The sequence below is a fragment of the Podarcis pityusensis genome (assembly GCF_964106645.2).
Source record: "Podarcis pityusensis genome assembly, chromosome: 9".
In the NCBI taxonomy this organism is placed as follows: Eukaryota; Metazoa; Chordata; class Lepidosauria; order Squamata; family Lacertidae; genus Podarcis; species Podarcis pityusensis.
Window position 1 is genome coordinate 56,676,688 of NC_138034.1, and position 58,920 is coordinate 56,735,607.

The window sequence follows — 58,920 nt, forward strand, 5'->3', positions numbered from 1 at the left end:
CTCACAGTGGTTGCAGATAGGGTTGCCTCTCTCTCTCTCCACACACACACACACACACACACACACACCACAGCAGCAGTTCTGGGATGCAGGAAGCTTGCCAGGGTAAATTCCCCACTTGTCATGTTGTTAAAGGCCCAGCAGCCCTGCCTTGCGGTGTGGAGAAGGGGGGGGGGGCGACACTCACCATGAGGCTCTGCACTTGAGAGCACCTACCTTTAACTTAATGTGCACTGACATCCGGATTATGCAACTTTGCTTAGGGCTGTTCTTTTCCTCTCGCGGCTTGCCAGTTCCGAGATCCAGGTGAGACGTTTACAACATCTGAGCTCAGCTTGGCCCAGGCCTTTATAATCGCACCTCTAACAAAACCTACAGAATCCTTTAGTGTTTCGTTTTACTTTTAAACCCCCCCCCCCAATTTCTTCACCTTCTTTTATTTTTTCAGATGGTTTGCAAATGTGACGAATATTTGTTGCGCAGATCTCTGGCACTTGTCAGAAAATCCCTGCGAAGTAATTGCTTTTGACTTCTTGCTGGGTAGAATGCCCCAGCTGCCTTGTCATATTTCTTAGCATCTTCATTTTCCTCATACCCAATCCTGTTTCAGCCTCAGCTTGCTGCCCCCCCCCCAGCAAGCTAGAAATGACCACTTCCTTTCTAGAAAGCAGAGCATGAGCATCAGTGCCGAGATAAAAGGCTGCACTCCTAAACCACTTCCCTCAGAGTGAGCTCCTTTGAATCCCATAGGGCAGGTTGATCACGTCTGACTGGTCGATCCCCGGGATGTTTTTTTTCAAGATCACGGCTGATCACTGGCTCCTGTATCTGGCCCTGAACGGAAGATGGAGTTTTCGCTGCAATGCTAACTGTTTCATTAGCGATCTGTTGGTGAATGTCTTTCTTCCTTTTTTCCTTTGGCCTGATCCTGTCAAAAATCGGGCATTCACTCCCTAAAAAAAAGCTCAACCACCTTGCCCTGAACTCCCCCCCCCCAAAAAAAGTGGTACATTCCTTCCTAAAAAAGCTCAACAACTTCAACCTGAACCCCCCAAAAGCAGGATATTATTCTCTTTAAAAAGTTCACTCTGACTTGAACCCCCCCCAAAACAGGATATTCTTCTCTCAAAAAAGCGCAAGAACTTGAAGACCTGAACCCCCCCCCCCCAAAAAAAGGGTAGATCACTGCCAGTTTTTTATTCTGGGAGTAGCTCGCAGTCTCTTGGGAGTTGGACGCCCCTGCCATAGGGTATATTTCTGAAGTGACACGGGCCACATTCACACCGTTCATTTAAGGCACATTTAGAACATCCGAAAACATGACAAATCAATCACAGTCATTAATTTCATGATGGCCATGATCAGTGCCTGTCAGCCATCAAATGCCTCAGTAAACAGGAATCTTTTAAATTAAGTCAATAAGGAAGGAGGCAGATGCACCACACAAGGGAGGGCATTCTACAAAAAGAGAAACACCACGCAGAAGGCCCTGCCACACAGTGAGTAAACACCAACCGGGCAGTAGTCAGAGGTGGCGGCAGCAGGGCCTGAGATGGTTTCTACTGAGACAGATATGGAGATAGTTACAGGTCAAACAGCCACAGTGATGCAATTTAGTGCTGAGGATATGACTTCCCACACACCTTTTTAATTCCCCACTGCCGCCGCTGCCTTTTGGTCTCTCCGTCTGGCCTAGAAGGAAAACTGCTGCAACCTTTGCAAAGTGTAGTGTATGCACTAATGGCTGATTAATTCTGAGCAGGCAGGAGGAAATGGTGGAATGAGAGAGGGGGGGAGGGAGAGAGGGAGAAGCAAGCAGCAGCAGCAGCAGGGTAGAATCCTCATAACTGTGTGCGCACTAGATAGCTCTGCCCTTGATTCATCCAGGAATTGCAAATGTAAGCTGATAAAGCTGGCAGCCTATACTAATCCACAGCTAAGTGCATGAAAACTGATTAATAAAACAAAACTACAAGCTCTAGCAGTTCCCACCGTTCAGCAGTTGACCCGCTTTTAAAATAAAAAAATAAACGAATGAACACATAGATGTGGCTTCTTCCCTGAGACAAGGTTCACATTTGGGGATGCAGCAACGGCAGTGACCGAGAGCATCTCTCGGTGCTGCAACCAACCCTTTCAAATGCCTCTCTCCCCATCTAGGGGCTGGAAAATATTCCCCCGACACATGTTTTCTACCAGGTCTTCCATTTCAGGTTCTATTAAATGCTTCCTGGTGGTTTCTGCTAATGTTCTCATTATTTAGAAGTGACAAAGGGATACATTTTTGTTTCCAGGAGAGCTAACGGTCTTAATTTTCTTAACGTGTTTATCTCACTTGGGAGCTATTCTTGTGGCAGTGCTATTAGAACAGCATACATTCAGAGCAGGCTCAGCAAGCTGCATGCTTAAAACCTGTGATCTGTATTTGTTCATCTGGGCGAATGTGGGTGTTCCACTGATATTTAGCAATCCTGGTATAAACAACACTGGCTGGTGCATAGATGGCAACTGGCCTCTGCTGGGCAGAAATGGAACTGCGATCTGTATGGTTTGCTGGGTTGCAGAAAAGCTGGCTGGTTGTACCTTAGCCTCGCTGGAATGCAAGCCTGATTTTGTAGGGAAACATTGGCCTACGATTCACACAACCCACTCTGCTTGGCCTGACTTTCAGCTCTCTCAGCCTGTGACAAGGCAGTTATGCGCAAAAGCAGCTGTTATGTGGGGTGATTACCTCGTCTCCAATGCGTTTACCATTGATATGAAGCCTTTGGTTGTGAGCTGTCAAGACTTGTCATTAGGAGATCAGTATGCTGTTTCTAACCCTCTCAGCAAAAAGAGATTAAAACACATTATTATTATTATTATTATTATTATTATTATTATTATTATTACTACTACTACTATTATTACTATTATTATACCACCATAGTTAAAGCTATGGTTTTCCCAGTAGTGATGTATGGAAGTAAGAGCTGGACCATAAAGAAGGCTGATCGCTGAAGAATTGATGCTTTTGAATTATGGTGCTGGAGGAAACTCTTGAGAGTCCCATGGACTGCAAGAAGATCAAACCTATCCATTCTGAAGGAAATCAGCCCTGAGTGCTCACTGGAAGGACAAATTGTGAAGCTGAGGCTCCAATACTTTGGCCACCTCATGAGAAGAGAAGACTCCCTGGAAAAGACCCTGATGTTGGGAAAGATTGAGGGCACACGGAGAAGGGGACGACAGAGGATGAGATGGTTGGACAGTGTTCTCGAAGCTACCAGCATGAGTTTGACCAAACTGCGGGAGGCAGTGGAAGACAGGAGTGCCTGGCGTGCTCTGGTCCATGGGGTCACGAAGAGTCGGACACGACTAAACGACTAAACAACAACATACCTGTAGATCTCAGGACTGTTCTCAACATAAATTCACAATATAAAAAAACCCACATAAAATACATAATAAAAATGAGAACAAAATCAAACCAATCCACAACGGATTTAAAAGGATGTCAATCTGCCAAAGGCCAGGTTGAAGAGGAGCATTTTCTTGTGGGCCTAAAGATGTATTAAGGAAGGCTCTAGCTGGGGAGAGCATTCCACAAATGGGGAGCCACTGCAGAAAAGGCCCATTCTCATGTTGTCACCCTCTGGACCTTTCGCGGAGGAGGCACATGAAGATGGGCCTCAGGGGATGATCTCAGGGTCCAAGTAGGTTCAAATGGAGGGAGGGAGGTCATGACAGAATTGCTTTAAATCAGTACATGGCTCAGGCTAGGAGGTGAGTTCTATCACTGCAGTGGGAGAAGCTACATTGTTTAAAGGGGTCTAGTCTTTTCAGCAGATGTGGACCTCTGCAGAACAAGGAAGATGGTGCTTCTGTTGGAACTGGAGTCCTCAGAGTGAGAGCGTGGCAAGGAAACCGCCTCAGGCTGGAATGGTGTTGACTGAATGGCTTCCTCCTGTGCTGGAGTTTCTGTGACAATGAGGACAGTTGTGGACAGGTCCTTCTCAATTTCTGATTCTCCATCCAAGTCCATGAGCTCATTCTCCCAAAAGGAGATGTTGGACCTTGAAGCCATGACATGCAACTGCCACTAGGATTGTCCTGTATTGGAGGAGAAGAACATACAGGCTTGCTTCCTTGACTATGGAACAATGGTCCTAAGAACTGAAGATGAATCCTGCTTGATTGGGTCAATGGTCCATTTAGGCCAGCATCTTATTATTGCAGAGGTCAACTAGATGCCTGTGGGATCTTTGCCATAATCAATTCTAATCTTTTAGGAGTAGCTATGGGCCATGTTTTTGAAGATTGTAGAAGTCGTCCTTTTTCCCCTGAATGTGCAAATTGCTTTGGATGCCAAGGGGCTGTCTGTCAGTCTCAGCCAGTTTATGCATCACATGTACCTAATGTATACAGGTGTGTAATGATTTTAGTGCTTGCAAAACCCTAATGTGCAAACTTGCCATTACTATGGAACAATCCAGGAGAGCACAGAACAATTTCAATAGATTTCAAATAGTTTGTTCTAAGGCAGCCAAGCAATTAAAACAATTTAGCCAATTAATGTCTTTTTAAGTGGCTAACTGAGCCATTTATCCCCAATATACCACAGAAAATAAATGCACACTCTCACAGGCCAATTCTTTCACAGAGATCCTGGTGGCTTTTTTTTTTAAAAAAATTGTTCATTCCTCTGCTTGTTTGTTTTATTATGCTTCCATCGCTGCCTAGTAATGTTTGTTCTCTGGGAACCTCGCAGAAATGCAGAAGAGTAAGGTATAATATTGGAATGCAGTAACAAAACAGAAGAAAGCAACATAAAAATTGGTTATTTCTGGTAGAAGAAAGGGGGTGGGAGGAAACCCCATTAATGAAACTAAATATAAAATAAAACACAAAGATTAAGAAGCCCAGATGGTAAAACACCAGGCTTGGGTGAATAAAAAGAACTTAACATTATGCTGATGACACAATCGCCACTCCATAGCCAAGAGGCTATTCCATAGCCAGGGTGCGACAATGAAAAAGGCCCATCTCACTTAGAGAGACGTGGGGAGTAGGACCTCTGAAGAGGGTTTTAAAGGCTGGTCAGGCATCTATGGAAGAAGCTGATCCCTGAGGTCACCTGCTCCTAAGCTGATAAGGGCTTTTTAAAACCAACAGTTACCTCCTGTGCTCCTAAATCCTAAGAAACTTCGTACAGTAGTACCTCAGGTTACATACGCTTCAGGTTACAGACTCCACTAACCCAGAAATAGTACCTTGGGTTAAGAACTTTGCTTCAGGATGAGAAGAGAAATCGTGCTCCAGTGGTGCGGCGGCAGCAGGAGGCCCCATTAGCTAAAGTGGTGCTTCAGGTTAAGAACAGTTTCAGGTTAAGAATGGACCTCCGGAATGAATTAAGTACTTAACTCAAGGTACCACTGTATGTGCAAAAGGGAATTGAGAGGTGTGTCTGAACATCAGCCCTTCCCAGTCTTCGCACACTTTGAATTCTCCACAAAATATTTTTTAAAACAGACCTGTTTTCATCAAGGCCCAGAAGTTAACCGATTTCCATTTGTATATTTCCACTTTCTGCACTTCTTGTAAAATGTGAAACAACCTGGAGACGTGTGCAGAAACTGGCATCTAGATCAAAAGTAGGGGGCCCATTTTTGGCCTGAGAGCTGCATTCCCTTCTGAACAACCTCCTAGGGGCCACATGGCAGTGGCAGGTGAGGCCAGAGGCACAAACGAGTGTTTGCGCTACCTTTGTACTACAGGCTGTTTTCTGCACATGCTCAGACACTCCTCTCTATCTCTTCATCCAGGAAATAAAGAGGTGCTATTATAAGACTCCCTGGAAAAGACCCTGATGTTGGGAAAGATCGAGGGCACAAGGAGAAGGGGACGACAGAGGACGAGATGGTTGGACAGTGTTCTCGAAGCTACGAACATGGGTTTGACCAAACTGCGGGGGGCGTGCTCTGGTCCATGGGGTCACGAAGAGTCAGACACAACTAAACGACTAAACAACAACAACTTAGGTGTCAAGGAAATGTCCCAGATTTTTAACCAGGACTGTGGCTGAGGAAGGGTGTAGCCTGGTAAGTGTTTGGAGGACCAGATAGAGAGTCTTGGAGAGCCACATTTGGTCCCAGGCCTGAGGATGCCCACCCCTGATCTAGATATACCTTTAAGAGATTATTCTGTGTTTAATTCAATGAAGTTCTGACAATGTAGCTCATAAGAATCCTTTTGCTTTGTTCCATCCTATGGGAAATCAGTTGCTATGCCAAAAATGGTGATGATCTCTTCACTTCACTTCACTTCTCCTCTCTCTCTCTCTCTCTCTCTCTCTCTCTCTCTCTCTCTCGTTCTTCAGTGGCTGAGCCCCACAGCCAGCAGGCTGGGCCATGCACACTTTGGCAGATCCCTCTAGCAGCAGGAAAGGATGATGAAGGGGTCTGCAGAAAGAGGAAGAGGTCACAGCTGTCCAAGCAATGGAAACGACCATGTGCTTGTTGGTGCTGGCTGATAAGCGCTTTTGTTTTCGGATCTAGGAGTGAAACATAAAGAAATCTGAAATATTTACAGCTCTAAGGTCGGATTCTGACATAACCATTTCCAGTTTTCATGCTAGTGGTGGGAATGGAGTGTGAGAACCTCTGTATTCAGAAGAACAGTCTTATTTCAGCACATTTCAATATTAAATGTTAGGAGCTGTTTTGGTGTTGTTCTTTGCAGGTCCCCATACCTGGGAAAGTAGAATCATAGAATTGTAGAGTTGGAAGGGACCCCAAGGGGCATCTAGTCCAACCTCCAGCAATGCAGGAATCTCAGCTAAATCATCAATGACAGGTGGCCATCCAACCTCTGGTTAAAAACCTCCAAGCAAGGAGGAGAGCCCACAGCCTCCTGAGGGAGTCCATTTCACTGTCAAACAGCTCTTACTGTCAGATGGTTTTTCCTGATATTTAGTCAGAATCTAGAAGTGTGAACATTGTGTCTGCATCATTTTCCTGGATAATGTCAGTCAGACGTGTAGCTTTGTTTGTGACCCTGCTTCTCCCGTGCTCTGTCCTGTCTGAACCCCAACTCCTGTCACAACCTGGGGTTTAAAACTAGTCCAAAATAGGCTGCAAAAATTCCACATCTGCCTTGATTACATCTCCCAAAGCTAGTTAAGACTGCTGGTTCCTGTGTTGTTTCCTGATACCATAAACCTTACACCATTGCTTGATAGTGAGACAAATAACATAAGTTTCAGTGGAAGCTGAACTGTAGCAGTACAGAAACAGCGCTGATTACGACGAACCCAGGATGGGATGGAAATCATTGCCTCCTTACATCCCTAATGGAGACTGGCTGGCGTATTTAATGGTGAAGGTAAAGTACTCTTCATATGCTCAGGAGCAAATTCAGTTATTATTGATGAATGAATTCTTAAATGTGAGACATGGTCATGAAGCTAAACTTTGGCATAAATCAACTATTGTGTCAGAATAAGCTTGGAGGTGGTTCTTGCTGTGGAGCAAGGTAAAGTGCAAGAGAAGCAGGAACCCTTGAGGGAAAATTGGATTTAACTGAAGTATGAGACGTCCAAAGCAGTCAGGCCTTCTGACTCGCTTGAAAAACAAGGCTCTCATAGCACTGAGATAAATAGCCTTCTCTGTCACTTCTTTGGAATGAGAATCAGTGGAAACAGCAAGTTCTGCTGCAGCATCGTTTTCATGAGGTGGCAACAAATTACTATGGCGCACGTTATATTTCATCAGCATGTTTGGCTCCCCCTCCCCCATTCAAAGACCACTCTCCCCCCACACACATACACTTTCTAAGCAAAGAAGAAGTTCGTTTCAAAAAGTTATACTTAACCTGCTGGTTTTGCTTGTTCTGAAGAGGCTCCTTGAGCTTTGAAACATCCGCTTAACCTGCGAAGCAACTGTAGAGATACCAGAGAACAAACTCTTAGTGGTGGAGAAACACACTTTGTGTATTAGAACAGCATTTCCCAACCTTGGGCCTCCAGCTGTTTTTGGACTACAACTCCCATAATCCTCAGCTAGCAAGACCAGTAGTCAGGGATGATGGGAATTGTAGTTCGAAAACAGCTGGAGGCCCAAGGTTGGGAAACACTGTATTAGAAGATATTGGTCATTCTCTACAAGTTCAGTGGGCCATAACTTGGTGGCAATGGACATGCTTTGTGTGTTAGAAAGTTCCATGGTCAACCTCCTAAAGAATTCCAGGTCATAAGGATGGAAAGACGCCTGCCTCATACAAGACCCTGTTTCGCACAACAAAACAACTTCCAACCTGACCTCTAGTAATCAGTCTGGCCTGCTACACCATGTGACATATATTGGAAGGCCTAGTGGACACACCCACCAATGGACAAGAACATTATCACCTGGCTCAAACAAGAACAGGAAACGCCTGAATGGGGGTGGAGTTAAAATCCACACCTTCTGAAACGATATGAGAACCAAAACACAATGTTTATCCCAAGCTTGTGATGCAGTTCGCCAACCCAATGTGTTTAAAAAATAAAATGAATATATTCCAAAAAATACTGTAAACAGGTTGATACATTGGCAGGGTTTTAAATAAACGCTTGCAATTAGTAGAAAATTAGAAAATAATAATATGGGAAATAATAATTGGAAAAGTATAAGTATGGAAATGCAGAAGAACTTGGTTTATATAAGGAACCAGAAGAGGGTTTGGAGGGAAGTCTAGAGATTCAAAGAATCTCAGAGAGAAGGTTCGTGAAAATGTATTTGTATAAATCTAGATCTGGTAGAAATGTGAATTAATTGTTGTTGTAAAAATGTAACTGTGGAAAATTAATAAAAAATTATTTACAAAGGTAAAAAACAATAACGAATATATTAGTAAAAAAAAAATTTTCATGCATTGGATTATGAAAAATTGCTTGCAAAATTGTGTACAACAGTGTATTTTGCCTCATTTTTTGCTTCACATGAGTCTTCACGCTAGCACCAAGGAGAGCTACTGATGAATGGTGTTGAGTGCATTTGAATTGGTTCAGATGCAACCAGTGTGCCTCTTGGAGAAAATTGTATCACATGCTGCTAACACCGAAGGAGATATAAGCAATTTCACAGAGGGCCTTTCTCAGTTAATGGTGGGTTCCTTACTCCCAGGAGGGTTGTCAACAGGCGACTCTGCAGTCTGGCTTTTTGAGCAAAACGTACCTGCAAGAGAGAAACAAAACCTCGGGGGAGAGTTTGGCATTAATTTTAAGTGCATTTTAAATTTTAATTTTAAGAAATGCTCATCTCTGACCTGTCACGTTCACTAATTCAAGATACTACCAGTTTTACTAGCTGTGGTGTATTTTAAAAAATAATAATGACAGTATTCATGCTGCTATAAAAATATTAATTATAAATATAAAACTTGGGGAAGTGTGAAACAATAAGACACGTTATTTTAAATAACATAGGTCTTTAAATAGGTCTTTTAAATGTTTCGCTCTCATTTTGACTGTTGATGGCTACCTAAATCAACATGCACAGTGGTCCCTACCACTCCCTAAACCATCTTCTGCCCATCTTGCCTGCAAAGCCACCTTCATTTTCAGACAGTGGAACATATCCATTCCCAACAAAGTTGCTTAGAATTCCCAAGGTAGTTTTCTTTTCCACAACAATAGCAAGCAATGGAGTCTGTTTTCTGTGTGTGCTCCTTACCTGTATGACAGACTAGGCATGGGGAGCCTTTGGCCCTCCAGACATTGCAGAACCACATCTCACACCACCCCTGGCTATTGCACATCCTTGCTGGGGCTGATGGGAGTTGTAGTCCAGCAACATCTGGAGAGCTGAGGGTTCTCCACACCTGCTATCAACTATTCTTGATAGTCCCTTGCAGAGAAGCTGTAGTTCAGCAATGAAACACATGCTGGTCATTGTAGACAGTAAGCTAGCTGGACCAATGATCTTACTCAGTATGAGGGAGCTTTCTATGTTTGATGTGGGAATGGCGAATGATAAATATAGAGGGCTGTCTCCAACAAAGTCATCCTCTAAGTATGGGAAGTTAGTCAGGTCCACTTGATTTCAGCAGGCCTTGTCTTAGTGGCTTTGTTGGCTGCAACTCGGTATTTTGTACACAAAGGCTGCCATCCTCTGCACACTTACTTTGGAGTAAGCCTCATTGAGCCCAGTGGCTCTTACATATAGGATTTGTGCCACAAATGTGTGACGTTGGTGACATATTGTGAGGCATGTGGCTCGTGAGCTATATGAAAGGCGGAGTGGCAGTTTGCCTTTCACAAGCAATACTAGATTGCTGAGTATTTCGTCACACTTCTTTGATCCTGCAGGGATAAAAGAGTAAGTGACCAATTGCAAGTGCTATGCTCAATTAAAGGTGTGAGAGAGGCTCACTGGGAGCTAATAGCACCTTTATCACTCTTATTAGGCTAGTCAGAGTACACAAACACAGTCATACATAAACATCTCCCTAGGAGACAGGCCAGATTGACAGCTACTTCTGAAAATCAGTGATGATGCGTTACTAAAGGAGAGCAAACCTTCGGTTCTGGAAGAGTTAGCATCGCCCAGAGATGATGCTTAATGAGAACAGTGGGAAAGCCTTGGTGATAATGAACAGACAGCGATGTGCAGGGCTCCCCTGGAGCCTTAGAAATCCCACTGGTTGCTTTTTATTGCGTTGGAAAGGCAACCCGTGCCTTTGCTTATTAATTCATCTTGATGATGACTCGATATTTGTCCAAAATTGCATCTGGCTTCATCGCAAATGGCCAAGAAGATTAGACACTTCATGCTGTCGGCAATTTGTTTATCAAGTTGGTTTCAGGGGTTGCATGGTGGTGAGCTGCATCCTTGTTAAATGTCAAAACAGGAAAACCCCTTTTCTTTACAATAGCTTCATCTGTCTTTTGAATTAATAGTGGGGATATATTGGAGAAAAACAGCAGTTGAAGATTTGGGTAGTAGCCTGAGAAGGCTCATCATTGCAGGGTGAAGTTACAAGGACCTCATCTGTATGCGGTTGTTGCAAGCTTTGGGAAAGCTGCCCTCAAACAAGGGGTCCCTTTGGGTCCAGGACAGGTAGGCTTAGGCCAAAATCACACCATACATTTAAAGCACTATGGTACCACTTTAAACAATCATGGCTTCCCTCAAATATTTCTGGGAGCTGTACTTTGTTAAGGGTGCTGAGAGCTGTTAACCCACTCTGGTTTCCTAACCACCAATTGTTCTTCACAGGGAAGTCTGAGAATTGTAGCTCTGGGAAGGGAATAGAGGCACCCGTCATTTGCTGACAGAAGCGGCAGATTCAGTCCAGCCTTTTCCTTCTGCCTGCATCTGTCTCTGTCTTGTGGTTCTGACTCAGTCCAAACTCCACTGACCACCTTTAGTGGAGCGAGTTCTGTGGGGTGAGGGACATTCTTTTGTGGCGCTTAAGCAAGGAGGAGGTGGAGCCATCCTGTCCTCAGCCCTGCCTCTGGTCAGCTTGGCACAGGACTTTTTACCTGCAGGAAAAATCTCCTCTTTTGGTTTCTTGCAGAGGCAACTTTTCCAAATGTGGTCGCACCATAAATTTGTATAATGGCATTGTGATATTTCCCTTATGTATACACCTTAGTGCACATGTTTCCCTCATATTATTCTGTTCACATGATTTGGTTGGGGAACTGCATTGCAAAATTTGGAGAATTCAAAGGAGAGCTGCATTTCAGGTATTGTTTTGGTAGAGCCAGTTAGATAAGTTTATATTAAAATGTGAATGGAATCAAATTCCTTCCCTATTCCTAGCATATCAGTGCTGGAAAGCTGCAAGCAATAGAATGTTCTGTTTAGATTAGGCCTGATGCTGATACACAAAAAGCTATTTTGTACCAATGGTTCTGATTCAGGGGCACAGAACAGGAAAGAATGCAACTATAGCTTTCAGGTCACCACCTTTTAGAGAATTCCAGTATAATTTACAACACAGCAAAGGCAATGTATATTTAAAGCCAGCCTGCTATCATTCCTATCCTAGAACGCAGAACTGCCAAACATCTGAGAGCTGTATATTATGAAGTCCACAAAACTGAATGTCAACACATTTTTCTGGAAATGTATATAAATAAGGATTGGCGATATTTTTGCTAACGGTGCTGACACCGAAAGGGTGAACAAGAGCAATATATCAGAAATCAAGGACAATTCTCTGTAAGCAGCTGGGAGTTTGGAAGGGCCGGCAAGAGTATCTGTCTGGGTTTTTCATTTTGAGGAAGTACATTTCCTTTCCTATATTTTTATGGGCCTCGTCATTTGTGTTTAACAGCTGCCTGCCGTGCAGGAATCCAGCAGGCAAACCTTTTCCTGAAATGATTTTAGAAAATGATAGGCAAAGCTGTACCTGCTAAAGTTTTGAACGTCAGGCTGTTGTTAAAATCGCAGGAGCTGGTCAGTAAAAGAAAAGCTGGTCATCAGGCAGAAATCTTGCATGTGGCAGAAAGGGTATGTAGTGCATCCGGTGAAAGTGAGCAGGTGAATGGGCGATGGCATGGTGGTAAAATCTGAAAGGCAAGGGCTTGCTCTTTTTCTTTTTCCTGAAGTGGTTTTAATAAACATAATGCAAACAATTCAATAAAGGTAAAGGTAAAGGGACCCCTGACCACAAGGTCCAGTCGTGGCCGACTCTGGGGTTGCGGTGCTCATCTCACTTTATTGACTGAGGGAGCCGGCGTACAGCTTCCGGGTCACGTGGCCAACATGATTAAGCCGCTTCTGGCGAACCAGAGCAGCACACGGAAACACCGTTTACCTTCCCGCCGGAGCGGTTCCCATTTATCTATTTGCACTTTGATGTGCCTTTGAACTGCTAGGTTGGCAGGAGCAGGGACCAAGCAACGGGAGCTCACCCCGTCACAGGGATTCGAACCACCGACCTTCTGATCAGCAAGTCGTAGGCTCTGTGGTTTAACCCACAGCGCCACCTGCATCCCTAAACAATTCAATACAGTGAATCAAATCCTTATGGGGTGAGGGAGGGAGGTAAAATTCCTTCTGCATTCCTTCTCCACTATACCACTGCCGTTGGGTGGAAAAGTGACATATTTGTGATTTAAAATTAAGTAATGGAGGAGGAAGAAAAAGATTGTGGAGGGGAAAGCTATCACTGGGGATAGCTCAGCTGGCAGAGCATGAGACTCTTAATCTCAGGGCTGTGGGTTTGAGCCCCACAGTGGGCAAAAGATTCCTGCATTGCAGGGGGAACCCTCATGGCCCCTTCCAGTTCTCTGTTCATGTTCTCCCTCCACTGTTGAAAGCAGTATGCCTTTGAATAGCAGCTGCTCAGGATTTCAAGTAGAAGAGTGCTGTCACACTCGCATCATGCTTTGTGAGTTTCCCATAGGCATCTCTTGGCTACTGTGAGAAAATAATAATAATAATAATAATAATAATAATAATAATAATAATAATACTAATAATAACCAAATATTAAAAACAATACAGCGTCAGACATTAAAAACTTCCCTAAACAGGGCCGCCTTCAGTTGTCTTTTAAAAGTAGAATAGTTGTTTATTGCCTTGACATCTGCTGGGAGGGCGTTCCACAGGGCGGGTGCCACTACCGAGAAGGCCCTCTGGTTCCCTGTAACCTCACTTCTTGCAGCGAGGGAATTGCCAGAAGGCCCTCGGCGCTGGACCTCAGCGTCCGGGCAGAACGAGGGGGGTGGAGACACTCCTTCAGGTATACAGGACCGAGGCCGTTTAGGGCTTTAAAGGTCAGCACCAACACTTTGAATTGTGCTCAGAAATGTACTGAGAGCCAATGAAGATCTCTCAGGACCAGTGTTATATGGTCTCAGTAGCCACACCCAGTCACCAATCTAGCTGCCTCATTCTGGATTAATTGCACACAAAATTGAACACAAAGCTGGGCAGATGGCCCTATGACCTGCTCCATCAGGGCTCATTGTATGCTCTTAAGAGCACAGTATTTCAGTGCGACACAGATTGCTAACTATAGAGCAGCACAAGATCTATAAGCTATCTCTATGGTGTGACCTTCACGAAGACGGGATGCACAATACAGGTTTTCAGAGAGCGGCATTGGTCCCTTTGGCAAAAGTTTGCCAGTCCCATGTGCCGTGTTATGGCAGAATGAATTAAAGCAGGCCCTCTGCCACCACACAGACGCACAAGAGTTGCACTAATCCATAGCAGCAATGTGTGGGAGTGACCAGGCACCGAGGGCACGGATTTGCAGTCATGTTACCTGCTGCATCGCCTACTCACCGCAGCATAATTGCTTCCTCCTATGCTTCAGTCCTAGAGGCAACCCAACACGAAACGAAAGCCGGTTATGCCAATCAATACGCAAATCAATACACTTAATTTTCTTTTACCGTTTGTTAATGGGGGAATGAAAACAAGTAATTGGATACCATCGTCATCTGCCCGTGCTGAACCCGTCTCCCACTCTTTTCTGGCAGACAGCAATAATTAAGCCCTCCTGCTTTCATTTTGGATTTGCCTCAGATGGTGATCGAATAGCTTCAGTGCAAAAGCACAGGCACAAAAGAGCACAGTTAATGTGTGTGTTGGGGGGAGGGGGGTGGATGAACGAATCTACAAACACCAGAACATACAGCGCATTTCCCATCACTCGGTTTCTCAACATTTGCAAAGGAACATATGAATCAATGCCGCTGAAAATTGATTACTGTAACACTAGCTACATGGGGCTGCCCTTGAGAAGGTTCCAGGACCTTCAAATGGTGCGACATGTTGCTGGCTGGTGCTCATCTGTCAGAGAACATCACTCCAGTCTTGTTTGAACTAACTACACTGGTGACCTGCTTATTTCTGGGCTCAAATCAAGGTGCTAGTTTTAACACTCAAGCCACTAAAAGGATTTTATTTGCTTCTGTGTTTTTGGTTTGTTTTTGTTTGTTTTAAAAAAAACTGGTTTTATTAGGGCATAGTTTTATTGATGTGTTTTATTGGATATGATTTTTATATTATTACATTTGATTGCCTATTTTGTTTCTTTTCTTGTTAGCTACCTTAGGCACCATTTGTGTGTAAAGGTGGGATCAGGATAGATATAGATAGACAGATGATTGATAGATTATAGATAGATTGATATATGATAGATAGATAGATAGATGTTAGAAAAATAAATAGATAGATCACCTTCTCCCATGTGTACCAGCCCAAACACTTCATTTAACATCAGAGGCCCTTCTCTGGATGAATCTCAACAAACATCTACTAGAAGCAGAGCCTTTTCACTCGCACAACTGCTAACCACACCCTAATCACATAAGGGGGTGCGTGGGGCCAGGCCTGCTTATTCCCTATCACTCCACACATTTAGAGGGACATCTTGAACAGAGGAGCCTGGACTGCGTGCATAGATAACCTCCATGACTGAGAACCTAACACAGAGGAACCTGAGGCACATTGAAGAGCAGAGATATATTTCAGCTGGCCAGGTCTGTGACACCTTTCGTGACACCTGACATACAAAGTAGACTCTCAAACCAGCCAGCGATGCTCCCTTGCCCCATTCCATTGCAAGAGGACAGTAGTAGTTTGCGAGAGAGTTCTCCTGCCATTGCATGGAGGAACCTGGAATAAGTGTCCAAAGATCCCAGAGTTCTCTGGGCAAGCCCCCATAATAAGTTGTTTGGTCCTCATGCTGGGGGGGAGGGACATGATTCAAATCACCACTGTCTGACTTTTCTAAAGCACAGCTACTTATTACATTGCATTTTCTCAGTAGCTGACATTGTGGTGGGGCTGCGCTGCTCACCTGACCTCCCACCAGCTGAGTCGTTGCTACATATCAGTATGGAGAGGGAGAGAGGTGAGATAGCAGCAAGGTGGGGCACTGCAAAGACACCAGCAGAAGCAGTGCTTGCACCATGCTAGCCTCACCACTGCCCTCCATCCCAGTTTGCAGCAATGACTCAGCCAGTGAGAGGTCAGGTAAATGGCACATTCTCACCATGCCATCTGCTACTGCATTTGATCCTTTTTCTGAAAAGTGTGTATGCATGTGTGTGTACACACACACACACACACACACACACACACACGTATGAAGAATCCATTGATTAAAGGGTACATTAGCAGTAATACTACAGTTGGTGTCTGTGGGATTCTTGGAGCACCGAACACCCTCAGCTCTGCTTTCAGCTACTAATTACCCAACCAGTCATTAACTGCTGCTAACAATTGATTTGCAGGGAATTATTGCTTAAATAGCAGGAGGTATTTAAGAACAAAATAAATTAAAACAAAGAGCCTCTAGATCCCAGGCAGGAAAAGGGGACTGTTCGTAACAAAGAGAGGAGCTGCTACCGCATTGCAATTACACACTGATAAACAATCATTGAGAAGTGAATTTCTTTTCAGTGCCAATGACATTTTGCATCATGGTCCCAGCGTCTGTGCTAATTAAAAAATGATTGGGAAAGAGTCATCATGATGTTATCAGAAACCTAACGGAGGCTGCTAGTTTTGAACTGATAGGCTTATTAAAAAAATATTTAATTGCAAGCTGCAATTATTCGAAGATGTGCCACATACTACTTACTCTGTAGCAGAGATGGGGAACCTGCAGATATTGGACTCAACTCCCATCAGCCCCAGTCTGAACTGAGCAGGGTTGATGGGAATTGTTGTGCAGAAATGTCTTAGAAGGCCATTGATTCTTCATCCTTGCTCTACAGCAGGCTTCCTCAACCTCGGCCCTCCAGATGTTTTGAAACTACAATTCCCATCATCCCTGACCACTGGTCCTGCGAGCTATGGATGTTGGGAGTAGTAGGCCAAAAACATCTGGAGGGCCAAGGTTGAGGAAGCCTGATCTACAGCATCCAGGAATGCCATGGCTCACAAGAACTTGGAATCAGATTTTCACTACAGAGTTCCAAAGTTTTTCTTCTACTTCCTGAACATGGCAAGGCTGGCTGGAGCTGATGGATTGGGTAGTCCAAAGTATCTGGAGGGCACCAGGTTAACAAAGGCTGTTCTCACTTGTACCTAGTACAAAATACAATAGGGGGCAGATCACTCTGGCCATTCTGTAATTTGAGTACAGTGGTACCTTGGTTCTCAAACTTTATCTGTTCCAGAAGTCCGTTCTAAAACCAAAGCGTTCCAAAACCAAGGCACACTTTCCCATAGAAAGTAATGCAAAATGGATTAATCTGTTCCAGGTTTTAAAAACAACCCAAATTTAACATGGATTTTACTATCTAACAAGACCATTTCTGAGTTCGGGTTCAGGTTAATTTTAGGATTGGTTAGTGTTAGGGCAAGGATTAGAATTAGTGTTAGGGTCAGTGTTGTTTTATGTTTTCTTGTGATTTCGATTCATTTCCACTGTACAAGGAAAACAGGCAACAAGCTGGCTCTGCTGAAGGCACTTCTGATGCAGCAGCTAAAGTAAGAAATTGACTTGTGGCACCTCAAAAGGCAAACACAATTATTACGGCACCAGCTTTCGTCAAATACATGAAGTGTTATCCTGAGCTGAATGGTGCAGGTTGGAGGGAGCAGTTGCAAACAGTGAGGTCAGAAGAAAATGACATCTAGACAAGTACAGACAGTGATAATCACATCATTAACACACATACAACACAGTTGTTGATAACATTGGCATCCTGGTATTAATAAACCCTGAAACACATGTTGAGTGACAGAAAAACCCATTGTCCCAATTCATAGCACTGAACCTCTTGATGAATTGCAATCCAGTGGTTTCATGTCCTTGAAAGTTCTTTTCTTCCAGTATGACTACCTTCAGGTCAGCTACAGAGTGTCCTAGGTATTTGAACTGCTCCCACCCTAGTTTTTGGATATTTTATAGTTTTGCATCCATTTATTCTTTTGTGCAGAGGCCAGCATGTCTGTCCTCTGTAGAATGCAGAAGGGCATGGCTGGCAGTTGGTGCCATATGCAGTACAGTGGTACCTCGGGTTACATACACTTCAGGTTACATACGCTTCAGGTTACACACTCCACTAACCCATAAATAGTGCTTCAGGTTAAGAACAGTTTCAGGTTAAGTACGGACCTCCGGAACGAATTAAGTACTTTACCTGAGGTACCACTGTATTGGAAGCTGAGCAAGTGAAAGAATCTCTAATGTTGCGGATGGCATGATTCAGCCTTGTAACAGTGTCACCAGACTTGATAAGGAGACAGAGTTGGCATCTGAGCCTATCACAAATTCCATTCCTTGGTGTGGTTCTTGTGTTGATCTCCCTGCTAATGTAGCCTGTGGACTTTCACTAAGGAAATAGTGTGTGTTCAGCTACAGTGTTACAGGGGTGGCTAACCTTTTCTTGCCCAAAGGCCATATTCACCTTTGGCCAACCCTCCAAGGCCCACATGACAGCAGTGGTTGTTATTGTTGTTGTTGTATTTTTATTTAGATTTAGTTATAATAATAATTTTATTATTTATACCCCACCCACCTGGCTGGATTTCCCCAGTCACTTATTACCCACAAGTCTCCAAGCCACATACAACAGATTTAAAAACATAAGAAAAAGCACAAAGGAAACTTTGGCGGCACACTAACAGGGATGGGGAGAATTTGATTCAGTTTGCGTTTAAAGTTGAATCGGTCAAATTTTCATTTTTAAAAGCAATATTAGAACCAATACACAGCCACCCTTCAAAATTCACACTTCTCTGAATTTTGCAATGCAGTTACAAATCTGAGCAATGTTTACAAAAATGTATGCATTGGGGTGGAATCTGTATAAAAAAAAAATACCTCTGTGAAAAGGACATTAAAATGCAATGTATTACTCAAAACCCCATACAAAAATGTATGCATTAGTCAAACCCCCCTACCCAAATGTGTTTCTTAGAAGTTCACACTAAAAGGCTGAAGAATTTTCATGCCATTTTTTGCAAATAAGCAAACTGCTGCAGAAATATGGGAAACTGAATTTAAGGTGGGAAATATGAGAGATGTGAAATTGATAGCTCCTTCCATCCCTACACACTAGTAACCAAACAACACAATCTCAGTCTATCAAAAGCCTGAGAAAAAAGATAAGTCCTTACTTGGTGCCAACAATATATCAACCAAGGTGCAAGGCAGACCTCACTAGGGAGAGCATTCCATAGATGGGGAGCCACAGCTAAAAAGGCCTTGCACCTTGGCACCACCCTACAAGTCTCGCTCAGAGGGAAAGGGCCCCAGAAGATTGAAGTGGTTGGGGTATGCCCACAAAGCAGTCTCACATGGTTGGGGTATGCCCACAAAGCACTCTCACATGTGCAAAGCACACACACCTTTCCATTTATTTATTTATTCATTCATTTATTTATTTATTTATTTTTGAATTTATATACTACCTTACACCCAGAAGTTTCCATCCACCCCACCTCTGTGTTCTCCTTTTGAGGGGTTTTCAGGGAGTTGGAAAGAAATGCTTGATGAGTGTGACGTTAACATATGAGAGTGCTGGAGGTGAAATAGTTAAATAGGTTACCCAATCAGAACCCAGGGGGGTGGAGTCAGAGCAACTATAACACCAGCTCTGGGAGGGGCGGAAGAGGGGAGTTCATTGGGAGTTGGGTGGTTGGTTGGAGTGGGAGTGAATTGGGATAGAGTCTGTGGGTAGGTTGAGTTAGTGTAGCGAAATAAGCTGAGTCAGGAACAGTTAGGAGCTAGGAAGACAAGTAAATATCTGAGAGGTGATTTAGTGAGTGAGAGCAGGTAGTGGAAGTTATAGGTCTGGATAGGCACCCCAGGATTGTAATTGATACCGTTTATGAAACCACACGCTTGTTAAAATGCAATAAATAAACAGAAGTTTATGTTCCAATTTAACCCTGACTGGACTCAGTATTGTACCAGGTAGGGCCTGGGTGGTGGCAGTGAGGCATAAAGTGGTGGCACAGGGATCAATAGACGGTGAAACATCCGGGGACCCTGTGTGATCGCCACAATGAGTTGGACCCAGACAGGCATACTGTTAAAAAGGCCACTTTGTTTACATTGAATGTGGTCAGTAGGACCAGGCATTTCTCTCTCGAAGCTTCTGGCCTCAGAAGGACAACGGGAGTGGACAAATGGAAGAGGAAAGATAGGCAGGGTCTGTTCGTTTGCAAAAACTGAACTAACATTGAAGGGCAAATAAGGGCAAGCACTGGACCGGGGGAAAGGATATAATCATATTGTGGAGCCACTCCATAGCATTTATATAATTTGAGGCAAAAATCACCTACACTAATGACATGACAGCAGAGGATTCCAACATCACCCACTGACCATGCTGTTGTTTCCACAGAATAATATCTCATTTAGTCGGATTAAGAACAGTGAAGTGCAAATTAATATTGATTAGAAATCTGGAAGGGTGTCATCCGAATTAAATGTCATGTCAATTTTTATTTCTATTTTTGCTGCTCAAAAGAAGAAGCACATCTTATGACATGCCTGGAGGAAGCGTTTGGCTTTTAACAGAGGGTGGGAAGTGAATCTCCCCCCGCCCCACTCCGAAGGCAAGTTCTGCTATTTTCAAGAGGGGCGTCTTTAAGAACAGAAGGGCAATGATGGATGCAGAGCTATGAAGAGGGGGAGTGACATGAGGTCTGAGTGTGGGCAGAGAACAGCTCCGACTTTCTAGTCTCCAACCTCCACCTTTGGTGGCATGTTGCCACCAAACTCTGCATTCATTGTCCGAGAGAGAGGTGGGGGGGAATCACTAAAATCTACAGCTATTTCCATTGCCATGGCAACAGTTGCAAGAAAAGCTTGCGATACAGTCAGATACAGACCCAGCCTATCAAGCAAACACAATTTATGTGTTCTTTTATTTGCTTCTTTCCCCCCCCCTCTTACCCTCCTACAGACATTTTTATACAGTTGACTCTGGATTTGGATTCTCTGAGGTGCTGGGGTTAGGGATGGAGGAGAAATTGGATTCATTTAAAGCGAAATCTATCAAATTTGCCATTCCCTAAACAATATGTGAACTGAATCACAGCTATCCTTTGAAATTCATGCTTATCTGAATTTAGTGATGGAGTTATCCAACCAAATGATGTTTACAAAGATGCATGTATTGGGGAAAGTATACATAAAAATGAATATATCATAGAAAATAACAGAAAAAAATATATTATATGAAGGAAAAAATTTGATGGCTTTTTTAAAAAAGAAAGAAAGAGAGAGAGAGTGCAAATCTGAAAGTTAAGAAAACTAAACTGCATTTATACACAACAGACATGTGCAATGAGAATATATTTAAACAAATTAATACATGCAAAAGGATTTCTGCTTCTAGGGGGAAAGTGGCAAATATACTTCTTTAAAAATATATGATCTCCTTCATCTGTATGGAACACCATCCTCTTTTTGGTAAAGAAAAGGCAAGTTGTCACTTGAGATCAGTATTCATTTTTCTCCAGTTCTAGCTATTAGTTAATGTCTGGCCAGAACTGTCACCCTGATGTTCTCCGTGATGTTTTTAATTTCATAAAGTTGACAGGTTTGCAGGGTGGTGATGCTAGCAGTTTTAATCAGAAGTGGGCATGCTGGAATAGTTTAGGAAGGGAAGGTTACATCTCTACCCTCACTAAAGAAAAACATTTAATTAACCATTTTTAAAGTCATCAATATGACTGTAAACAAATTGCTTGTTTTGATTGTCATGTGTTTTGAAATGAATTAATATTTAGACCACTGTTGTAATGATTTTGTATTTTTCACCATCACCTTGTGAGCCACTATGGGCACAACAAACATTTAAAAAAAAAACCAAGCTGATTTTAAAATGGATTTGTGAAACTATTTCTCATGAGTCTGGTATGTAAACCTACAGCTATAGTCCACACTTCATCATGTGCTCTCTTAACTCGCAGACTCTTCAGGGTGACATATAATTTGCATGTATTGTAAATATTTTATGTTGCCCTTTGATCAGGTCCTTGGGACAGTCTACAAAGATAAAAAATTAAAATTCTAAGTACAAAAAGCCAAAACAGCACTTAAGAAACCTTGGGAAGGGCTGTAGTTCAATGGTGCACAGCTGGATTTTATGAGATAGTCACTCCTCTCTTGGGCTTGCTCATCAGAAGGTCGGCAGTTCAAATTCATGCGACGGAGTGAGCTCCCGTTGCTCTGTCTCAGCTTCTGCCAACCTAGCAGTTCAAAAGCACACCAGTGCAAGTAGATAAATAGGTACCGCTGTGGCAGGAAGGTAAACAGCGTTTCCATGCGCTCTGGTTTCCGTCACAGTATTCCGTAGCACCAGAAGCAGTTTAGTCATGCTGGCCACATGACCTGGAAAGCTGTCTGTGTGCAAATGCTGGCTCCCTTGGCCTGAAGCAAAATGAGTGATGCACCCCATAGTCACCTTTGACTGGACTTAACCGTCCAGTTACCTTTACCTATTTACCTACCATGTAACCTTCAAGTCAAAAAAATTATATTCTGAGGACCCAACTCCATGTTATATAAATGATATCAATAAGCAATAACCTCATGGGTTGTTTTTTTTAAAAAAACAACGAAATGCTAAATTCATAGCAGAAATTGGCATTGGCCTTTCAGTATGTGGGGAGGGGAGATTTAAGCCTTTCCTACTCAGCAGTGATCTTGGAAAAAATATTGCATATGACAATTAGTATTTTGGGGGAGGGGACCTAATTCATGCCAACCACCATCACCAAACTCCTGGCATTTATTTATTTGTAAAACTCACAATTAGGTCATTAACATAATTTGTCATTAGACTCTGAGGAGGGGAAGAAAACCCTGACATTTCAAGTCAAAACCTGAGACCACAGAACCCTCACCCTACAGTATCCTTTCCCAACCTTGTGTCTTATGTTGCTATTGGACTTCAACTACCATCAGCCCCAGTCAAGGCAAATGGCCAAGGATGGCAGTTGTTGTAGTCCAGCACATCTGGAAAGGAATAGGCCAGGGAAGGCTGTCCTTCAAGACCCCATGAGGCCAAACATATTTCTGACTACTAGCCAACTTTCATCTTGAATCTAGCGGGGCCATCAAGACATTGATCTAGCTATCAAAGTGAAGAGTTAAAATGTCAAAACAGACCCTGAATTTGCCAAGTTATCATTCCCATTAAGGAGTGCAAGAACTATTAATTATCTCTTAGGGAACTTTTATTCCGAGCGAAGGGCTCAAGATAGCAGTTCATTTCATCTTGAAGGCTGTTTTGCCTGAAACTGTAATCTCGAGTCCTTTTACCAGTCAGAAAACTTGACAGGCAACCGAGTAGGTTATTAATATATGTGATGGCTTCAAGTGCAGTATCAGATTTACTGCTTGGCTTGGGGTTTGTCTAGACGGGTTGTTTTATTAAACAGCAGAAGGTTTAGAAATTGTTTGCAATGACAGGGCTAACTGACATCATTCTGACTCCTCTAATCAGCAAAGATGTGGGATTTGAAGAGGGCAAGGAAAATGCCACTGTCTCTTTTTAATTAATAATGTGTACATAATTTCCTCTGCAAAATTAGCTAGATAGTCCTGATCTTAATACACTCTACTTAATTAAAGAAAATGGTCTTCCTGACAACATTCTGATATTAGGCAAGTAGGTCAATGGTTTCCCTTTGTCTAATATTTGTACATTTCTCTGAAGAAAAACGAGGCCTTCAAATCACAGAAGGTCTTATTACCCAGCTACCCACATTGCATTGATTCAGATCCTGGTACAGTATCGGGTAATTGGATCTTGCCAGTTTATTTTACAATAAAAGGGCATATGTTATTTAGATAGTTTGATAATGTGAGAGCAGTGACTTAAGAAAAGGAGGGGGGCTGGGAAACTCATCATTATTTGTTACTCTAATCCAAATATTTTAAGGTAAGAAGACTCAACTGAGTCAAAGCTCAGGCACACTCCAAGGAGCCATGGATCCCCAAATCTCAAAACTGATGTTGACTGTGGACCAGTCCTGTGCATGTTCACCTAGAAATGATTCCAGCTGTGTTCATGAAGACTTACACCTAAAAATCATCAGGGGGCCATCAGATCATCAGGGGGTTTGGACTGGGTGTTCATCAGTATGCAGATGACACCCAGCTCTACCTCTCCTTTAAATCAGAACCAGTGAAGGCGGTGAAGGTCCTGTGTGAGTGCCTGGAGGCAGTTGGAGGATGGATGGCGGCTAACAGATTGAGGTTGAATCCTGACAAGACAGAAGTACTGTTTTGGGGGGACAGGAGGCGGCAGGTGTGGAGGATTCCCTGGTCCTGAATGGGGTAACTGTGCCCCTGAAGGACCAGGTGCGCAGCCTGGGAGTCATTTTGGACTCACAGCTGTCCATGGAGGCACAGGTTAACTCTGTGTCCAGGGCAGCTGTCTACCAGCTCCACCTGGTACGCAGGCTAAGACCCTACCTGCCCGCGAACTGTCTCGCCAGAGTGGTGCATGCTCTAGTTATCTCCCGCTTGAACTACTGCAACGCACTCTACATGGGGCTACCTTTGAAGGTGACCCGGAAACTGCAATTAATCCAGAATGCGGCAGCTAGACTGGTGACTGGGAGTGGCCGCCGGGACCACATAACACCGGTTCTGAGAGATCTGCATTGGCTCCCAGTATGTTTCCGAGCACGATTCAAAGTGTTGGTACTGACCTTTAAAGCCCTAAATGGCCTCGGTCCTGTATATCTGAAGGAGCGTCTCCACCCCCATCATTCAGCCCGGACACTGAGATCCAGCGCCAAGGGCCTTCTGGTGGTTCCCTCATTGCGAGAAGTGAGGCTACAGGGAACCAGACAGAGGGCCTTCTCGGTAGTGGCGCCTGCCCTGTGGAACGCCCTCCCATCAGATGTCAAAGAGATAAACTACCTGACATTCAGAAGACATCTTAAGGCAGCCCTGTTCAGGGAAGTTTTTAATATGTAGCGCTGTACTGTTTTTAACACTTGATTGGGAGCCGCCCAGAGTGGCTGGGGAAACTCAGCCAGATGGGTGGGGTATAAATAATAAATTTATTATTATTATTATTATTATTATTATTATTACACACAGGATTACAGTCTTACATGGTCAAACAGGATACATCGGCCAGGGCTGCAGAACCTGTGGCCCACCAGATGCTGCTGAACTAAATATCATCCCTGGCTAACAACCTCTGGAGAGCCAGAGATTCCCCACCTCTCAGCTCAGGAGAACATGTAGAAGCCAGTGGGATCATGCTCAATAGCTGGTGAGTGCCTGGAGGACTGATGCAAACAACTCAGTCCACTCCACACATTCATTTCCAACAAAGTGATTAATTTTAGGTAACAATTCTATACCCTCTTATCTAGTAGCAAACCTCATGTCTAGCTTCTGAGTAGCATTAAGTTCTTTTGTTCCCAGTAATTAGAAAATTACTGGAGGGTTTCTAGTTTAATTGGCTGGTAAACATGACACTGATCAGTTGATTCTCCCCCCCCCCCTTAATTTACCAGAAACACCATTATTTATATGATCAGTGGCAATGGCCATTAGGCATGATGGCCGTTCACAACCATCAGAGGGAGCATGAACTTCTGATCCAATAGAGTTCTTCTTATTCTCAGTGTGGCCAACAGTGAAATCAGATTCAACTGCCTATCTGGTTGGCTTCTGTGCATGCAGATCTTGACATCCTCCTTAGGTAGCAAAATGTCTTGGACAGGTCCTGAATACAATTAAGAGAACAAGCACATGTTTCAAATGATAGGGCATTTATAAGGGTGAATTAGTCTTCTTTTAGTCTTGAATAAAGGCTTTAACAGGTACATTAGGCTTCTATCATCTTTGTATAAGAACAAATTTCACACTTGTCGCATTTTGTAAGCAGCTTAACAGCAGTAATAATCAGCCAACTGTCTTCTTCTATTATTCCACTAGTGACTGGCTTTTGTGCTAGTGTTTAAAAGATGCACCCAGTGAAGAAACACAAGATTAAATAGCCAATGATACAGGACAACAGAGCTTTCTGGCATTAATATGAGTAATTCATTTACCACACTTTGCTGGTATGAGTAAATAGATTCCCCCACCCCATGCAGCAGAAGCTAATGACTGATTATAGTTGCACATTGCCATAGAAACTAGAAAGAGCTCATCCATAAATCAAAGGTTATAAAGTGAATACACTCAAAATGTGTCATTAGAGATTGAAGTCACCCTAGACTGATTCCTTTGCAAAATGCCCTGTGCCCAAATCTTATTTTTTTTTTTATTGTGTGCATCGAAGGAGGATTTATCTGCAAAGTGTTCTACAAGACAACTGACTAGATTATGTGTATTTGTAGCTATGTTTGCAAAGGCCAGCGTGAATGGCAGTGCAGGCTCTCTGTGGGATGGAAACCAGGCGCTGATGAGTCACTGTGTATGATGCTGTTTTACATCGGAGTTGCTTGCTGAACATACTGAGTATGTGTGCAAATCAATGAGAGAGATGCAGGAAAGGTACATGCGGATTGCCCAGCATGCATCATATCAAGAGTCGTAAGACCTCAGATCCTTTTGTTGCTCTCCCTGCGGCTGAACTCATCAGCTGACTAGGTTAGAAGAGGCAGGGCAGCAGGAGGGATGTAGAAGGCCTAGTACAGTGACGGGGAATTTCTTGTTATCCAGCCATTGTTGGACTCCATCTCCCATGAGCCCCGGCTAGCATAGCCAATCGGCAGGGATGGCGGCAGGTGGAATCCATAAAACGTTGGGGGTGCACCATTTCCCTTCCCATAAGCCCCAGACAACATGGTAAATGGTGAGGGCTCATGAGAGATGTAGACTAGCAACATCTGGAAAGCAACATCTGAATAGCACTTGAAACTGCCTATGTCTCCCACCTCCTCAGTTCTGGGAAAGACATTTCTGGGTGCTTTCCATGGTAATTCATTTTCCTTCTCATTTCACTTTTATCAGTACATGGGACAGCATGGCACTCCCCACATCTTTCTGAGTCATGTTTTTGCATCCATGGTATCCCAAGGGGGCGGTGCATATTTGAAAGCCCCGGTTTTGTTCAAGCATAAACCCCCCTCTTTCTCCATGCTTCCCATGTTACATCTCACTGGGTCAGCCTTTGTTTCCACAAGGTTCCTTGGAGGCAGGGCCAGCCTAACCATGAGGCAAGTTGACATACCGTATTTTTTGCTCTATAAGACTCACTTTTTCCCTCCTAAAAAGTAAGGGGAAATGTGTGTGCGTCTTTTGGAGCGAATGCAGGCTGTGCAGCTATCCCAGAAGCCAGAACAGCAAGAGGGATTGCTGCTTTCACTGCGCAGCGGTCCCTCTTGATGTTCTGGCTTCTGAGATTCAGAATATTTTTTTTCTTGTTTTCCTCCTCCAAAAACTAGGTGCGTCTTGTGGTCTGGTGTGTCTTATAGAGCGAAAAATACGGTAACTGCCTCAGGTAGCAGGATCCATAAAGGCAACAGATACCAATGTATATATTAGTTCCTCCTTTGTTCCTGATGTAACAACAACAACAACAACAACAACAACAACAACAACAACAACAACTTATTATTTCTACCCCGCCCATCTGGCTGGGTTTCCCCAGCCACTCTGGGTGGCTTTCAACAGAACCCTAAAAACAGAATAAAACTTCAAACATTAAAAACTTCCCTGAACAGGGCTGCCTTCAGGTGTCTTCTAAACGTCAGATAGTTGTTTATTTCCTTGACATCTGATGGGAGGGTGTTCCACAGGGTGGGTGCCACTACTGAGAAGGCCCTCTGCCTGGTTCCTTGTAACCTCACTTCTCACAGTGAGGGAACCGCCAGAAGGCCCTCAGAGCTGGACCTCAGCTGAATGATGGGGGTAGAGATGCTCCTTCAGGTATACTGGGCCGAGGCCATTTAGGGCTTTAAAGGTCAGCACCAACACTTTGAATTGTGCTCAGAAACGTACTGGGAGCCAATGTAGGTCTTTCAGGACCAGTGTTATATAGTCTCAGCCGCTACTCCCAGTCACCAGTCTAGCTGCCACATTCTGGATTAGTTGCAGTTTCCAGGTCACCTTCAAAGGTAGCCCCACGAAGAGTGCGTTGCAGTAGTCCAAGCGGGAGATAACTAGAGCATGCATCACTCTGGCGAGACAGTCCACGGGCAGGTAGGGTCTCAGCCTGTGCACCAGATGGAGCTGGTAGACAGCTGCCCTGGACACAGAATTGACCTGCACCTCCATGGACAGCTGTGAGTCCAAAATGACTCCCAGGCTGTTCACCTGCTCCTTCAAGGGCACAGTTGCCCCATTCAGCACCAGATTTTCACTCACCCCTTCTTCCATGGTGTGGAGGGAACCCTGTATAGGGAAGTTTTAAAATCTTTAATGTTTTATTATGTTTTTATATATGTTGGAGGCCTCCCCGAGTTGCTGGGACAACCCAGTCAGATAGGCGGGGTATAAATAATAAAAATAGGATGTCCCTATTTTCATCAGAGAATTGTTGGAGGGTATGCACTTATGTGGGTGAGTATGGTTGCACAGCTGCAGAGACCTCCTCTAGCAGATGAAGTTGCATCAGTTACTTTATTTGGAAGAAACTGAGCACGCTCAAGGCATCCTTCCCACTTTGTAGTTTCGATTCAAAGTCTCTGATGGATTTCCCTATGCTGTTGCTAGGAAACCAAGAAGCTGTCTAACAAGGGCTGTATCGACTATGAATTATTCTTCCCCACCCCAAGAAAAGCCTGCTTTGTTATGGTAGATGTACTTTCACCGAATGTGGGATTTATTGACAGTGGCAGCGGCAAAGCTGGGTACATTTGTTTGTTTGTTTGTTTGTTTATTTAGAGGAAAAACTCGTCTCCCACGAAGCAGGGCAGATGCCTCCATATGGTTTTTTGCAAATGTCAACCAGCTTGGATCAGAGTGCCTGACACCCTCGAACCACGGAAAGTCTGTGATGCTTGCTATGCTGATTGTTCCTGGTCTAAATCGATTAGGAAGATCAGCAGAGGTAATGCAGTTCCAATCCATAACTGAAGCACTAAACCTCCACGCTGATTATGCTCCCTCTTCCTCAAGGTAGCTGTTAAGTTGTGGGCGAACATATCAGACGACACAGCGATTCTTCAAACAGCTCTTGTTTATTCACAGGCCAGAACAGAACTGAACTGAAGGGTTCAGCCAGCCTGCTTATATAGAGCTCCACTAGAACGCAACAGTAACCATTTTCTGTAACTATCCAATCACTGAACGTCACTTTCAATCCCTTATTTGCATATGTGGACCTAAGTGAAAACTATCTACAGTATCCCCCTGCTGGCCCAGGGTGAGAACTTCAGTACATAACAGTAGCTTCCTCTCCTTAACCTCCAGGTTAGTGCTGCAGATCAAATTTCCTCAAGACTCTCTGCGACATTATGCCAAGAGGATCTACGACAGTGAAACCTGCCCAGATAGAACTTCAATGTGTCTGTGCTGTTGCCAACTAGGACAGGCAAGTGACTGGCAGGATGGACTCTCAGTTTCATGGTGGAGAGCATATTGCAACTGAGCCCTGGCTGGCAGAATAATATTTCTTTTCTCCCAGCAAAAGCAAACAATAGGGAGAGATGGGCCCGTGCATTTTGGTTCTTGTTTTCCAATCTTAATTTCAGTTTGGCACATTTCTACTTCAGGTTGTGATTATATATGTATTTTTAAGTCATCACACAAAAACTTCCTTAGCATTTTAGTGTGCATATGTCCTAATGTACACATTTTCGTATGCGCCTTTCCTATGCACACATATTTCTGCAAGCAATTATCCTTCACATAATGCATCCTGTATGTTCTTTTCACTGCTAATTTTTATGCACACTAAAGATACGCACATTTTGTAGGCAAATGTTGTACACTTGTTTTGCTAGAAAGCAACACAAAACTCACAAGCATGAATTTCAAAGGGCTGCTGTGTTGTGATTCGTATATTGTTTTGCGAAGTGCAAATTGGGTAGGTTCACGTTTTAATGATTTTCTCCTTATCTCTAATTAGCAGTGTCTTTTTTGGCTCTACTGCTATCCAAGATAAGCAACCACCCATGGGAGGTCATCACCAGGTTCCCACTACACATCACTGAGGATGAGGCCAGAGAAAGTGACTCTTGTTTCTGACTGGGTTGCTCCAGCTGCTCTGGGTGGCTTGCCTGTGCTGGCAGGGGCTGATGGGAGTTGTAGTTTTAATCATCTGGAAGGCTCCAGGTTGTCGAAGGCTGCTCTACCTGAACAATCCCTTTGTTCAATCCTTCTGCTCAGACAATTATGGTGTCACAAGCTGGAGAGTGGGCCGCTCACCCAGGAGTTATCATTTCAAGCTGTCATGCCGAGAGATGAAGAAGCAGAACCATGAATCATTTGCCATTAGAAAGTTTCCTTTTTGCAAACGGTGGGAGTGCAACTGTTTGGCAGTTTTTTAAAAAACAGAAACTTAATTTCTGCCAAGACCAAAGTCTCACCAGCAGGTCACACAAATCACCTTGGCAAGGCATTTCTTCTGCCCACACAAAACCCAGAACAAAACAGTATATTATTATTGATCTCTGCTAAGTACTAGCACCATCTAGTGTTCCCTGAATGCCGAATAGCCCATGTACTTTGAATTCCTTCATTTGTATTTCCAAACTGTAGCTCCCCCCGCCCCATTTCCACTGTATATTACAACTTTGAAGTACCATGTTAAAAAACAGCAGCCCAAGGCATGTGTGACACATGCATCGGATACATACCAGGCCTGGTGTCATCCCCCTGGCATCCTAGGGCAGCTGTGAGGGCCCACCAGTGCTGATACCTTCTCAGGGTCCTCCACACTGGGTAGCTGTGTCTGTGAGAGTTTTTAATTTCTCACCATGTTCCCGAGTGACATTACTTCAGGCATTCCAGGGAAATTTAAATGGTGGCTCCCAGTGCTGTTGCTATCACAACTGTCAGATGAGGCTGAGAAAGCTCATCAAAGCATGAGGAGTCCCACCAAAACGTGTTTTGCTGAAGGTCCTCCATTTCAGAGCTCACCAACTCTTTGGGGCCAGTAGACACATTTGGAATTTTGAGTAGGTGATGTGAGTAAAGGTAAAGGTAAAGAGACCCCTGACCATAAGGTCCAGTCATGGCTGACTCTGGGGTTGCAGCACTCATCTCGCTTTATTGGCCGAGGGAGCTGGCGTACAGCTTCCAGGTCATGTGGCCAGCATGACTAAGCCACTTCTGGCAAAACCAGAGCAGTGCATGGAAACGCCATTTACCTTCCCGCCGGAGTGGTACCTATTTATCTACTTGCACTTTGACATGCTTTCGAGCTGCTAGGTTGGCAGGAGCAGGGACCGAGCAACGGGAGCTCACCCCATCGTGGGGATTCAAACCGCCGACCTTCTGATCGGCAAGTTCTAGGCTCTGTGGTTTAACCCACAGCGCCACCCGCATCGCGGTGATGTGAGTACCAGTCACAAAATGGCTGCGGGCGGTGGGTGGGTGAGGAGAAGAGCTGCCATGAGAAATGTCTGCTACCTCTAAAAGGGCAAGAAAAGAGCCAGGATCACAAAGTGTGCCTGCCCACTCATCAGCCCCTACTACAGTAACATAACCTACCACCATACTGTCCTGTGCAGAGGAGCTCTTTCCACCTCTCCTCCTCTGGGTGGCAGGGTGGACATCCATTTGTGGCAAATGTGACCATGTTCAAAGGGTGATGTTCAATATAGGAGAGTGCGAACAGGAGCAGAGTTGGAAGAACATCTCCTCACTTTTACCAAACAGGACAAGAACTTGACTGTGGATTTTTCCTTCTGGGCCCTCCACACTGAAATTACCCCTTGAGCCTGAAAAAGCACCCCATGAGTCCTTATTCCCAGGGCTGGCTCACCTACGAGTCAACTTGAGGTGACCACCTCAGGTGGCAGGATCCACAAAGGCAGCAAGATCTGGCCTCAAAGGAATACATCGCCTGCTGCCGCCACCACTGCAGTAGCAGCTATGGCTGAGGAGCACTCCTTGGAGGCCAGATCTGCTGCCTCTTAAACAGCCTCCCCCCATGCCATCTCTGCAGCATCCTCTCAGTGTATAGTAAGCACTGCAGATCTCCTCCCAGCCCTCAGGAGAAAATGGCAGGGCAGGGCTGCCCTCTGGGGCCTCTTGAGGTTTAATTCAGACCCTTTCCCACTAAATCAAGGCAAAAATTTATTTAATTCACCACCTCCTGTTGCCAGTGGAGATCTCCACTGCTCCCTTCTTCTCTGGAGTGAGGTAGTACCATTTTGTGGTTTGCTTCAGGTGGCAAAATATCTTGGACTGACCCTGCCTTCTACATAGATGTATATTCTCATGCCCTTGGATTAATCATTACTCTTAAGTAATCTATCCTCTAATCCTCCATACACTTTTCTTATCCAGTTTTGAGCTGTGATGAGCCAGTGATGTGCCAGTCTGCCAGTGCTGCAAATTCCATGCATCCATTTAGGCTTGGCATTTAAAAGGCTATTTGTTTTTCTTGGCTTTAAACCTGTTGCCTGTAATCCTGGTATAAGCTTGCAAATAAACCAGATCAGCTTTACTTTCTCCAGCCCGGGAAAGGGTGAAGAAGGTATTCCCTGTTTGCTTTTTCGCTTTGATCAGCATCATCCTAGATGAGTCATCTGCACTGGCAAGACATCAGTCAGAATTATAATTGTCAGTGATAATACCCCCTACGCTGCGATGCAGATGGTGGAACAGCTAACTAGTGTTGGCCAAATTCTATTTTCATTAAAGTTAAAAGGAGTTGCATTATGTACTTCCCCAGGATCATATGAAACCTTTAGCCATAATACGACTTACCCATGCAAAGCTTTGGTTTGGAGAGATGCAAATTAAAGAACAGAACAACAAACAGAGCATATAATGAAAGGCTGAGAAACCTGGCAATTTTCACTGACTGTGAAGACAATTAAGGCAGGACATAGGAACAGAGATGAGCTGGCCACAGCTATACACACTCTGGTAGGATCTGGTCTGGGCTACTTCAGTGCCTCATATGCAGGGCCTGTCTTTGAAGATTGTCAGGAAAGTGCAATTAGTTCAAAATACAGCTGCAGCAGGGCTATTTGCAACTGGTTCCATCCCTGTCTATTTCTTAATGCAAAACAATGACTGAAATGGTTTGAGGCCCAGGTTACATAAGCCACCCCACCTCCCCTGTGAACCCACTTTGGTATTTAACAGAATGCTTGCTCTCTTCCCCACTGCCAAGTCTGATGGAGACTTGAATGCAAACATCATTTGCATTATTTAACTCTTGAGAGTCCCATGGACTGCAAGAACCTATCCATTCTTAAGGAAATCAGCTCTGAGGGCTCACTGGAAAGACAGATCCTGAAGCTGAGACTCCAATACTTTGGCCACCTCGTGAGAAGAGAAGACTCCCTGGAAAAGACCCTGATGTTGGGAAAGATGGAGGGCACAAGGAGAAGGGGACAACAGAGGACGAGATGGTTGGACAGTGCTCTCGAAGCTACCAGCATGTGTCTGACCAAACTGCGGGAGGCAGTGGAAGACAGGAGAGCCTGGCATGCTCTGGTCCATGGGGTCACGAAGAGTCGGACACGACTAAACAACAACAACATTTAATTTTATTCATTGAAACTGAATTATACCAATGCACTAATTACTGGCTTCAGGCTATACTGTATGGTGGAGGGATCTATGATCTATAGTCTTTTCACTGAAGAGCCATGCTTTCTGAATATCCCAGTCTTCCTGGCAGGGCTTTTAACTGCAGCAGGGCTGCAGCAGGATAGTCCAAAGCAGCTATTTGGCCCTGCAGGCCAATACTTTGACAGGTGGGTGGGCAACCCACCTTTGGTCACATGACATCATTAGGATGGCAGATGATTGACAGATGGGTTGTCTTGCCCACCTGCCAAAATCTTTTAGAGCAGGTCAAATAAAAATATCACACAACTTTCATTCCCAAAGTAGCCCTAAAACTGATTGTAGGATCCAACTCCCAGGGGCCGCCAGGTTGATGGGCATTGCCATTCAAATGTTGTCTGTGTGCATGTGATCATGTGATCAATTATGTGGGGCTTACCTGTGCCCCCACAATATTTTATTCAAACACATTAATGTCATGCCATGTCGTGCTTAGACACTCAACTCCACCCAGTCTTTTATGCCTCAACCCCAAAGGCCAGCAAATTCCCTAAAAGTTATACTGGAAGCAGGTGTCTTGCTTTCAGGGCTGAATGGTTGGGCAAGGCAGGTGGAAATAGGCATCTCTAGATGGCAAACATTGAAACTAGTGTTGCCACACCAAGAGCATCTCAGACCCTGAGATTTCAGAGCCCACATCATGGAGACCCCTGGTGATGTCACAATGTTGGGTCCTGGAGATGGAGGTTAATTGGTAGAAGGCAATGGGGCAGTGAAGATCCTCAGCCCTGAGTGCTTATGCTATAATTTGCATCCAGCTCCTGCCAAGCTGAAGCTCGCACACTGCATGCACAGTCTCCTTAATAATTTCAATTTTTTAATTAAAAGCACCCTTGCTCTCACCCACCTGGAGATTCAAGCCCTCGATCTGCCACCTGGATGGAGCCAAGCAAACCTGGAAACTTCAGGTCAGACCTGGAGGTCTGGCAATCGTAACAAAGATTCTTTCCCCACTTCAGAGGATGAAGCTATGGGCTTGCAGGAACCACCAGAGAGTGAGGGGGTATTGTTCACAATCGCAACAATCCTCACTGTGCTGGCAGTACCAGCACACAGTGGCGTAGTGTGGGTTGTCAGCACCCGAGGCAAGGTAAGTAATTTGCGCCCCCTAACCCGTGGATTTTAGTAGGGGCAGAGAGCTGCGAGTGCGAGCGCCCCCCGCAGATGTTGCGCCCGGTGCGGCCGGCCCCCCTGCACCCCCCACGCTACGCCACTGCCAGCACAGGAGGAGCCCATTCTGCCAACATCTCTTCAACCTGAGAAACTCACTCTGTGACATTCGAGTCCTGAGGATTCCAATGGAATCAGCATCATCTCCCCAGTGCCATAGGAGTCTAAGGCTAGTGAAAGGGACAAGCTCCTTTAATTAATTAGTATTTGCTTATTATTTACACTTGTATGCCACTTTGCCATATAAATATGCTCAAAGATTCACAACAGAACAACAGCAAAAGAAAAAAGAAAAAGCAAATCAATGCATTGTTACAATAACAACCCAATACTAAATTACTGCAAAACAGAACACAAAGATCCAACAAATGACTCAGTTGGATTATATGAATGTGATAATATTTTAAAGTCATCATAAAAGCCAAACTGTCCATCATACAACAAATAAAATAAGCATCCCAATGTTGCAGCAGGCCAGCAATAATATAACCACCACCAATGCCTGGCAGTAAGAGACCAAACACTACAAAAACTAACAAAGCATATGATCATTTTCATAGAGGCTAAAATTTTAAAGTGCACACTGGTCCTGGCAGTTTGATCACACAAAGAACAAAGTGTTATGTACAGAAGTTTTCACCCTGGGCCAGCAGGGGGATACTGTAGATAGTTCAGGTCCACATATGCAAATAAGGGATCGAAAGTGACGTTCAGTGATTGGATAGTTACAGAAAGTTGTTACAGTTACGTTGTACTGGAGCTCTATATAAGCAGGCTGGCTGAACCCTTCAGTTCAGTTCTGTTCTGGCCTGTGAATAACGAAGAGCTGTTTGAAGAATCGCTGTGTCGTCTGATATGTTCACCCACAACTTAACACAAAGCATGTAATAAATCTATACAGTGGTACCTCGGGTTACAGACGCTTCAGGTTACAGACTCCACTAACCCAGAAATAGTACCTCAGGTTAAGAACTTTGCTTCAGGATGAGAACAGAAATCGCGCGGCTGTGGCTGCGTGGTGGCAGTGGGAGGCCCCATTAGCTAAAATGGTACCTCAGGTTAAGAACAGTTTCAGGTTAAGAACGGCTCTCCAGGACGAATTAAGTTCTTAACCCAAGGTACCACTGTACTGTAAAGGGCAACAAGAATTTGCAGAGGCTAAAAGATAAAATGCACATATTTCCTACAGGAGCGTCTCCCACTTGGGGAAGTGGGGCATTGTCAGGGAACTGCCATCGGAAGGAAGGGAAGTGAAAGGGCTCACACAGGTTGGGAGAGACTCAGCAGCTGAAGAGGGAACCAGTAGGGGGAGAGGAGCTGAGCTGAGGGAAAGGGAGCTGGAGGGATGGCTCAGAGACACTTCCAGCGAAAACAGTGGGGAGGTTTCAGGACCTCCTGTAGGGACACCCACTCCTCGCCGGAAACTGTCATGCAGAGAGTCCAGAAGACGTGTTTCCGTTAAGGAGCTTTTATGTTGGAAGCGATTCCGAAAGCAACCACTGTCGGAATCTGCCAGCGACTGACGGAGCCATGTTTAAGGGGCTCCGTTACAGACAGAGGTTTGCAAACTTGACCAAACTCTGAGGGACTTGGATTTTACACACAAGCAGCTCATCGTCCCATCACAGCATTCCGACAGTCTCCGTGAGCAGCTTGTGCAGGAGAAGGCATCATGAGCAACCCAGCCGGAACCGGAGAAGCAGGAGCTGGAGCGGGTCCAAGCCTGGAAGAAAGGTACCGGGTGTTGGAGGTCCAGCTAGCGCTGCAGACGGCGAGGCTTGAGGAGAGGAGGGCTCAGGATGCAGACAAAAAGGGGAAAGACACCCAGCTCGCCAGAAAGGTACCAGGATTGGTGCAGAAGTTTGGGGGGGAGCCCAAAGACTATCATGGCTTTCGGACAGAGATGCAATATGCCCTCAATCTGCAGTTTGATGAATTCCCTGACGAGGAATCACGAGTGGCTTTCGTGATTGGGCATCTTGAAAAGGGGGCGAGAGACTGGGTTAGACCCCTGATGGCAGCGAATAGTGACGTCCTAAAGGACACGATGAAGTTCTTTCGCGCCATGGATCTGATGTTTTCCAGCGATATTGAACAGGGAGTGGTGCGCAGACAGTTAATGGCTTGCAAACAGGGGAGCCGATCTGTCCGTGAGTACTGGACTGAGTTCACCATGTTGATCCATAAATTGGGGTGGGATCTATCGGCGGAACCCATTCAAATGCTCTTTGAAGAAGGGCTTTCTTCGGCTGTGAAAGACGAACTTTCCCGGGCGCCCAGGGCGGAGTCTATGGACCAGCTGACCAAATCAGCGCTGACCATAGGAGCGCGCCAGGAGGCGAGAGCATTGGAGAGGCGGGAAGGGAAGGGGGAACGTTGGAAGGAGTTCCGCATTCCAGACATTCCAGAGCCAACTTTCCCGCCGGCAGAGCCGATGGAAATCGGAACAGCGCGCGCACGCGCAGTTTCAAAGCCCAGTGAGGGGGGAAAGAAGGAGGGAAAAGGCGCCCGGAAATGCTATCTCTGCCAACAGCCAGGTCACTTTGCCAGAGTCTGCCCCCAGAGGAAGGAATGGCAAGGGATGGTAGGAGCTGTGGAGGGAAGAGAGGAAGAAATACCGGAGCAAGTAAAAGCCAACGCCTGGCTGCCACCGTCGGGGCACAGCAGCCAGGCCAAAGAGCAGTGAAAGTGCCCACGCCAGAACCTCCTAAACCCGCCCTAGTGATAGAAGTGGCGCTAGAGCTGCCAAACGGACACCCTCTAAAGATAAAGGCGCTGTTGGACTCAGGCAGCTCCTGCAATTTCATGAGCAAAGAGTTTGCAGCTGAACACCAGATACAGACGATCCCTTTAAGCAACCCCCTGCAGGTGACCACGATCGATGGCAGGGAGCTGTTGGGAGGAGAAGTCAGCTTGCAGACCGTCCCAATGATAATGAAGGTGGCAAGGCACACCGAACTGATAGCGTTTAATGTGGCCACCTTGGGAGGAGCTCCCATTATATTGGGGATGAGCTGGCTAGCGTTACATGATCCGCTGGTGGGCTGGCATCAGAGAGTGGTTTCTTTTGGTTCAGCACATTGCTTAGAACACTGCAAAGAGGGAAAGGGTTTGGCAGGGGCCCAAGCCACCCTAGCAGGGACTGAAGTAACGGAGAACGTGAAGGTACCACGACAATACGCAGATCTCCGCGACGTCTTCAGCGAAAGGGAAGCTGACCAACTACCTCCGCATAGACCCTTTGACTGTCAAATCAATTTACTCCCTGGGGCACAGCTCCCTGTAGGCAAGCTGTACGCCATGTCAGACAGAGAGATGCAGGAGCTAAGAGAGTTCATTGACAAGAACCTGAAGAGAGGGTTCATCAGAGAGTCCAGGGCGGTGGGGGGCAGCCCAGTGTTTTTTGTGGATAAAAAAAACACGAACAAGCCGAGGCTGGTGTGTGACTTCAGGGCCTTAAATGCAGTGTCAGAACCAGTGGCTTTCCCTATGCCCAGGATTGACGACATTTTGACAAGGGTGCGGAAGGGAAAGATTTTCACAAAGCTAGACTTAAGGGGGAGGGTACTCAAGCAGTTGCACGACAGCCCCACGGCGGGGCATTTTGGACAACACAAAACCATGTGGTTGGTCACCAGGGAATTTTGGTGGCCTAAGGTGAGGGAAGATGTACGGGAGTATGTAAGAGGGTGTGAGCAATGCCAGCGAGCCAAAGGGGAGAGGCGGGCACCGGCGGGGCTATTAGAACCCTTACCAACCCCAGAACGACCTTGGGAGGCAGTGTCGATAGATTTTATGACTGATCTGCCGAAGTCCAAGGGGAAAACAGCCATCATGGTGGTGGTAGACCTACTAACAAAGATGTGCCACTTTGTAGCCTGCTCGCATGCAGTCACGGCGGAAGAGACAGCGAAGTTATTTGTAGAACACATTTTTAGGTTGCACGGGGTGCCATTGAGGGTGGTCTCAGACCGAGGAAAACAATTTACTTCCAGGTTCTGGAGGAAGCTCATGAGCTTACTGCAGGTGGAGGTCAACTTTTCGACTGCCCGGCACCCTGAAACCAACGGGCAGGCGGAAAGAGCAAACGGGGTCCTCCAGCAATACCTGAGGTGTTATGTCAATGACAGAGAGAATGACTGGGTAGAAAAGTTGGCGCTGGCGGAATTTGCCTACAACAATGCCGAGAATGTGTCCACAGGGATGAGCCCCTTCTTGGCTAATTATGGGTGTCATCCCAGGGCTTTCCCAGGGGGAGAAGGGGAGAGATGGGGCGTCCCGGCAGCCGAGCATTTTGTAGAAGAAATGGAAGCAATCCATCGTCAGCTCCAACTCAACTTAGAAAGGGCGAAGGAAGAATACAAGAGGCAGGCAGACAAGAACCGAAGGGAAGGTGAAACCATAAGGGTGGGAGATAGGGTGTGGCTGTCAACCCAAGGGTTGCCGTTCAAAGGAGGTTGTAAGAAATTAAGACCCAGGAGATTGGGTCCCTTTGAGGTCATTCAACAGGTCAACCCAGTGGCTTTCAGGCTCCGGTTACCCAACCACATGAAACTGCACCCAGTATTTCACAGGTCGTTACGGTCACCGTATGAGGGGGGACGAGAAGGGATGGCCACTCGGGGACCGGTCATAGAAGAAAGGGAATGCAGCAGCCATGTGGCAGAAATCCTCGACGCCAGGTGGAAGGGGGATCAGGTGGAGTATTTGGTAGCGTGGGAAGGAGAACCGGAGTCAGAAAACACTTGGGTAATGGCAGAAGATATCAATGACGAGGTATTGATAGAAACGTTCCATCAAAGGTTCCCAAGGAAACCTCAGCCTGTGGAGAGGTTCCGGAGGGAATACTTTGGGACCACCGATGAGGAGGAGGAGTTGGAAGGATTCTCGGAATCGGAAGGGGAAGGGGAGATGGACTCTGAGGAGGAGGAGTACTTCGAGACCAGGAACCGCAACAGGTGGAGAGAAGTGTTCGGGACATCGGAAGATGAAGGAAGTTCATTCCGGGGTTTTGCCTCCTCACCGCCCGTAGAGGAGGGGGCGAGAGGGGATGAAGGGGGCCCTGGAGGGGAGGTGGATGTCAGGGAACTGCCATCGGAAGGAAGGGAAGTGAAAGGGCTCACACAGGTTGGGAGAGACTCAGCAGCTGAAGAGGGAACCAGTAGGGGGAGAGGAGCTGAGCTGAGGGAAAGGGAGCTGGAGGGATGGCTCAGAGACACTTCCAGCGAAAACAGTGGGGAGGTTTCAGGACCTCCTGTAGGGACACCCACTCCTCGCCGGAAACTGTCACGCAGAGAGTCCAGAAGACGTGTTTCCGTTAAGGAGCTTTTATGTTGGAAGCGATTCCGAAAGCAACCACTGTCGGAATCTGCCAGCGACTGACGGAGCCATGTTTAAGGGGCTCCGTTACAGACAGAGGTTTGCAAACTTGACCAAACTCTGAGGGACTTGGATTTTACACACAAGCAGCTCATCGTCCCATCACAGGCATGTAGGCCCAGGACACATGCAGGTGGTTGTTTAACTGTCAATGTGTACAGCAACATGCAACTGAAACATTAATAGCACACCTGCAGTGGATTAAGGTCACATTCACACCATACATTTAAAATACAGTGATGCCACTTTAAACAGTCATGGCTGCCCCAGAGTTCCCAGGGAAGAGGGGTTGCTCGTTCTAGCGTTCTGGAAATTGTAGCTCTGTGAGGGGAGAAGGGGTCTCGTAACAACTCTCAGCACCCTTAAACAAACTATAGTTTCCAGAATTCTTTGGGAGAAGCCATGGCTGTGTGAGAGTGTGAAACAACAGGGCAAGCTCCTCCTCTTACCCATTTTTCATTTTTACACTCTTAAAGTTGTTTACATTCAGGTAGCTCTGCTAAACCTTTGCTCGGTTTCGCCCCCACGAAAACCACAACCTAAAAAGTGATGTCTTTAATATTATAGGAATCTGTAAATACCTGCTCAAAGAAAATGATGTTATTGCAATGATGGGGTTGTGTCCCCCCCCTACTTATTCTTGCATGGGTGACCTTTTATTCCTCCTTAAACCTCGTCCTTTTGTCCTCTTCAGAGATTTTAAAAATATCTTGACACCTTTTTGTTGGAGGTAAACCACCATTTAATAAGAATTTTTTTAAAAAGCCACCTACAACCTGTCAGACTCCTGGCAAGTGTTGAGAGTTAAACTAGCAATTTCAACAACCTTTGCAGATTTTGATGCCTCAGCTAAATGTGCTGGTGGCTTTTTCCCTGGCCTGGCTCTGGAAAAAAAAATTAGGAGTCCTTAACAATCTGCCTCAGGGGAAAAAACACAACAACATTATTTATTTATCTATTTATTTAATGAATATCCTGCGTTTCCTCCTAAAAGGAACCAGGGCTGCAAATAACAAACAATAACATCTTTAAAAACAATTGCAATTCAGATGCACAGTGTGAAAGATCTCTAATCAAAAGACTTATTGGAAGAGGAAAGCTTTCGACAGGTGCTTTTCCAAAGCCCCAAACTAAAATCTCAGCTGGAGAAAAATCCTGGCTTCCCTCTTTGAGACAAGAACTCAATCTCTCATGGGTCACTAGACACAAAAACGGCATCCTGATGTGCAGTGCAATACAGAGCCAGCACACCCACTCATGAGGACTCCAGGTTACTGAGCAGGGAAAGATGATGGAGAAGGGGGGAACCTGCCTCTATCTCTTTCTCATACACACTTTTCTTTCTTAACTTATCAGGGTACATCAGAGTGGATGGTGCAGGGTATATGCTCAGTGTGTGTCTTTCTGTTTCTGTAACCTGAGATGGGGAAGGACATGAACTTCAAACAAAATTATTGTGAGATGCCTCTTTTTATCACATCTGCCAGGAAGGAAAAATAAATACACAACTTCCTTCAGAACAAAATTAAAACGTGGCTTCTCCCAAGAAAGCTGCAACATTGGCACACATATAACTGAAACAGCTTTTCTCGTAAAAGCCCTTGCCTCTTCTAGCCTAGGTACCTGGTCAATCCTTGCTGTGTGAACATGGTCCACAACCTGCTCCAGGGTTGTCCACAATTCGGAACCATCGGTTGCAGTGGTGCTTGAGCTTGCGAATTGTGTTGGACCGTCATGACTTCATCATTGTTTAATTAGTTTTCAAACTGGTGTTCTCAGAAATGGGGGGGGGGGAGTCCCATTCCACCTGGACTTCCCCTCCTGCCTCCCTTTACCCACGCTCCCTATTAATCAGAATTTTGATTAATTGTTGCATCGTGGTTTTCTTTAATCTGCATATATACTGTGTGTGTGTGTGTGTGTGTGTGAGAGAGAGAGAGAGAGAGAGAGAGAGAGAGAGAGAGAGACTTGTTGACTGTTAAGTTGTGGGTGAACATATCAGACGACACAGCGATTCTTCAAACAGCTCTTATTTATTCACAGGCCAGAACAGAACTAACTGAAGGGTTCAGTCAGCCTGCTTATATAGAGCTCCAGTACAACGTAACTGTAACAATTTTCTAAAACTATCCAATCACTGACTGTCACTTTCGATCCCTTATTTGCATAACTATCTACAGTATCCCCCTACTGGCCCAGGGTGAGAACTTCAGTACATAACATTGACCACCTTGGAATAATTTCTATCTTGAAAGGCAGACTAGAAATACTTGCAACAAATGCATAAAATAAACATATTGCCATAATACAGGAGCCAACAGTTGTGGTAACCTTTCTAATTTATTTATTATTATTTTTCACTCCAAGTCCCTTTTGATGATGCTACCTGAGGCTGATGGGAGTTGGAGTCCAACAGCATTCAGGAGGACTGTCCATGCCATAAAAGGATATAACATGGAACAGCGTATCATCCTAAAGAGGCATATTAGGGGTGAAGGCGTTGCCTAAGGCAAGCTGGACCCAATCTGAATAAGTCTCCAAAGCAGGCAGGGAGAACCTGTGATGATGTTGGACTTGAAGTATCCCCATCCCTGACAACTGGCAATGCTGGCTGATGGGAGCTGAGGTCCAATAATCAGTCAGTATGGGGTCCAGTAATATCTGGAAGGCCACAAGTTTCCCTGTTTTAGAGCCCTGCATATTGATAGCTAATGCTGTTGCACTGGAACTGAGCTGATAAATTAATCATCTCATATTAGTTAACGACCAAGCTATATAGTTCTACAATAGCGGCAAAACTCACAACAAGGCCTTTGCAATAGTGGAAATAAATTTAATAAATTCTACAATTTAATAAACCCAGGGCAGTTTAGGAGAATTTCCAGAGCAAGCTCTGGGCTCCAACTCTGTCTTCTTCTGCCCTCTCCCAGTCCTGGGCCCAAACCTTGACCACAGCCATTCATACCGTGCTCAGATGTTCATCAGGGAGCCTGTATTAACCGCCCAGTTGTGTTATCAGGAAATTAGCCCTCAGCCAGTGGAAACGTGCGCTGCCAAGTATAACACTCTTAAGTAAATATGGAAACAGAGATCATTGTTTATGGTCCACCTATTCACCCATCCGAGTTACAATGCCTTGCGGCTTCCAAAATGCTGGGAAGCTGGAGGTTAAAAGTACAGAGATTATACTTTTTGTTGTTCTTGCTCTTTCTGCTCTCAAGAAAGCCACATGCTGGATCAAACTCTCATTGAACTCTGAGCATCTCTGCATGAACTTCACCAATCATGGCTGTACATTGTTGTTGTTGTTGTTGTTGTTGTTATAATATTAAGATACCTGAACTCACTCAGGCCTTTCTGAAGGAAAGGTTGGGTTTGGGGGCTCTGGGTCAACTGCTCTCATTGGGAGGAAACTCAAAAACAAGGAGGACACTACAGTAAGAGTCAGCCAACAGTCCAGATACCTTCTGGACGTGGAATGGAGAAGGTGCCATCTTGTCCTTTTGAAGGAGCATATTACAATATAATTGTTCTATTATTGAAGGACATGCTTAAATGTTATATTGCAAATGGGCCTCTCGGAATGTCTAGCTTGGGCAGATAGAGATAAGGAACAAGGATTTCTTGTAATACCAGGATGAGGGAGGTTGCAGGAAGGAGGGAGAGAAGACCAAGACCTTATATGGTAATAGGAACTTATTATAAGTTTCGATTTCCCAGAAATCAGGTGACTTACAAGAAATCAGGTGACTTACAAGAGATCAGGTGGTATTATATTTTGCAAATCTATATAAAGGGGCGCACCCTGACTACTGTGTACAGGTTGCGTACTGATCGCCCTGTGCCTTTGTTCTGCATATGCACTTCAAATAAAAATCCTGTTAATAACCTGCAAGAGCGTTTTGCCGCTTTGTGTGAATCTGTGCTTCAGAGACCCAAATAGCAGATATGTGTGGTCCTTCACTTTGCCTCAGGTAGAAAAATATATTGGGTCAGCCCTGCTTACCCTCCATCCTTTTAAAAATGCAGCTTCTTAAATATTGGAAAACTGTGATCAACTTAGACTGTCCAAAATGAATACGCAAACCTGGAATTGATTTAGAGTCCCATCCTGAAAATATGTATGCAATGCAGGGCTCTCTGAGTGATCTTAGCAGGTGTGTACGAAGCAAATCAGTAAATCAGAGAAGCTTTGCAGCTCTCCGCTTGCCTGCCTGTCTTCATAAAGGTTTCACCAGCTTCTCTGCTTAGTCATTGATTTGCAGAGCCAAGAGTTTCAGAAAGACCCTTAGCCATTTCCATGGAGTGGAAGCTCTATTTTTAACCTTATCCTATGCACAGTGCCTGAAAACAAATGGCACTTCAGGTTGTTGTCTGGTTTTGGTCATATTCCGCCAAACCTCACTGAGTCTTCATTTGCTCCTAGAGTGGTTCCTCAGGTTAAGTACTTAATTCGTTCCGGAGGTCCGTTCTTAACCTGAAACAGTTCTTAACCTGAGGTACCACTTTAGCTAATGGGGCCTCCTGCTGCTGCCGCGCCGCCGGAGCACGATTTCTGTTCTCATCCTGAAGCAAAGTTCTTAACCTGAAGCACTATTTCTGGGTTAGCGGAGTCTGTAACCTGAAGCGTATGTAACCTGAAGCGTATGTAACCTGAGGTACCACTGTATTTGAAAGCTAGCCACACATATCCGCTCATGAGAAATTGTTATGAATGAGAAACTTGTGATTTACTTAAGAGCGCATGGCACCTTTCCAAAATGAGCCAACCCAGCCAGCTGCAATCCTAGTTTATTTTCTGTTTGTTTCTTTATTACATTGATTTCCTACATTTTCTCCAAGGATCTTAAGGTGGTGTGCATGGTTCCCATTCTGCCTGTGCATCTTCACAACAACCCTGTTAGGTAGCTTAGGCTGAGAGGTGATGATCTAATGAACTTACTCAATGAGGAAAGTTTTTTCCTGGTGCTTAAAAGTACAACCAGATTTAGGGCTGACTCGCTGCTGTCTAGTAAAACAATAGGGAGACCAAGTTTAGAAGATGGTTTGAATAAACCACTAATATTATGAAGGCACCCATCTCCATAAGCATTGACAGTGGTCAGTGATCAAGATGGAACGCAGAGGACATAATTGCTGGGATTCTGGCACACAAACATCCAGCTGCTTCTTTGAAGGAATGTTGTTATTTTTCCTGTATTGGAGCAGGAAGATGACTCACTGGAACAATTTCATTTCCAAGCTGCATAACTCCTGAGCATGGCAGACTTCCCTTCATAGACACCATCGTTCCTGAGATCCATGATGAGAGGAGGGAAAGTTAAAAGAAGAAATATAATTTGTTGAGTGGATAATATACAGGCTACAGCACTGTGCAAACAGCCATTGGTTTTCCTGTAATCTCCTGGTCTGAATAGCTCATGGCTGCAATCCCCAAACAGCTGCTTGACTACCTACCTACATTCTGCACAGAATTTGTTTTTTTTAAAAACAACAACAAAGAGTTGTTGTTGACATTTTCTGTGGATAAGCTGCCCCCATGTAAAAGGAGAGAGGCACAATCTATGATTACAGTGGAGAGATGGCTCTAAAAACAAAGACGTAAAGATACAGCCCCAAGGAATGGTTGATAAAATTACTGGACTTAGCTATGATGGCAAAGTTAACGTGTTTAATTAGAGAAAAATCATTACTAGCATTTATTAAGGATTGGAAACTTCTTATTGACTTTTTGGTGAAAGAGAAAATGAACTTGCAATATCTGGATTTGAAGACTGAAAAAATATTGTCTTATATAAAATAGTTGTATGTGTGTGTATGAATGAATAGTACATTTAGCTGCAGGACAAAGAACCGGAGGACTTTTGATCTTTTTCCATTTCTCTCTCTCCCCCCCCCCCAATTCATTCCCCCCCTCCCTCTCTTTCCCTTTTCCCATCTTTCTGCCTCTATTCTTCTTTAGATTAGATTTTAGAAGTGTTTATTTTACTCTGGCGTATTATAAAATGACACGTTGTATTGGGTATGAACTTTTGTATATCTTTGGACAAGTTATCAATAAATACTGATATTATAAAAGGGATGGGGGCATTTTTTTTTTGCCAAGAGTCTCATTGAAAATCAATTTTTCTTGATTTTACCGTTTTATCTTTTGTAAACGGCTTTGAGGGCTTTTTTTACAATCAAGCAGTGTATACATTTTATGAAACAAGAAAATGAACAAAATCACACTAGTGGAAAGCTGTCAGGGGTCACATTCCAGTAGTGAGTGGGTCCAGCCCCCATTGTGGGCAGATCCAGACCAACATACAATCACACACCTTTCACATGCACACAAATATAAAACCACACCTATTTTCCATGGAAACAGAAGCATACAGGTCTTAATGACTCCACTCAAGTTTCACTTTCATTTTCTTCACAGACATTTTTCTTTGACAGTTTGGGGAGGGGGAACCAACCATCTAACATTCTTTATCTCTCCTAGCTCTGCAAAAGTACTCCAGTATCCCAGCAGAACACAAACAAGGCCAGTGTGCTGCGGAACTGCAAGCCCCGTCTTACAGTTATTTATGACTTCAAAATACAGTTGCATTTCTTTACAAAAAAAAAAAAAAATACAGTTGCATTTTGAAAAACTGTGTCCATGAAGTTGCAAAACACATGGGCTCTATTTTACAGATTTGCAAGAAGTGCAAGGCTGGATCTACACTGACCTTTTTAACATTATCAGAACGATGTTAGATATATTGTTCTAAAACGTCACAGGGCATACTGGTAAATTAAAAATGTTCCTTACCTTGTTTTGTCCGTCCAAACACAGTTTCCCTACTGCTGGTTCCTGGTTGCTCTGCAGTGCCTTCTGGTGTCACATTTTAATCAAGCATTATTAATGTTACAAGCAAAACGTAATGTGTCTATCTACGTTATGAAAATCATTCTTTAACCCTTCCTTAACTTCATAAACCATGAGTGTAGATCCGCCCCAAATCTGCAGCTATTTCCCAGAATCCAAGACCAGGGAGAAGAGTCGGTGGAAGAAGATTGGAAGAAATTTAAAGACTATTTACAGAAATATTGCAAAATTAATGAATGTTAGAATGATGTTGGATTGAAGTTAAGTGGTTTCTAGCTGTAATGGTATAAAAGAATATGGAAAAATTGGATTTTTAATAGGTAAAAACTTAATGCTATAATATATTAAGATTAAAGATCAGGATAAAATAAGGAGGGAAAGGAATTGCTGAACTAATAAATTGAACTGGAATACAAAAAAGGGAGGCATGAGGAGGTCCGGGAAACAAGTAAATGAAAGATAAGTGACGAAAAGATGGAATTGTTTTTAATTTTTTTTTTGTATTTTTTCTTTTTTCATGTAATATTGTGAAAACTTTAATAAATATATATTAAAAAAAAAAAATAATCTGCAGCTATTTCCCTCTCTGCTTTAACCTTCTTGCAGAGGAAGACTCGGCAGCAGCACATTTCTCACACCAGAAAAATCCATTTCTCTCTCAGCTGCTCCCCACGGAACAGCTGCTGCTTGGGAGGACTGGATAATGCCTGCCCACAGTTGGCATAGAAAAGGGGTTACACACCCCTAATGTATATATAACATTCTGATCTGCAAATATTTGTTTGAATAAGGCTATATAGCACCGTATCAAGGCTCCAAACCCACTGCAGGGTCTGAACGTATCAGAAGATATTAGCAAATCTGCTCCACTTCCCCATGGGGAGGAGTTGCGGTGGACCGCATGGCCACCCACTCCCCTCCTGGGGCGGGGGATCCCGGCCACGCCAGAGCCTGACCAGCCAATCCACTGCCCAGGGGGCGTGGCCAGGACCATTTAAACAGAGGCGCGAGCCGGAGGACTTCCTCTTTGGCTCGTTTCCTCAATCACCTGCCCTCCCTCCGTATTTTGCAGGTTTTAGGCACTGGCCTTGCTATGGACCTCAGTTGGTCGCCGTTGAGGGGCCTGGTAGGAAATTTTCCACTTGGCAAATTGGCACTGGCCACTTGGTTTTCGCCTACCTCGTAGCAATCGTCACAACTTTGTTAGGGTTGAGGTTAGGCATTGTTTGACCTTGTGATGGGGGAGGGGAGGTGTGGCCATCACCTGCCCCTCGAAGCTTAAGGGTATTCTGTTAAAGGAATCTGGGGGTGTTGATCTTGTCTGAAGCCCGGGGTGGAGCTAGGGCCATGACAAGACCCCAACTGGAACACTAGGGGGAGCTTGAGTTGGTCTGCATCGACAGGGCTCCCCTATCCAGTGGTTTACCCTTACTGGACTTCCTGTGCATATATCCGACAGGGGTCAGATATAGTCGGGTCCATTCAATGCCTAAGCCAATAAAGTTGTGGCCAAAATTTGCCCAGTAACATTAACCTAATATCTGTGTCCTTGTGTGTGTTATTTCTCAACGAGAGGGTGGCTTCAGGGTCTCGACACACAACCATCACCCATCCATCCAGTAAGGTACTAAGGTTGTTTGTGTGCCCAGGAACCATCGTGAGACATCAGCAACTCTATGCCAGGACAAATTGTTGTGGTTGCTGTGCAATAGGCAAACACTGAGCAAGAGTCAGGAGACATGTCCAGGAGAAGCTAGGAATTAAGGATTTGATGCAATGGATAAACTAGAAATAAAATACTCCCAAAGAAGTGTATTTTGGAGCAGACAAAGAAAGTGAGAATAAAATGTTTATTTTTGCGGGGGGGGGGGTATCTCAGTGAACAAAATATAGCATTTTTCATTAAGAGTGGTTGTATATAATGTGATCACCTGTCTTTAAAATCCAAATCATTTTTTAAAAAAGAAACACACTTATTGGCACACAGGGGACTGCACGGCAGGGGACAGTGGCTAATTTGGACAGTGACAAAGAGCCCTTTGTATTTCTTGACTCAAGTGCTTTCACACCTTAATGAAAAGCTGTTTGTAATGGACAAAGCTTTGAACCAAGCCCTTGCGCATTTGCCAATGATGTTTTCTTAGAAATGTTGTAACAAAAAAACAGGAATCTACATCTTATAAAACAGCTTTATTTGCAGGCTTAATGAAGTAATTTGTTGAGTCACCTCTTCCTTCCCTTTTTGACGGTTTTCACTAGTGACCCTTACTAATTTGCATACTAATGTACTCCTGGCAGCCATATGTTATGGACAAAGAAAGCAATACACACATATTTGATAAAGTTTGATTTTTCTCCCCAAATGGTTGCAATATGACAGGTCTTCTTGAGCCTGGGAAATAATTATAAACTGGTTTTGCCTGGGGGTAAAATTTTGCTGCGTTTGCTAGGAGAAACAGTGAAGAAATTCACTCCAGCCAAACATGAAAATGGATTCATATAGCTATTATCAAATTTCATCCTCCTTCCTGCACTTTAATCTCTCTTGCTTATTGATCCACTAATCATGATGTCACAGTGAGAAGCCTCTTCTTCCACCCCCACCCCCGCACCACCCCCCACTCTCCCTTCCTAGGCTGTTGCTAGAATTAGATCTACTACGTTGAGGTCTAGTGCTTGGTTTGCCTACCAGAACTGGGTTGATTATTTAGGGAACTTTCAGGTCTTCTCCGAGATCTCCTCTGATTGCCCATTTGCTTCCAGGCCAACGTCAAGGCATTACTATTAGTGGATAAATCCCTTAACGGTTTTGGGCCACTTTACTTGCTTGATTGCCCTACCCCTTATTTGTCCACTGGACACACGCATACACACACCATTTCCCTGATTTAATTTCCTACATAAACCAATGTGACATCTTTCATCCCTTCTGGAGAGGTGGGCGAACGCAGGTGGTGCTGTGGTCTAAACCACTGAGCCTCTTGGGCTTGCCAATCAGAAGGTCAGCTGAAATATACTCTATTTGCACAATGGGCCCCACATAATTGGCTAATTCCAGGATTCTCCTGTAGACCAATCAGGTTGCGGATTCACTTCCACCTGGAGCTGGCTCCTGTGGACCAATCAGACTGCTGCATTCTGAATCCTATTGTTCTAGGACCAATCAGACTGCTGCATTTTGGATCCTATTCAACTCAGTACATAACATCAGCGGTTCGAATCCCCGTGATGGGGTGAGCTCCTGTTGCTCTGTCCCAGCTCCTTCCAACCTAGCAGTTCAAAAGCACACCAGTGCAAGTAGATAAATAGGTACCACTGTGGCGAGAAGGTAAACGTCTTTTCTGTGCACTCTGGTTTCCGTCACAGTGTTCCGTTGCACCAGAAGCAGTTTAGTCATGCTGGCCACTTGACCTGGAAAGCTGTCTGTGGACAAATGCCGGCTCCCTCGGCCTGAAAGCGATATGTGCGCCACACCCCATAGTCACCTTTGACTCGACTTAACCATGCAGGGGTCCTTTACCTTTTTACCTCTACCTTCTGGAGGGGTGGGGAATGCAGGCACTAGCCAGTTGCCTATAATATTATTAATACCAGCTCAGCAATACAACTCGCTAAAGTTTTGGTTCAAGCATTTAAAATCATGATGCTAACTACATTTGTGGATACATCTCAATAAGAGAACAAGGGTGTTGACCTTGCAGTTTGTTCAATTCTTTTAACTGTTTGTTGTGGCAGGAGAAACAGCATATGTGTGACTCAGTTAATTCATTTAACACAGAAATCATTGCTGGCTTGGCTTTTCTACTGCATTAAACCTCTCTTTGGGGGCATCCATCCATCCTTTGTTAACTCATAAGCTTGACATGCTCGATGGATGAAGCTATTATGGAAGCTTCCCCAGCTCTTGTAATGACACATGATAGGCTCAGGTCTGTAATGTACTGTTATCATACTTACCTGAATGGATTAAATTATCCGTCTTTCAGAGCACAAGACACCCAGTTTCTAAAAGCCCAGCAAGAATGATTGCAGATTGCAGAGGAGAATGTTCATTTTTTTGCTAAAACAATGTGAACTGAATTCAGAGCAATTATGATCCCAATGTTTTGATGTGATTAAAAAGCTTGTTTTCCTCAAAATTACACCTTCATAAACACAAGATTTCTAACCACTGCTCATGCAGATGTGTATTTATTCCCAGATTTTGCAGGTCTGTGAATTACCCAATCTTGTGAGGCATGGTATGAAGAAGTTGGACAGAGATGGGGGTTTTTCTCTCTCCCTCAAAATACTCTGCATTACCTTCAGGTAACATGCATCTGAACACCAGCCACTGAGGAACAAAAGTGGGAGAGGACTTCTGCCCTTATGACCTGCTTATAGATTTTCCAGATCATTGGTCGATGTGATCCAGTAGTGCTCTTCAAATAGTCTCATGAAAATCTCAATTTTTTGTTTTGATTTCCAAATTTGGTACGGTGAATGTGCAGTCACAATTGAATAAATGTTATTGCTTGCAGTCATAGGTCATTGCTTACAGTACAGATAGAAGAAAAATGTCTGAAACACAGGCATACAGCATGACCAGTTAAGCTACCAGGACAAAGTACGACGAAAACAACAGCTTCCAAAAGCTTTCTCTTTGATCAAATTAGTGAATTGCTTTTACAGCCCACTGCCACTTTTTGCAAAAGGCCTGCAGGGATTTTCATTGCTCAGTAAGATTTATCTGAGTGTTGATAAACCACTGCACAACTTATATTGGCCATACTAGTGCACAGGGACATCAAGAAAGCCCGCTGCAGACTTGGCCAATGCTCTCCATTCATGGATACACATAAAATGTCTGAGTAATATAAGGATGTAAAGGATTTACAGTGCAGGCCTTCTACAGGACTATAAAGAAGAGAGTCCCATTGAGTTAAATGGGATTTAATCCCAGATAAATGTGATGGATCCATAGTTTATCTAGAATTAGTTTCCATTTCCACAAAATATTCCTGAATGAAAAAACTTGCCCTCTGATAGTCGTTTGCCCAGGCAGGCGCATTATGTGACCCATGAGAGGAGCAAAATAACCAGACTGTACAACGGTGATGGGATAAAATCAGGCCAAATCTCTATTGACAGCAGCAGGCACGGCAAGGGTTGGCATAGCACTGGGTCCCAGGTTCAGTTCATCATTCCACAAGCCCCATGTTGATGGAATGGATCCGCTGGGTTTGGAGCGCTCCAAACCTGTACGATGGGAGTCAGTCAGTGTTGAACCGTGCCATGGTGCAAGCCAAGCAAGCAAGGTCTCATGGGGGGACCAGGGGGCAGATTCCAACCAGGCAGATGCCGAACCCACGCTTGGATTTGCCGTGGTCAATCATCCCCTCAGGCCCCTTGGGGGAGGGGCTATACTATGTTGATCCTGTCCAATGCCATTTCTGCCCTCATACAAACAACATTCTTCTGCCTAACAGAGGAAAGCCATAATTTCACTGAGGGGAGGGCAAAAAAACAACAACCCCCAACCAATTACCAATCAGGTTGAGAGAGAGAAAAATCCTTTCCAGCCCTGTCAACCAACGACCCAAAATTGCTCTAACCTGAGGGTGGGCAGGTGGAAAGCTCTCAAAGCTCCAGGGGAAGCAGCCTTATATAGGCTTTCCCTCCCTCTCTTCAGCAAGGGTTCATGGGACAGGTTTTCCCCATGAGCCCATCACATAGAGGTGAGTATATCTGAAGGAGCGTCTCCACACTGATCGTTCTGCCCAGACGCTGAGGTCCAGCTTTGAGGGCCTTCTGGCGGTTTCCTCACTGTGAGAAGGCAAGTTACAGGGAACCAGGTAGAGGCCCTTCTTGGTAGTGGTGCCCGCCTGGTGGAACACCCTCCCACCAGGTGTCAAAGAGAACAACTACCAGACTTTTAGAAGACATCTGAAGGCAGCCCTGTTTAGGGAAGTTTTTAATGTTTAATGCATTACAGTATTTTAATATTTGTTGGAAGCCGCCCAGAGTGGCAGGGGAAGCCCAGCCAGATGGGCGGGGTAAAAATAAATTATTATTATTATTATTATTATATATTATTATATATTATACTGGGCAAAACCAACCTTCCTTCCTTCCTTCCTTCCTTCCTTCCTTCCTTCCTTCCTTGCTTGCTTCTTTTACCCAGGAGCTTAGTTTAAAGGTTGTCTTCCAACCCTGGCTAGTTAGAAATGCCACAACAACAGATGAGTGCATGCTAGAATATACTGTTACGATGAAAAGCCCAGCAGTGTAATAAATTACTATAAGTGTGCATGTGTGAAAAATCGTCTCTACTTTCAACCTTTCTATGGGTAATTTGAAATATTGGCTTTCAGCAAGTTGCCCTGAACACTTTTGATTTTCGGCTGGTTACTTTACTGGCACAATTGATGGCTTTCCGTGGCATGGAAAATATTTCATCCTGCTTTATATGTCTTATATAAATTGGAAAGTGGAAACACAGACAGCAAGGGTGGGGGGAGGTGGGGTGGGGGAGGGGAGGGGAGGCGTGATAGCTGGAAGGAAGCAGATACAAGCTGATCACCAAGCAGCTGTAGTATCTGGGGTGTATTTTTTGAACACCAACAGAACTTCTGCCTATTCCTGTTATGTTTTCTGGGCTGATTTCCACAGTCACCAGTGTGTGGTAACTGCTAGAAATTTGTGGAACCTGCTGAATTATTATTATTATTATTATTATTATTATTATTATTATTTTACTATGCATGGTAAATTAAAATATTCATCTCACACACATATACACATTCTTCCAATCTGAGGGCCAAATGAGACATGACAAGTGCATATTTGCATTTATATGCCTTTTTTAAAATGCAAGTGACATCAGCTGAAGGGGTGGGTGTGTGATAATGATGTGGATTGCAGCAGGCATATGGGGGAATGTAACCTTTTCCTTCCCTGCTGGAGTCCTAAGGAAAATCCCTCCCCTGAAACTTTGCACTGGGAAGAAATCTGCAAACCCCACCCAGCACTAATGGGGCACTTGCTCCCAAGGCTAACACTTCAGAGGAGGGAATTTCCTCATGATTTTAGCAGGGGAATTGAAGGCTTCAATTCCCCATACACAAGCTGTTGCAGCCCTAATAATTGCCACATACATTTTTAAAATGTGAATTCCATTTGAATTAAAATGCAGGTTGATAAAATTTAAAGAGACAGAACGGCAATTTCAGAAAATAAGCTATTTCTTGCTTCCTTCCTTCCTTCCCTCCCCCCCCACTACACACCATTCTAATGCTACCAATGTGGACTAATGATATGTGCTTAATGAGTAGACCTGGCATTAATAATAATAATAATAATAATAATAATTTATTTATACCCCACCCATCTGGCTGGATATCCCCAGCCACTCTGGGCGGCTTCCAACAAAACAGGAAAAATACATTACACGCCCAAGCTTTTTCAAAAGGTAGACCAGGCGTCTGAAAATCCCAAAGCATCCTGTATATGTGTATGTTTAGGGAGGGGAAGCCTAGCCTCTCATGCTGGGCATTGGGATAGAATAACATATCTCTCTCTCTATCATAACTGTTTCCGACACTTCCTCCAAGGAACACAAGGTAGTCATACACGAGATTTTCCTTACATGACATCATTTCATTTTTTTTCAACAACTTTGTGAGGTTCTTTAGGCTGCAAAATAGTGGCTCAACGGGAACTGGAATCTAGGTATCGCAAATCCATGTTTTGCTCACTGCCGCACCGTGGCTTAGTCTTTGAGGTTCCAGGATAACTAGACTCCTCCTTCAAGGGGGAGGCAAAACAGCTGGGAAGCAACAGTCCAGAGCTCCATCCCAGATGGTGCCTCAAGCCATCCCTGAAGAGTGTGCACTGGAGTCAGGAACTGCTAACTAACCTATATGGTGATGGGACACTTGTGGAGAGCAATTGTGGTGTAGTGCTTGGAGTGTTGGACTAAAACCTGGGAGATTAGGATTCTAGATCCCATTCAGCCATGATTACCTCAATGGATGACTTTGGGCTAATCTACCTGACAGGGTCGGTGTAAGGCTAAAATGAGGAGAGGTAGAACCCTGTACTTTGAGCACCTTGGAGAAAAAGATGGGGTATAAATAAAACATCAAGTCATGCCTACTAATTGAACTCTGTGAAGTGTGAGATTCAAGAGGGGTTTGTTGTTGTTGTTGTTGTTGTGTGAAAGAAGCAATGGCAAGAGATCCAATGATGCAGTGATTTGCAGCTGTGGAAAAACAATTTAAGCCACTATCAATGTAAGCCTGGTTTGTGCACCAAAATAAAGGAGAGACAGCTGATAGGCACGGCTAATAATGTTAAACTGAAGGAAGTTGTACCTCTTTATCTGCATTGCTAAGGCCTCTGCTCTATGACATAAACTTGGCTTTGACGGGTTTTGGCCCAGGGAAGGTGTTGGCATCATTTCCTGACTCACAGAATTGCTGTATTCTGAAGTGGAAAGCTACACCCAGTGAATTGAAACAAACAAACAAACAGGAGTCTGGACACACACACACACACACACACACACACACACACACACAGGCATAGAAGTCATTGCAGCAATGGAATGCACAAACTATCATCAGGTTGGCTTGCTTAAAAAGGCAGACTGAATAAATCCTGGTGTCCTCTGAGTTGGATGAGGACTAAGGCTGCTAAACCAGTGCTAGAGTATCTCAACTCACAGGAAGCCCCAGATAGCTCAGGGACTGCATATAAACTCCGTAACAGCCCTACCTCAGAAATATTTAGAGTGGTTAAAGCAAGTCACCCTTGGGGTGACAGGATTGGATCTTGGGTGTGTAAAAGGTGCTGTGGCTGGGAGTGCTTTTGCCCAGCTTTGGCTAGGATGCCCCAGCTGTGCCCCTTCCTGGAGAATACAGATCTGGCCACGGTGATACATGCTTCTCATTTCAATTTGTGCAATGCACTCTCATGGAGCTACCCTGGAAGACTGTTTGGAAACTTGAGGGGTTGCAAAATGCAGCCACCAGATAGTTGTCTGACGTGTGCTTTATGAACTATTGAAGAATAATCTTTTATCCACTGCACTGGCTTCCAAGTTGCTCATTCTTGCCTATAAGCCCTTAAATGGATTGGGACCAAGAAAGACCACCTCCGTCTCTTGTGAGCATGCCTTAAATGTATGATCTTCATCAGAGGCCCTGTTGTATGTCTCACAATTAGGAGAAGCTAGGCTCATTGGTACCTGGGACAGGGCCTTTTTGGTTGCAGCACCCCTCCACACTGTGGAACTTCCTCTCTAGGAAGTGCAAGTTGGCCAGAACTTGCAAAACTTTCAGCAGGCTGTAAAAACTTTTTTTCTTTTGCCTTGCCTTTGATTCAAAACAATCTGCCCTCCAGTTCTGTTTTAATAAAGGTTTGGTCCTGTTTAAGCGGTGTGTTTTTTTAAAAAAATCCTGTGTTGTTGTTTTTGATTATTGTATATTGCCAGGTTGCGGGGGCAGGGGCGGTATTCTTGTGAGCCAGAAGGCAATAAATAATCAATCAACTGCTTAGGGGCTTACATAAAAACGACATCAACTATCTCTTATTTCCCAAAAGCCACAGCACCGTCAGGATTTTGTGATTTTATTCCACCACCACAAGGGCTGAAATGTTTACAAGATAACTGAGTTATCATTGCCCATGTCCATTTAGCTTACCGGTAAATATTTTTTCACCCAACCAGCCCATCCTCTCCTCCCCATTTCCATTCCTGTTTTCACGTCGCATGTCATTTGCATTAGGATGTGATTTGTACTTAGATAGATAGCGGTTGAGCTTGCACAGTCCTTTGGAAAATTGAGGCCTGGCCCCGACACACAGCTTCTGTTTTGCTTCGTGAGAGACAGCCAAGAGTATAATCAGAGCATGCATTTTGAATAACAAAAGATGCCAAGGAGACTGACTCACTGTTTCCGATTTAATTAGCTTGGATCAGGATGTGGGGCTCATAAACACATATTGGGAAGGGGGACTTTATATGACACAATTATTCACAGAGTCCGTGGGCCTCAGTTTTGCTTTGCCTTGTCTCAGACTTCCAATCTCCTAAGCATGATGTTTTGTCTGGCTGCAGCCAATCAATAACCTTTTCCTTAATGGTGTATCAGGTTTTGCTTCTGATGAGCTGCTAAAGATGAACAAATCAACCTATTCCCATGTCAGCTCTGCGTGCTTTCAGTCGCAAGTCCGCTCTGCCCCCTTTTTTCTTTTTAAAAGACACAACATTTAAAATGTGTGTTTTAATTGCATGGAGCTTTCCCTTACGTATGCACTTTCCCTTAAAATATACATTTCATATGCATTTCCCTCCCTAAAAATAAGCACCTTTGAATGCATTTTCTGGGAGGAGAGTAGGATGAGGTTATTTCCTTAACCAAAACTATATCGCAAACTTTGGAGCAGTGCACAAAGTTAATTAAGAAGTGCATTCTGATTTGCAGATAAGTCTAGGGACTGTAAATTAGCTAGGTGAGCATTAAAATATGGACTAAACTAAATTCTTCTCCAAACCTTACACATTGCAATGCCAAGAATATTGCTCTTTGCCTGATCCAAAGATGGATATGGGCTGGCACTTTCTCTTTTCAACAATGCATAGCTGTCAACTTTTCCCTTTTCTTGCGAGGAATCCTATTTGGGATAAGGGAATTTCCCTTAAAAAAAGGGAAACATTGACAGCTATGCAACAATGTATTATTTACTTCCTTACTTACAGACTTCTAGTCTGCCTTTCACACACACCCCACAAGACACCTTACAGATAATTGTCATAAAAACTATAAATTCAACAATATGAGCAAAACAGTAATAAATAAATAAATAAATAACAGCACATCTTAAAACCGAACAAGCCCGTTGGCACACAGAGAAATGAACAATAACACCCTTCTGGACTAAGGTCACGACTACACCATACATTTAAAGCACATTTAGAGTACATATCTCCCCCAAAAGAATCCCAGGAACTGTAAGTTTACCCCTCACACAGCTACAATTTCCATAACCCTTACCAAATTACAGTTCCCAGAATCCTTTAGGGAAAGCAGGGGGAAATGAAATTTTTGAAATTGAAAAGTATGCAATTGTTGTTTTTTCCAGCGCCGTTAGAGATAGAAAGGCATTTTGTTACTTTAGTAACAAAGTATTATGTATAACTTGACCAGCCATTAAATTATTATGTTTGGTATTTTAAAAATATAATTAATTCAGTCAATAATTAAACATTGAATTTACTTTATTTTTTTTTAAAAAAATGTTTGTTTGTTTATACCCTGTCTTTCCCCCCGACAGGATTTATTTCTAGCTTTAATTAGAAATCCAAGTTAGTCATGACAATTAACTTCAGTGGGTCTACTCTGAGTAGGGTTAGCACTGAATACCACGCAATGTCTCCTACAGTCCTCTAGAGCAGGCACCCCCAAACTCGGCCCTCTAGCTGCTTTGGGACTACAACTCCCATCATCCCTGACCACTGGTCCGGTTAGCTAGGGATGATGGGAGTTGTAGTCCCAAAACAGCTGGAGGGCTGAGTTTGGGGGTGCCTGCTCTAGAGTGTCAAGCAGACATCAAGCACTCATTTCCACAAAAAGAGCCGTGAAAACAAGCCAAGATCCAATTAATACGACTTGAAATGTAATCAATCCATGTTGCAACTCATACTTCCCTGCTACTAAATTTGTATCTGACAAAGGAAGACAACTGAGCTTTGAGCAGTTCTTGCCCATGATGTAAATTATTGCCAAGAAGAAAGATCGGGAATGGGCTGCGTTGAGGATTATGTGGAAGGGCTGAGGGGTTTCAGCAAGGTGGGGAATGACTCAGTCATGGGAGTGAAAATACATCATATGCTTGTC

The 58,920-nt window shown here is 44.3% G+C and overlaps 1 long non-coding RNA gene across 1 annotated transcript; it reads right to left on the minus strand.

Annotated features, from left to right (window-relative positions):
* Positions 1-5,657: 5,657 nt before the first annotated feature.
* LOC308485093 lies at positions 5,658-47,182 on the minus strand. The gene is made up of 3 exons (XR_013990341.1): positions 46,982-47,182; positions 7,852-7,918; positions 5,658-6,532 (listed from the first exon to the last, which is right to left on the minus strand). It is a non-coding gene; the product is annotated as an uncharacterized lncRNA (long non-coding RNA).
* Positions 47,183-58,920: the final 11,738 nt, after the last annotated feature.